This window comes from Peromyscus eremicus, chromosome 8b (assembly GCF_949786415.1).
Source record: "Peromyscus eremicus chromosome 8b, PerEre_H2_v1, whole genome shotgun sequence".
Classification (NCBI taxonomy): domain Eukaryota; kingdom Metazoa; phylum Chordata; class Mammalia; order Rodentia; family Cricetidae; genus Peromyscus; species Peromyscus eremicus.
This window is the reverse complement of record NC_081424.1, coordinates 38,249,867-38,321,955: the sequence shown is the minus strand read 5'-3', so window position 1 is coordinate 38,321,955 and position 72,089 is coordinate 38,249,867. Positions and strand designations below refer to the sequence as shown.

Below are 72,089 nucleotides of genomic sequence, written 5' to 3'. Positions count from 1 at the left end.
ACACATTTTAGTTCCCATTGTGAAAACCTCAGTGCTTTTAAGAGCGTTAGGACCCCAACACAGTGTCTTAAAAGCAAATAGTAGGAATTCATTGTATCTTCTGGTTACAAAAACGTGTTCAGAATGAAAACGGCATGTGACTGACGGATGCCAGGTGTGTGCACAGTTCTCTTTTCCATGTGCCCTTTCATGTTCATGATAACATGACAACAGAAGACAATGAGCTCACTCCTGCAGAGGAACAGCCAATTCTCCACAGCCAAATAGAGATGACTAAAAACATAACGGATTAATTGAATCAATTCTTTAAAATGTTATTTTATCTACATGATAAAATGAGTGTTTTAGCCGGGCGTGGGTGGCGCACGCCTTTAATCCCAGCACTCGGGAGGCAGAGCCAGGCGGATCTTTGTGAGTTCGAGGCCAGCCTGGTCTACAGTGTGAGATCCAGGAAAGGCGCAAAGCTACACAGAGAAACCCTGTCTCGAAAAACCAAAAAAAAAAAAAAAAAAAAAAAAAAATGAGTGTTTTGCCTGCTTGTATGTATGTGCACAGAGCAGGTTTGAGAATTTCTTTATGGCGAGCCGTTGTACCTAAAGGTAGAGGAAGGCTAAGGTAATGTTTTTAGGAGTTGCTTGGGGGGAAAGGGGTTCTCCTTTCAATGACCTGGCTTGGGCACAGGAGTTCCTGTTACTATGATTTGCTTCATGGGAGAAAAAGAATGACAGATGGGAAGGCAGAAGGTCAGTGAGGCACCCCTCTGAGATGGCTCCTAAGGCCTTCCAAGGTCCTTCAGAGGTCAGTAAAGTATCTCTCTGAGATGGCTCCTAAAGCCTCCCAAGGTCCTTCAGTTCAAACTCTCATCATGCCAGAGCTCAGAGCCCCACACCTTCAGACATTGTTTCCTGAGAGATGGTTCGTCCCTATTATGGATATTCCAGAATTTTCTCTATGCCATCTGATCGAAGTAGTGTCAGCTGACTTTGGAAAATACTGGCATATTGAGTTTAATTTAGAGTTTTATTTTATTTTATGTGTTCATGTGTTTTGCCTGCATGTATCTCTGGGTACCACATGTATGCCTGGTGCCCACATAGGCTGGAAGAGGGCATCGGATACCTTGGAGCCAGAGTTACAGATGGTTATAAATTCCCATGTTAGGGCTGGGAATGAGCCCAGGTCTCCTGGAAGAGCATCCAGTGTTCTTTACTGCTGAGCCATCTTTCTAGCCCCTAGAATTTTTTTTTTTCCTTTCCGGAGCTGAGGACCGAATCCAGGGCAAGCGCTCTACCATTGAGCTAAATCCCCAACCCCTAGAATTTTCTTAAAGTAAGGTCCAATCTTAAAACAAAAATCCCTCCACATTAAAAATAAGGCAATTTAATAGAACTCTTAATTTCGTGAAACAATAATGCACAAAGCAAGGTATTTTATAAAATGTGGTTCCGAACTGGAACAAGAATGAAAAGTACCGATACATAGCTCAAGATGTTGGCTTCTGTCCATCATAAGGGAAGCGGAAGGAGCCTGCTACGACGATCTTTGCTCATGGGTTTCTGAGAACAAAGTTATACTCAAGTGTTAATACTGTGTGTGCACCATTTGGCACTAGGACATGGCAACCGAGGATGGGAATTTCACTTTATTTTAAATTAACATTTTTTGTTTGTTTGTTGAGACAGGGTCTCTCTGCGTCATCCTGGCTGTCCCAGAGCTTGCTTTGTAAATCAGGCTGGCTTTGAACTCACAGAGATCCTCTTGACTTTGCCTCTTGAGTGCTGGGATTTAAAGGTGTGTGCCACTATGAAGATTGGAATTTTAAATCAGTGTTTATGTCCCAGAGTTCTCTGCAATGTCAACGTGAGGTTCTATGGATTAGATAAACCATAATATAAATGAACTGGAACTAGTTTGCCTGAAGAAGACAATAGGGGAGATGACCTCCCTCCCCACCCCCTCCAACCTGCCCTGCTCACAGCTTTTGGAGTGTGTTTCAGCTTGCAAGACGTCCTGCAAAGCTTGACCACACCAGATAAATATGGCATGTGCACTGGCTACATCGTTCTGTGGACCCTTGCCCCATGGGAAATCAATGCTGGTCCAGTTTTTGAAAGAGGCTGAACCATTCAGAAGTTTAAGAGAAGGGGAGCTGACTCAAAAGGAAGCCCCGAGACAGACGATGGCCCTTGCAAACTGAACAGGAAACAGAAATTATGAGTCAGCAGCGGAAGTTGGTTAAGTGAGCCCCCGGAGGGAAAATGAGCGGATGTGCATAGATGCCGAGCTGTGCCCCACGGTGCTGAGCGGCCCTCCTCCTCATGCCAGCCCACACCCCCATGTGTCCTTACTGCCGTCTAAGTCAATGAAGAGATGGACACTTGCCTTGGCGTCGTGGTAACACACTTTCTGGTGCTCCCGGTAAACCAGCTAGCCTTAACCACACACTGGTCCGTCGCTGCTCACCCTCATCTTGTGCTGTCTCATCAGCATCAGAGAATGACTTCCTGTGGGTTTAAGACAGGACGTTCCTGGGCGCTGGCCCCCAAATGGAGCTTCTTATTGAGAAGACAGCTGAAATTCTTGCTGGTCTCTCACAGAAGTCTTGATTCAGCAGCTTGAAAATGCAAAGTCCAGAAGAAACACACCAGTGGTTCTCAACCTGTGGGTCGCGACCTCCACGGGGGTCACGTATCAGATATCCGGCATCTTAGATATTTACATTGCGATTCATAACAGTAGCCACATTACAGCAGTGAAGTAGCAACAAAAGTAATTTTATGGTTGGGGGGGCGGGTCACCACAACATGAACTATAGTAAAGGGTCACAGCATTAGGAAGGTTGAAAACCACTGAAATTTCAGATGAAAGAAATCAAAGGGACATTAAAAGGTAATTATCGCGGGGAACACTGTCTTGGGACTGTCACTACTCAATCAGCAGCTATTTCTGGAAGATTCAACGGAGGGAAAAGAACAAAGGAGGAAGGTAACCCTGACAGAAACGGCTGTCCTGACGGAACACACTGACTAGAGAAAACCGAACAAACAAAGCGATTGAGTAAAATGTGCAGTGATTTTTTTTTTTTTTTCCCCTAAAGAGCAAAATCAAACAACCGGGACACAAAGCTGGGCTGGAGGAAAGGACGTGGGAGCTGTTAAGGGAGTGGCCAGGGGAGCTGCTGCTATGGTAACTTTAATATCAGCAGCCAAGAGAAGGGCACTCTCCCAAGAGGAACTCGAGAGGAAGAACTTTCGAGACGGAGCAAACAGAAAGTGAAAAAGCCCACGCAGGGTGTTGCCGGCCATGCTCGAAAGTGCAATACGGTTGCCGTGGAGACAGCTAGAAGGCGGAGTCGAGCCAGGTCACAGGTCAGGTTATAGGTCACTGTGCAGGCTCTGGCGTTTACCTGGAGTCCACAGGAAGCCACTTATGATCCACACGCTAAGAAGATCACACGGAATGATATGTTGAAGGTAGATGGGAAGAGAAAGAATAGAAGTTGATGCATTCAGAGATTTTAATAATTCTGGGAGAGATGATGGTATCGGACCAGGGTGGTATAGTCTCGAACATGGCAAGTGGTTGAATTCCACACCAGTATTAAAGACAAAACAAGAAAAGACTTCGTCTCAGAGGTGGTCTTAGAAAGGAAAAGGAGAATTGGACATGACTCCCTATTGTTTGCGACAAGGTCTCTCTACATAGGCCTGGCTATCTTGCAACTTGCTATGTAAATCAGGCTGGCCTGGAAGAAATCTGCCTGCCTCTGCTTCCCCGAGTGCAGGAATGAAAGACATGTGCCACCATGTCTGGCTAGAATTCCTTTTTTCAAAAGTGGGGAAGATTAACGGGAAAGATGAAGGGATATGTTTTGGACAGTTAAAGTTTTATATGCCGAAGCAGAAAGGTCATTCATTAGTTGGATTATGAATCTAAAGTTGAATGAATAGTCTGGACTAAAGACGTCAATATAAAAGTCTGCAACATATAAACAGAGTCCAGATAGTTTAAAAGAAATCCGTTTTTGTCCAAGCGGACAGCTGTAATGTGACAATGTAGCCGGGATGCCTTATAAACAATGGAACTACATCTTGAAGGTCTAGAGGGTAGATCCTGTGCCTGGTGAGGGCCTGTTTCTTCACTCTGTGACCACGCCTTCTCAGCCTTCTCTGCTGTTAGCAGATGTCAGACAGCTCTCTGGGCCTCCTTCACATGGGCACTGATCTCCTGGGAGGGCACCGCCCTCATGACCCAGCTGCCTCCAGAAAGGCCAACTTCCAGTGCTCCCGCTGTGACGGGCATTTTTAGGGTAATGAAGAGAATATAGAAACACTCAGCTCATAGGAGGGTCAACAACTTCCACACTTAGCATCTTGTATCAATTAAGACATAATCCAGGCTGCGAGAGGGGGCACACTCCTTTAACCCCAGCACTCAGGAGGCAGAGGCAGGCAGATCTCCGTGAGTCGAAGGACAGCCTGGTCTCTTTAGAGACCAGTCAGGGATACATGGTGATATTCTGTCTCAAAAACAAAATAAAAGATCCAACCCATCAGTCTCGGTGAAAAATGCAAATAACATTGTGCATAGAAGACAGAGGATCACACCTCTGCCAATCCATGGTGGTGCGGGTGACAGCCAGCTGATGAAGGCCTGTCACAGATTTGTCTTCTGAAAATGAGAACAATGCTGTCTTAGTGACCACAACATTTTAGGAAAGGAAAGCAGAGTTCACGGGCTACAGTTTCGCCTTTTCGCTTTTTCCTGTGACTGAGGTCGGCATAACCGTGAAGTAATAGTTTCGTTCGTTGTGGAAATATTCTTTGTAGTTCCAGAAATGGTTGAAAAGCAAAAACCTTAGTGAAGAGCGAGTTAGTGCTGAAAACCGGTGATAATTAAGAAGGCTGTGTAAACCCGGGAACTTACAAATTAGGACATGTGTTGTACAGTATTTCAGAGGACACGGGGCCTTAGTCAGCAGCTGAAAGATGTTGCTTAGGCAACTTGTGTTGTCGTTTTGTTTTTGAGACAGGATCTCTCTATGTAGCCCTGGATGTCCTGGAACTCATTATATAGACCAGGCTAGCCTTGAACTCACAAATATCTGCCTGCCTCTGTCTCCTGAGCGCTGGGATTAAAGGTGTGCACTTGTTCAAACAACTTTCTATCTTAAACAGAAGGAGGTTAGTACTTACTAGGCACTACTGTGTAGTTAAAGAGTTAACAATTTAATACCACGTGTTCTAGTCATGCAAATTTAAAACAAAAGACACAAAAAACTATATTCAATAATTACTATAAATTATAAGATATTTCAAGTGTATGGCCGTAAGGAAACTATTTTTATGTACCTTGGTGCTTTGCCTGCTTGTATGTCTGAGTGAGGGCATCAGGTCCCCTGGAACTGGAGTCACAGATAGCTATGAACTGCCAAGTGGGCGCTGGGAATTGAACCTGGGTCCTCTGGAAGAGCAGCCAGTGCTCCTAACACCCAAGCTGTCCCTTTAGCCCCCAGGAAACTATTTATAAAGCAATATATTTAAAAATGATAATATTTTGACTTTTTAAAAATTTTAGTATGCTATACATTGCTTAGCCTCTCTAAATCTGTCATATCATTCCCTGTTACGATTCCTAGCCCAATGCCTTAAGTAGACTTCAAACTCATGAGTTAATGTAAAATACTCATTCCTGAAGCTTTGTCTACATGTTATACCTTTCAAAAGGGAGAAAGACATCCTAATAAACCCCAAGCAAAGTTTACTTTCCTAAACTTAAAAAAGTTAACTACTATTTGTGAATTCATCATTTTAGCTATGAATCTACATAAATTAGTATTTGCGTATATCAACATCCATGGGTTTTAATGCGGTTTCACTAGCAACCAATACACTCAATTGGTTTACCTGAAAAAGTCATAATCTTTCCTTGACTTTCGAAGGCTATTTTTGACTGCTTACAGAATTCTAAGTTGGCAAGCATTTTCTTACACCATCCCAAAAGTGTTTTCCCCACCCCTTTGTGAATAATGCATGGTAATAATTGATGTTTTGTTATGTTTTTGTCTTTGTTTTAAACAGTTTGGCTTCAGTGTGCAGATGTGTTAGGGTTTTATAGAAATAGTGAATCTTTGGCTCAGTGGTTTATATCACTTTCAGAAACTTCGTAGGCAGCACCTTTTCAGCTGTACTTACCTCCCTTCTCTCCTCCATCCGTTTTTGGGGCTCTCGTTACCACATATACAAGAACTTTGCATCACTTTTTGTATGTCTCTTGTTCACTCATATTTTCCATCAGACTGTCCGGACAGCAGCAATAAGCACAGCTACTGTCTGTCCGGTTATTGAGATCATTTGATGAAACCTTAGTTTCCCTTTGTATTTTCAGTCATAATTTCCAAAGGACTGTTTTATATGTTTCAGATTTATAAAATCTAGTTTCTTTAATCTGTCGGTCACGATCACTTTCGAGCCCTGTCTGGGGACTCTAATGTACAGATTACCTATTATATTTCTATTGCTTTTGCCATTTTCCTGTTTCCTGGGGTGCCTGGTAATTTTTCATTTGACATCAGTTACCGTGTATGATAAATTATAAGGGCTTTGAATGACATCACCCTTAGAAAGGAATTTTCGCCATTGAAAGGTAAGAGAAGTTACAAGCTGTCTTGACCCAGTCAGGGGTTAATCAGATGATCGCAATCCACAAGGTTCTCAGAATGCTGAAACCAGTTTTCAAATCTTTCAAACACTGCGAAACTACTGGAAGCTGTTTTTGTTTTCCTACCTCCTAGCTTCCACTTTCTGCTTTCATTGCTTATATTTTCACACTCTCAGCTGAAAAATCACCCCAAGGGACAGAGCTGGAGACTCATCTTGTTTCTCTGTACTAAATCCATGTTCCTGAAGCCCTACCTCACAGTAATATCGAAATCCAGTGTTTATCTGCTCAACTTCAACTTTAGGGACCTCACGAAAGTCTAACCAATTGGTTCTCAACCCATGGGTCGCAACCCTTTGGGTCAAATGACCCTTTCATAGAGGTTGCCTAAGACCATTAGAAAACAGAGAGGGGCGCTGGAGAGATGGCTCAGAGGTTAAGAGCACCGACTGCTCTTCCAGAGGTCCTGAGTTCAATTCCCAGCACCCACATGGTGGCTCACAACCATCTGTAATGAGATCTGGCACCCTCTTCTGTATACATAATAAATAAATAAATCTTAAAAAAAAAGAAAACAGAGAGATTTACATTACAATTCATAACAGTAGCAAAATTACAGTTATGAAGTGGTAACAAAATTAATTTTATGATTGGGAGTCACCACACTATGAGGAACGGTATTAAGGGGTCGCAGCGTTGGGAAGGTGGGCTAACCCTTCCCCACTGCTTTCCTCTCACTCTGTAATGTGCACGTTAGAGATCTGGGTGTCAGACCCCACGGTGAGGAAGACTGGCTACATCAGTACAGATGTCTGGCTTCCAGAATTGGCCCTATTGATCCTATATTAATCTATAGCAATCTCAGCTGTTCTCCAAAGCCTCCAAAAGTCATTCTTTAAAATAGACGCTGAGTTGGGGCCAGTGACATGGCTCGGTGGGTAAAACACTGGCTTCCAAGGATGATGAGCTGAGTCTGCTCCCTGGAAGCCACACAGTAGAAGGAGAGAATCAAGTCCTCCACTTGTCCATTGACCTCCACATGTGTGCCACAGCACTCAGACACACACACACACACACACACACACACACACACACACACACAGACAACTTGCTAAGTTCTTTTTGTTGTTTGTGTGTATATGGTTTTAAGGTTGACCAGCCTGCATTGGACAACCAATAAGAGAGCTCGTCCCTGGAAGAGCAGAATTCTCTTTCTCCTAGCAATCAATAGTTGCCTGTAGTTGTATGTCTAGGGGTGGGACCCTGTGAAATCCCTCCCTTCCACAGAGGCATGTTCACTGATACTGCTGTTGCTCCAGTCTTGATCATGCAGCCATTTCTATGAGTAGAAACGATAGTTTCACAACAGACTTCCTGGGATTCTGGTTCTCACAATCTTCCCGACTCCTCTTCCCTAATATTCCTGGGCCATAGGTTCAGGAACTGTGATGAAGATACATCTTTTGTGGCTGGGCTCCCCATGATCCATTGATCTCTGCACTGTGTCCAGTTGTGGTTTTCTGTGATGGTCTCCGTTTGCTGTAAAGGGAAGCTTCTGTGATGAGGGACGGTAGTTACACTTATCTGTGGGTTTAAGGTTAAGATTTAGAATGTAGTCGTGACTTACGCTGGTCTGGCAATCAAAGTGGCGGTACTAGATTCTTTTCTAAGATCCATGGCCTAACCTAGCCCTGGAAAGGTTTCCAGAACCCAGCATGATTTCCCTCTCATTGAGTGACTTTTCACACCTCTGTCTTAGTTCAAAGTCTCTTCTGTGATTCATCAATCTCTTAACTGTAATCCGCTGTAAAATCAAAATAGAAAAAAAAAGATTGCATACTTCAAACATATAATGGCACAGGGTGTACATCAACATTCTAAAACTCAGGGAAGGGAGAATAGTGAGGAAATACTGGACAAAAATAAGCTCATGGGGGCCGATTACTACCACAGCCTCTATGCGTATCTTGCCATGCTGTTAATTGTCATGGTTCACAGGTGCTGGAGCTGGTGGGACAGTTTAAGTGCTTCCCTCCCTTGGCAGTTTGCATAGTATTTTCTGGACTACAGATGCTAGACCACAGAAAAGAGACTTTCAGGTCAGATCCAACTCCAGTCATCTGAACTATGTGCCCTAAGTGTGTGGTGTCTTCAGTAATGGGGACCACCGTCAATCTCTGAGAGGCAACCAAGGGCTACACTGATAATCTATATTGTTTTGGGAGTCACTTGGATTACGCTGGTCAACCATTTGTAAGGAGGTTTCTCATGTCTGGTACTGAGTTTTGTAAGTCTAATGGCTCTTGTGGTGGCTTCTTTATATAGAAATGTATTCTTCATAGGAAAGTGTGCTTCTTATTCACGGAATTTATCTTGATTTTATATTGTGACCTCATCAGAACAATGACATACAATAGGGTAGTGTCAATTATCTTGAATTATTCAGAATGGGGGACTGGAGAGATGGTTCAGCGGTTAAGAGCACTGACTGCTCTTCCAGAGGACCTGAGTTCAATTCCCAGCACCCACATGACAGCTCACAACTGTCTGTAACTCCAGGATCCAACACCCTCACACAGACATATATGCAGGGAAAACACTAATGCACACAATTTTTTTTTTTTAAAAAAGAATTATTCAGAATGGATGGGTAGGTAAATAGACAGGGAGACAGACATATTTTTAGAAGGGGTTTGCTATGTAACCTAGGCTGGCCTTAACTCCTGGTTTTAAGTAATCCTCCTGCCTTAGGTCCTTGAATAATTGGGCATACAGGTCCACACCATCTCAACCAGCTTGGATTCTTCCTTTAACTTATAACATGGGTTACAAACTATATGGTTGCCGACTTGAGAAATTCATGTGCTAGAACCTGAGATTTAATGAGACCAGGAGGGTGGAGTTGCCTTTATATAAGACAAAGAGGCCTGGAGTTCACTTTTGATGAAAAAAAAAAAGTAAAAAGGAAAGTAAAGGAAAGGACATGGCTGCTCTTTGGGATGGTGGAGGAGAAAGTTTACTGTAGATAAAAGGGAGAGACATCTGGGAGAGTCCAGCGTGAGCATGACCCTGAACTGGGCCACATGGGAAGAGGGGTGGGGAGAGGGGAACAAGGTGCAGCAGCCAGGAGGGCAAAGGTACAAAAGGGGAGGGTGACCAAAATGTCTGGATTATGTAGGGAGGAGCCTTTGGGGGAAGGGCAGCCCAGCCCCTAGGCTGGAGAGTTCAGGGTAGAGGGCAGTGGGTGGGGGTAGGTGGATATGCCACTAATACCTTGTAACAGGTAGGGACTGAAGGATGCTGGTAGAATCTGGAGGCCAGGTCTACTTTGATATGTTAAATAGGCACCTCAGCCGGTTTTCCCCTAGGTTTGAAACTTTCTCTGACATGTGAGAACCCGAGAAAAGGAGTCATCCATAAAGCACAAAGGCGGCTTTCACCAAGAGACTGGCATACTGGCCTCACCGTCTTAGGCCCCCTAGCCCCAAGAAGTGTGATAAATAAATGTGTGTTGTTTAAGCCAAGGTTTGCGGCACAGCTACAGTCCACCCCTGGGGTGGGGGTGGGGGCCTCTCACGGGTGTTTCCTTCCTCATATGAACCAAAGGCTCTTTCTGAAGGTCTTTCTTTCTGTCTTCTCCAGTCAGTGCACCTCGCGTGAAAACAAAACCAGCAACAGCAGAGTATGTGGAGCCCAATACAGGCAGCTTTGCAAGGGCCTGGAAGAGGCTGAGCAATGGCGTGACCATGTACACACACACACACACACACACACACACACACACACACACACAATCACAAGGCAAAGCCTCTATAATACGGCCTGGGCTCAAGGCAGTGTTCCCGCTTGTATCATCCGATACAGTATTCTACCTTTTCCTGCAAGCAGGTCCTGCCACAGATTCTAGATTTACATTTGTCTAACTAATTGTCCATTCAAGAGGTTTTATGAACAATAAAAGAATGGTAAGCAGAGGCTATCATGGCAAGCAGGATTGTTGGCCACGTTTTGACATTTCTCTATCTTCCCATGACTGAGATTTCAAAGATCATTAAAATCTTTTACTTACCGAAATTCAAAATTGAGTCAGTCAGCATTCCTGATAGGTCTCAAACATATCAAAGTAGACCTGGCCTCCAGGTTCTCCCAGCATCCCTCAGTCCCCGCTGTTACAGGGTAAAGCTGGCACACCCTGCCCCCTACCCTAAACTTCTCCAGCCTAGGGGCTGGGCTTCCCTATATAATTCCTCCAGCTGTCCTTCCCTATATAATCCAGCCATTTTGGTTATCTGGGCCTTTTTTCTTTTTTTTTTTCCTGCTTTCCCTCTTGGTCTCCTGGCTCTTCCCTCCCCCCTCTCCTCACGTGGGCCAGCTCAGGATCATGTTCACTCTTGACTCTCTCAGATGTCCCTATCTCTGGCTATGCTCTTCCTTTTATCTACAATTACCTTTCTTCCCCACCATACCTGAGAGCAGTTACATCCTTCTTTTTCTTTTTTCCCATTCAGCTGGTGACATGAAACGCAGCAAAGAGTTAGCAGGCTGGCCAGCTCCTCCACAGGCTGGAGAGCTTGCAAGTTTACTTCAACTCCAGAATAATTGATGACTATTTCTTCAGTCATGATACATTAGTACTTACACACAGATATAAAAGGGTTCAACAACTGTGTGGCATGAAAATAGAATAACAGTTTATGGTCAATAACAATAGTATTGGAGGTTATCAGCAAAGACACATGTCCTTTTCAATAATTAAAATAAGGGGATCTTGGAGCTCAATGACAATCCAACCAGACTGATAGAAGGCAAACTTCCAGTTGAGTGAGAGACCCTGTCTTAGGGAGATAGCAATGGAGGAAGTTAAGCAACATCTTGCTTTGTCCTTTACACACACACACACACACACACACACACACATCACAGGTGGTTGAGTGTTCCTACATCTTCGTAACTGGAAAGAGAGGTGGACTGTCTAGGCTCACACTCCCAGAACTTACTCCAGACAAAATGACTCACAGGAGAAGAGATTTGTATTTAGAGTAGACAGCTTCTGTTTTGAGAGGTATGGAAGTCAAGAACCCAATCACTTCCCTCCAGACAGCTCTGGGCATGGAGGAAACAACTGAATGAAGATGCTTCAGCCCAAGAGCCTTGCGTACGCTGTGCGATGTTAAAGAACGCTGTGCAGTGTTAAGGACTGCTCTGTGAAAAGCAGGGTGTTTCTAATGAAGGGTGTCCTTACTCTAAGGAAGCTGTCGTTTCTCCAGGCCTGGGTAGGGCAGGAAAGTGGAAGGCCTGGAGCCAAGGACAGGAGTGCCAGGGACCCATTTTCTTGTCTTCTGCCTGAGCCACCCTGAAGATGGCAGCATCACAGGTGGATCCAAGCTCTCCAAGGCTAATCAGAGGTCATTGGAGGTCTTCCCAGTCAAAGGACGCAGGGGACAACAAAGTAACAGAAAATATTCTCTGGCTAGTAGATTTGTAAAAATTCCTGTTTTGAGCTGGGCGGTGGCGGCGGCGGCGGCGGCGGCAGCGGCGGCGGCGGCGGTGGCGGCAGCAGCGCACGCCTTTGATCCCAGCACTCGGGAGGCAGAGGCAGGCGGATCTCTGTGTGTTCAAGGCCAGCCTGGTCTACAGAGTGAGTTCCAGGACAGGCTCCAAAGCTCTACAGAGAAACCCTGCCTAGAAAAACAACAACAAAAAAATTCCTATTTTGGTTGCAAATTTATAATTTTAGCTTTTTACATGTATCAAACATTCACTTCTTTCATAAAAAAACCTCCTATATTACACTGAGTAAAATTTTGTAACAATAGAGATTTCCTCTACAGAGTACAAGATATGGCACCCTAAATCCTGAACTCACTATTTGTTATCGTTGATGTTGCCAAATGAGTCTCATTCCCTAGTGTCCAACTTTGGATTGCTCTCTCTGCCATTGACCCTCAGTGTGGCGTTGTGACCAGTTTTAACCAATGGAACAAACGCTGTGAGAAGCCTAACACGGAGATTTTGCGCATACGAGGCTTTCTGGCTTCTGTTAAAATGTGCTGAAGTCTGACTGGCTACCTGAAAGATGAAGCGTCACAGAGGGAGAAACTCAGCCATTTTCCTTGTCCTACCGGAGCCAAACACTCCAGCGCAACCTTTCAAGTGCACCCACCCGAGTGAGCCCAGGCAATTCCAAGAAGAATGTGGTGATATTTTATTTGTGCTGAAATGTGAAATGTGGTGATATTCTATTTGTATGTTAATAAATAAAGCTTGCCTGGAGATCAGAGGAAATAGCAAGCCATTTTAAGTAAACACAAAAGTCAGACAATGGTAGCACACGCCCTCAATCCAATCACTTAGCAGGCAGGGTCTCTGTGTGTTCAAGGCCACACTAGGGAACAGAGCTAAGCATGGTGACACACGCCTTTAATCCCAGTTCCAACCATAGAGACCCGGAGGTCTGTACAGACAGGCAGTGATAAGGAAGTGAGGTGGCTGGGCTAAGAGCCAATGAGAGGACAGAACAGCAAGGCAATGAAGGCGTGGGTAGACAGGAAGTAGCAATTTGGAAGCTGCAGCATGGTGAAGTAAGGTTAGCTGCTAGCTATTCCTATTTCCCTGATCTCTAAGGCTTCCACCCCTATATTTGGCTCTGTGTTTTTTATTTAATAAGACCGCTTAGAAATTTGTCTACAGAAGAGTATTGACCGAACTGTCATAAGGGGTTGTCAGCGTTCGAAGACACCTAAGTTTGGTCCTGGGGAAATGGCTCGGTTGATAACATGCTGCCGTGCAGGCATGAGGAACTAGTGTGGATCCCCAGCACCCACATTAAAAAAAAAAAAAAAAAAAAAAAAAAAAAAGCCAGCGTGGCAGTGCGTGCCTGTAACTCCAGTCCTTGAGTAACAAGAAACAGGAAGGTCCCTGAGGCTTGCTGGTCAGCAAGTATGGCCAGTCAGTGGGTTCCAGCTTCCGTGAGTGATCCTGTATCAAAAAAATAAGGTGGGAAACAATGGAGATAGATATCGACTTCTTTTTTGTTTTGTTTTTGTTTTTGTTTTTCGAGACAGGGTTTCTCTGTGTAGCTTTGCGCCTTCCCTGGAACTTGCTTTGGGGACCAGGTTGGCCTCGAACTCACAGAGATCCACCTGCCTCTGCCTCCCGACTGCTGGGATTAAAGGCATGCAACACCACCGGCCGGCTAGATATTGACTTCTGGCACACACACACACACACTTCTAAATTTCAGGAGTTACTTACACAGCATCGGATGTTTGATGCAAACACTGTGTGGCACGAGTATTGAGTTCTGTGTTGAAAAAAAAAAAAAAAGAATGGAGGACCCAGGAGTCTGAGACAAACAGAGCTCTGTGAGTTTGAGCCAGCCTGGGCTACATAGCAAGCTCCAGATTAGCCAAGACTATGTAGTGAGACCTCGTCTCAAAAACAAACTAACTGAAAAATGAATAGAGGATTTTAAGAATGTAGTAAGGTTGTGCCGGAAAAATCTAGAAATCCAAGACAGTTATTTCTTGGGTGAGAAGAAACGTGGGGGTGACTGAGAAGCAAGGATGTCTTCAGTAAGGGAGCACAGACCCAAACTACAATCTGCTCTTTTCCCTCAGTCAGATGACGGTTCATAGACTTTTACTGAGCCCTAGTAGGTTCTATGGGCTCCCCCCTCAGCCTGTCTTGGTTGATAGTTTTATCAATGTTCAGATAAAGATATGGTGTAAGTATGTCAACAGCACAGATGTCAACAGCTCGGGATTTAAAATACTAAGCGCTGAATTGTGATTCCAAAATATTCTAACAGTTTAGAAAAAACGGGCCAAATACATCATTTTGATACAAACACAAGCTGATGTTTTTCTGTGGGCTTAGAGGCTGTACATGAATCTACTGATATTTTAATTATTATCTGCGGCCCCACAGCCCCGCATTCAATGACCCACTGGCCACCCAGGCCTTGGCCTGGAGGGCCTCTGGTCCCGAGGTCCTGGCTCTGCTGCAGGTGTGAGATATGAGGTTTAAATTAAGTCTCTATCATTCTATTTACCAACAAAGACTCGGAAGTCAGATGTGGGGTGAAAACCTGCTAGATCAGAGAAGCCGAGAAGCAACCAACTGACCTTGGTTTTTGGCTGGAGATCCAGCAAGAGACGTGTCTCTTCACTTGTCCCCAAAGCAAAAGGCACTGCCAAACTCAAGTCCCCGCCCTTTCCTTCCTGTGTATCTTCTGTCCAAATTGCTGGCTTCTCTATGGCCAGTTCCAGTCAGGCAGCTGATAGCTCTGCCCCCTGATTCAAGGTAAACTTTATCTAACAGTCTCGGGGAATTACAGTGCTATCAAAATTCCCATAACACAAGCTAAATCCTTAGGTTTACATACAGAACTGGAGCATCATGCTTTACAAGCTTTGCATTAAATAACAACACGGGGAACATGTGTACTCTCAGATACTCGTGAGGCTGACGGGAGAGAAGCACGGATTTGAGGCTAGTGTGGCCAACACAGCGAAAACCCATCTCAAAGAAGAAGAGGAGGGAAAGGAGGGAGGAGGGGGAGGAACTACCACTAACAAGGCTCAAAAGAAGAAAAAAAAATTCTAACAAGCATTGTTGGCTCGATGGTTCAGCAGGTAAAAGAGCCTGACACACAAGGCTGAGGACCTGAGTTCGATCTCAGGAACCCGAGTGAAAAAAGCTGGGTGCAGTAGTATACATCTGTAATCCCAGCACTTCTATGTCGAGATGAAAGGCAGAGACAGGAGAATCATACAGAAGCTTACAGGCCAGCCATCTTGGAGTGCAGGCAGGGACAGAAATAAGAAGAGAGACCTTATTTCAACAAGGCCCAGGGAGAGAACAGACTCTTGAACGTGGTCCTCTGACCACAACACAGACACTGAGGTACAGACAGACCATGACTCACATACACATCGCATCGCATCACACACACACACACACACACACACACACACACACACACACACTCCTCTCTATATATATATGCAAATAAAATATATAAATGCAATATATATATGCAAAATAAAATAATCTGCACAAAGACAGCATAAACAAAGCACAAGACCCTGAGGTAGCTGCCAGAGCACTGAAAGGCAACAACATGATCGTGTTGCAGCCCCAGTGATGCCATCTCGGCTGCAGTGGAAATGCCCTGCCCTGAGGATTTACACCAGTGGTCTCTGCTTTGGTCAGACAACAGCCACATTCTGTGCTCGCTTCTTCCATCTACAGCAGTTTTACTGTAGGATAAAGAGATACAACCTCGAGGAGGAAAGACGGGGAGGAGCAAATTGGCCGTTCAGGAACCGCTTTCCCCCACTGTGACCATAGCACTCACAAAAACAACTTAAAGAAGGAAAGGCTTATTTTGGCTCGCAGTTTCAGTTCGCCTCGGCAGCGATGGAGCTGCTCAGATTATGGCAGCAGGCGTGTGTGGCAGAGACTGTTCACATCAAAGAGGACCAGGAAACTGAGAGCAGGAGGCCAGCTGGCTCACATTTGGGCTTTTACCCCCTTACTAATCCTCTGAGGCACCTCGTGTGTCTGCTCGGAGGTATGTCTCCATCTTCTAGGGGATTCTAAATCCAGTCAAGTTGACACTGAAGACGAACCGTCTCCTCACACGGGGACAAGTGAAGTAAAGGGATGACTGCATAAAAGCCCACGTGGCTTTCAAACCTCAGAAAGCCCATCATGAAGAAACAGCCGTGGGCTTGTTCTCCATGGCTACTAAGAACAAGTGTTTAGCCAGAGTCTGAGAGGAGAAAACATGCTCAACTCTAGTTCAGATGCTGCCCGGCACATTTTGTACAACACATCCTTTCACAGAAAATGTTGAGGGCTGTGTTTCTGGAGCATTCCAGAAATTTGACCCTTTCCATCTGTAAGCATGCCCTAGACTAGAGATTTAAAAAAAAAAAAATCAGAGGCTACCTCTCTACAACATGCTGAGACGGCTACAGGAGAATGGTTCAGGGAGCCCACTCAGTGGTACTGGGAAGAGAGACAAACTTTCTCTGATCTCCTCTGAAGGAGAGACCAAATCTCACAAAAACCTTCAGAACCGCATCCACTTATTCATTATTATTTACAGAACATTGTTACAGGGCCAGGGACTGTAGTAAGAATGCTGAGTTGAAAAATACCTGATGGGAATGTCTTTCTGTATGCTGTGAATATATGTGGCCCTGGTTGGTTGATAAATAAAATACTGATTGGCCAGTAGCCAGGCAAGAAGTATAGGCAGGATAAGCAGACAAGGAGAATTCTGGGAAAAGAAAGGTTGAATCAGGAGACGCTAGCCTGCCATCTAGGGAGCAGCATGTAATGGCACACAGGTAAAGCCACAGAACACGTGGCAACATATAGATTAACAGAAATGGGCTGAGTTTAAATATAAGAGCTACTCAGTGGTAGGCCTGAGCTAATGACCAAGCAGTTTTAATTAATATAAGCCTCTGTGTCTCAGACTTGTGTCTGAGTGGCTGTGGACCAGGTTCAACTACAAATAACATTATTATTTTCAAAGAACTTAGTCTCATAGGGAGACAGAAGCAATAGAACATGTGACTGGGGTATTCACCTAAGTTGATTGTATCATCCCAAACCTGAGACAAATATCAATAGATTGTTTTTGACTCTTGAACATTTATCTGTACTTAATTCCTTATCTTTTGGGGTTTAAAAGATGCATACCTATTAAGAAGATGAATGCCTTCCTAATTAATTGGGATTATTTACTATTGGAGACAGATGGAGGATTTGGATGCTTTCCCAGCACTGCTGATATATGTAAACCTCTACTTACAGTTATCATGTTAATAATCTACAACTCTGGTAGAAGTTATCTGTCAACCCGAGTCCTTGAGTTTACATCATACACAACACTTACTTATCCCAACTCCCTTTAGAAATCCATACCTCCTACCTAGGATTAGCTACTCAGTGTGACTGAGACTTCTACATAGGAAATGTTTTCCATGCTAAGCATTAATAGCATAATAAAATATACAAATGACTTTCAACTTAATTGTTTTAAAGATTTTTCACACTTGAGATTTTTCCAATATTCAGTCCATGTTATTCAATTATTTATAAAACATTCCTAACAGAATATTAGAAACATTTAAATGTATAGAGTTATAATCCACTGCAAATTTTCTATTGACTTTCCTTCTTAATGTTTATCAACAAATTGTCATTAACCATGTTCTATAAGTATAGATATTTAAAAATATTGATATTAACCCTAAACTCTCTCCAATTTACTATATAATATATACATATCACACATTACTTTTTTATTGAAAACATTTTGTTCTCATTCAATATATTTGAATCACACTTTTCCCTTCTTCCAACTCTTTCCAGGCCCTCCCCACCTCCCTACCTACCCAATTCCATGTCCTTTCCTTCTCTCTCTCTTTAAAAAGCAAATGAAGTACACATAGAAAAAACCCAACTTCACAAAAACACAAAATCAGAAACCAAAATATACAAGAAAAGAGCAGTAAGACCAAAAAAAATTGCCCAAATAAAGGAATATGAGACAAAAAGTCTATAAAAATGTCCTAGACCTTATTTTGTGTTGGCCATCTCCTGCTAGGCATGGGGCCTACCTTGAAGGGTTATTAATATACCCAGTAAGCTTCCACTGGAGAAGATAAATTTTTATTGCAAGTAGGTACTAATTGCCCATAACTTCTTGGTTAGGGATAGGACCCAATGGCCACTTCCCATCTCAGTGCTGGGCCCATGTCTAGCCTGAACCTGTGAAAGCCTTGTAGATGCTGCCACAGTCTTGGTGAATTCACATGTGCACCAGGACTACTATGTCTGGAGGACACTGTTTCCTTGGAGTCATGCATCACCTCTGGCTCTTACAATCTCTGTGCCTCCTCTTCTATAGAGCGCCTTGAGCCATGAGGGGACGGCTTTGATAAAGACATCCCATTTAGAACTGAGTGCTCCAATGCCTCTCACCTTCTGCATGTTGTCCAATTGGGGGTCTCTGTGTTAGTCACCACTTAACTGTAAGAGCTTCTCTGACGATGACTGAGAGGCACTAATCGAGGGATATAGCAGCATGTCATTAGGGGTCATTTTGTTGGTATATTCCTTTGGCAGGACAATAATATTTGTTTCTCCCCTAGGCCCATGGCCTCTCCAGTGTCAGGTTCTTGGCTATTTCTGCAGTGCCAGGCATTGTTCCATCTCACGGAGTGGACCTTAAATTTAATCAGAGAGTGGTTGGTGACTCCCACAGTGTTTGTGCCACGATTGTATCAGTATATCTCACACACCATGGTAGGTCACAGGGTTTGTAGTTGCGTTAATGATTACCTTTCTCCTCTGGTAGTATGCAAACTACCTTCCAGTACCATGAATGCTAATCAACAGGGGAGAAGCTTCTCTTTAGGCACCAGCTTGACTTCTTTATGTTTGATGAGATACGTCAATGTCATCTCCAGCAATAAGGCCTCACCATCATTTTGTGGAAGACAATCAAAAGTCTTAATAACAGCCTGAGATTTGGGCGGGGGGAGGTTTCCATGGTGCCCCTTTGACCAACAACCCAACTAGATGTAACTCATTCCTGGCACTGGAGGTCTCATTCGGTGGCATAAAATGTCTAGCTGGGGCTTTGTCTCTCCCATTATTTGGTTACTCCATTTAGATTTCTTTCAGAACATATTTAAAATGTTGTAAGCTTGTGGCTGGGGCAGTAGCTCAGTTAGTATGGTGCCCACTCAGCATACATGAAGACTTGAGTCCAGTCCTTAACAGCTTAAACACACACAACATTTTATAAAATCCAATCCTTTATTACACACCAATAAATAAGGGACATTGGATTGCCACCACCAAAAACTGGGTTTGGAGTGGGGAGTTCTACCTAACAGTGAGTGGAAGAGTAAGCAACCAAACACTCACATTCCCAGTATAGGTAGCATGGCTTTAAATGATAGCTGTATTTTCCTTCATGGTTTTAATGATTAGTGATGACTTTTGGGTCTCTATGAGGAAAGCAATTAAGAGTTTGTGATTCCGTCCGGCCACAGTTCATAGAATGAAGGTCCCAGGTTGAGTCTAGAACTGCCATGTTACCCAGACTCAGGATGGCCACACCCATTCTGCTTAAACAGTAACCTATGGAGTTAGGCAATAACTAACTCAGTTGTCGTTCCACTATAGTTTGGAAACACAACTGGAACAATTCCAATTTTATATAGAACTAGGACCACAGGATGGTTTGGTGATGAACAGATGTAATAGTTCCTTCTGAGTCTGTGAACTTGAACAGGGAACACCATGATAAGATAGTCTAGTCTAGGGATGAACCCATCACAGAAGAGATATTAGGAGCAGGAAAGGTTTTCAAACTAGACAGGCTAGACTGCTAATGTTCTGCTTCTAAGACAACAAAGAAGACCAATGGGAAGCATTAGCCGAGGCATGCCCTCATGATGGAGGAAAAGCAAATGAAAGATATACTGAGGAAGTAAGACGTGAGGGTACAAGCATTTGTTCACATAATCCCCATCCTGGTGACCACCAGCTATATTGTCAGGGCCCATCTTGTTTACCAAAACTACACCAAAATTACTGCACAGTAAAAACCATAAACTCAGATTTTTTAAAATAAACCAATGATCTTTACTATAACTGCATTGCAATAAGGAAAAAAAAACTTATCAATGCTCACAAGTAGTGACCACCACACCTCTGATTTTTAACACATCACATCATAGGCCTTTCTTTAAACATAAGGTCAACAGACTCCTTTGGAGAATCGCCTTGTGATCAGTGGGGGAGAAAGGGCCTCATGAGGTACTCAAGGAGGGGATAGAAGATCTTGTGATCCTTGTGGAAGAAAACCAAATGAAACCAAACCAAACCAAACAAAAAAACTATGATATCACATAGAGAAATCTTCCAGGCAGTTAGAAATTCTTGAAATTCCTATTTGAATGCTGGGAAAGGAGCCCCAGATCTTGTATGGCACAACACTGTGGCTCATTCGGTTTGGGAGACTTTGCTCCATCACATCACTGCCCTAAATGTACTATTCCATTAGGGAGGAATGACTTCTTCCCACCAAATATCATTTGCCCAGAATGGATCAGGAGGCTGCATATGGAACCATAAGATTATGTTAAGAATGTACAAATGCCAGTGGGTCTTTCTTACCATCTGCATAAACAACCAGATCCCTGCCCAGAGTAATCCAGAACATTCCTGGACAAGCCACTGATGTATGTCTCTAAAGGGACCAAGAGGAGAAATTTCTCCATTCCTCTGTCATATGACCTTAGAGTCCTCTTGTATGCAGGAGTTGGGATAGGGAACGACATCACCGTCTGTTTCTAGAAAATGCCTTCGCTGCAGGACATAGCACCTACCAAAGGTCAATGGCTTACTCCAGATGGTATTGGCCCATGGTGCAGTGTTCCTGTTTCTCCACAGCATCCAGCAATAGACTCAGCAAGGAACCTTCAAGGTGGAGGAGACACAGCATTACTGCAGTATGACAGACTTCACTCTGTCCTTGTGATAAAATACTGACATGTGCATACCCTCTGATGAAAAATGTTAGCAGCAAAATCTTCTTAACGCTGATTAAACAATGAATCAATGAAAAAGAGCTTAAGCCAAAGCTTACCTGCATTATTTATCAGATGTCCATGATTAATTTGTTAGCATGAAAAAGTTAAAGTGTAATTGAATAAGGCTGCTTAAGAAGTGGAGATCTTTCCAGGTAAATGTAATTAGAGAGCTCAATATTCATGCAAATTTCAAACAATTTATTTGACTCATGAGAGCTTGTCCACTTTACCCTTTATTGGAAATAATCTTTGTTTGCCTAATTGCAGCTTAAAAGTAATAAAAAACCAAATTCTTTTCACATCTGGAGATTGACTGCATACAAGTAGCACCAATTAAAAAAGTTATAATCACAGGAAATGAATATTATAATTCAGAGCACGGTTTTATTTAAACTAATAAAAAAAAAATCTATGCTTGGCCATAAGCCCATGGTCGGCTCCCTCTTAGAAAGGCAGAGATGCTGTTCCCGGAGTAGGTACAAAGTATTCGATGATTTGCACTCTGGGACCCTTGATGTCTCGGCAGGTAAAGGTGTTTGCTCACAAGCCAGAAAGAGTCTGACCCAAGACCCACACGGTGAAAGAAAGAACTGACTCCCACAAGCTGTCTTAGGATCTCCACACACAGACACTACAGCACGCATGTGTGCACACACAAATACGTAAGCAAATCTTTTTTTTTTTTTTTTAAGAACCAAAAGAAACTCCCTCTCCCTTGGATTTGCTGCCCCTTGCTGATCTCCTTCCCATGCTGACCCTCCGGTCTCTAAGGATGACGAGTCCATCCCATTCTTCTGTGAGATTTATGTTAGTTTCTACAAGTGAGTGAGAGCATATGCTGATACCAAGTCTGGCTTATTTCACTTAGCATAGTAATGTACAGTCCTACCCACACTGCTGCAAAAGACAGAATTTCATTCATTTTTATGACCAAACAGTATCACATTGAGCACAGACTGTATTCCCATATCATATCATCCACTGAAAGACATCTGGATTGATTCATTATTGTAGCTGTTGTGAAAGTGTCGCAATACACATGAGATTGCAAGAATCTTTATAACAATGATTTTGCTTATGATTTTCATTTGTGATTTCATAACATGATTCCTTTCAATATAGACTTAGCAGTGGAATTTCGGGGTTATATGATGGTTATTTTAAGAATTTTTAAATTTATTTTATTTTGTAGTTATGTGAAGGTATGTGTGTGTGTATATATGCGCGTGAGTTCAGGTGCCCATGGAAGCCAGAGGCATCTGATGTCCCTGGAGTTGGAGTTACAGGAACTTGTGCTCCATCCAACATGGATGTTGGGAACTGAATTCAGGTCCTCTGCAAGAGCAAGACATGCTCTCAGCTGCAAAGCTACTACTCCAGCCACAAGTTGTCATTTTTGAAAAGTCACTGCATTGATTGTACTAATTTATATCCCCACAAACACTGTATAAGAGGTTTTTTCCCCCCTCTGAATCCTCACCAACATTTATCTTTTGTCTTTTTCATTATTTTTATTACATTATTTATTTATTTATTTATTCATTTATTTATTTATTTATTAATGTGGGCAGGCTGGAAGATGGAAGCATGTGGATGTTGAAGTCAACAGACAACTTTTAGGAATCGGTTCTCTCCATCTACCATTTAGACCCCAGGGATGGAACTCACCGTACGCATTCCATCATTTCACCAGCCCCAGGCTTAGAATCTTAATGACCAATCTTATCGATATAACATAATCATAATAATTAATTTACTTCAGGTCATGGTAGAAAACTATAGAGCTTATAAGTGGATATTTTGAAGAGATCTTTAAACGAATCACTTATCTATCTACTCCTCTTTCCGGCTAGCTCCATGCAGGGATATCTACCCCAGTATCCCTGAAACATTCATTGCTGAAGTTTGATATTTTGGAGGACAGTTCATTTTATTACTGAGCCACTAAAATGGCTAAACAGATCTCTCTGACTCAAAAATGGTAGGGTAATGATGTTGACAACCTCTTTCTCCACTAGAATTTACCACAGACCAGAAAAAAGCAATAAAAGAAATCATACCATCAGGGAAAAGAGAAGAATTGAATCTGAAAACCCCAAGCCACAGTGGGTCCAAACTAGAAGACAGAGCGGTAAATGATTCAACAGAAAGAAAGAGCAAGCTTCATAGGAATGGAAATGGCTGGCAGCGGAAAGGCCACCCGTGAAAGGCACACGAACACGGCTGATAAACCGAAAAGGTTAATAACTTTGAAATGAACGCAAAAGCTACCAAAACACACAGCAGAAGATTAGACATGAGAGGACTGTTGGATGGCAGTCAGGTGGCTTGTCCACTTTAATAAAAAGAAGAAATGTTATACTACTTAAGTGGCCAGTAACCTGAAACTAGATAGGTCATGGGCCTATGGGAAACCTACTACTACTATTCTGTTAAAGGAATATAGCAATAAAATGACTCCTAACGACATATTGCTGTACTCATAGATCAGGGCTCCACTCACCACCACCAGAGAAGCTACTTCTTGCAGAGGATAGTAACTCACACAGAGACCCACAACGGGACAATGTGCAGAGAGTGAGAGACTCTGGAGCACTCAGTCCTGATGGGATGTCTTCATCAAAGCCCTCCCCTCAAGGCTCAGGGATCTATATGGAAGAGAAGGCAGAAAGACTGTAAGAGCCAGAGGGGATGGATGACTCCAAGGAAACAGTGTCCTCCAAACACAACAGGCCTGGTGTACATATGAACTCACAGAGACTTGTGGCAACGTGCACAGGGCCTGCCCAGGTTCAAGCCAGACGGGGTCCAGCACCGACAGGGAAAGTAGCCAAGGGGTCCCATCCCCAACCAAGAAGCGTTCTGCAACTAAGGTCCACCAACAAAAGGAAAATCAGCTTTCTTCAATGCAGTGGGTCTATCAACCACATTCCAGAGCAGGCCTTATGACCAGGAGCACTTGGCCAACACAAAACGAACTCAATTTGTGTGTGTGTGTGTGTGTGTGTGTGTGTGTGTGCATTTTGTTTCTTCTTAGTTTAGCTTTTTAAAAAATGCTGTTATTATTATTATTTATTATTATTATTTTGGTCTTATTGATCTTTTATTTTTTTATTTTTGTTTTGTGTTTTTGTGGGTTTTCTAAAAACATTTTTGAGAGAGTAAAGTTGGGTGGGTAGGGAGGTGAGCAAAATCTGGGAGGGGCTGGGGGAGAGGGAAATGGTCAAAATACATTGTATAAAAAGAAATTTTTAATTAAAAAAAGAAATATTAGAAATTAGGAGTCAAAAGCCCACAGTCCCCATCTCACAAAAAGAAATATCTTTCAGGACACCCAAGGACTATTCTCTACAGAAACACAGTCCGAGGGGTCCAAAAGACAACAGTCACAAAGACCAGTGACAAAGGGTGGTTGAAAGGATGAGACAGACTGTAGATTAAAAAAAAAAAGTCTATTGTGTCACAGACAAAATGGATCACAGAAGGTTTACATCAAATCCTATCACCGCAACTCCAGAAACTCCGACAGAAAAGAAGGTCCTAAAGGGTCCAAAAAGAAGGAAGAAAGGGATCCCATGAAAGGACCAAGAATAAATATGATAAAAACAATAAATATAATAAGAAGAATAAGAGGGGGAAAAAAGAACAAAAAATAAAAAAAAAAACAGGCATTGTCACCTTTAAAAAAAAAAACCTGAGAAATGATTTTTCAACCTGTAAGTTATTATCTAGACAAGCAATCAATCAAGCAGAAGGCTAGAAGTGGCATTTTGACACAAAGTCTCCCATAAACGCCGCCTCAGGAAGCCAGTAGAGGATACACTCCACCAAATGAGGAAATCAAGCCAGGAAGGAGGAAGAAGGGAGACCAAGAAATGAGAGAAGCAAAAGGAAATCCCAGGTGAAGAGAAAGCTCGTGCAGCTGAATAGCGGCCCGGGAACAACCTGACCAGCACAGAGATCAAAGCTCGGAGGATTTGGGGTGGGGAGATGGAACCCCCACAGAAGTACTGGGACGTGTGAATTACCTAGCGGTTTTGATCCCGGGGGAGTTATAGAATTCACAGGGCTCTTGTGCAGTCAGGGAAGACAGGGACGGTAAATAAATGAAAACACAGCCAGATGTGCTACTGCACACTTAGAACCCCAGGGCTCAGGAGGCAGAGACCAGAGAATGAATAGTGAGTCTAAGCTAGACTGTCAAAAAGACAAAGAGAAGGAAGGAATGAAGGAGAGAGGAGGGGTCAGGAGTTGAGAAAAAGGAAAGGAAAGAAGAGGAAAAGGCAAAATCTAACTTGAGGGAAAACAGAAAGCCGCCCAAGAATGGGAGCATGCTCACAACACTACCTCACTTAGCAGAAAATAATACTCCTTTCTTTTTCTTGAAAATAAAGTTTTCCGATGGGCAGTGGTAGTGCACGCCTTCAATCCCAGCACTGGGGAGGCAGAGGCAGATAGGTCTCTGAGTTCAAGGCCAGCCTGGTCTACAGAGCTGTAAACAGAAACCCTGTCTTGAAAAACAAAAAAAGAAAAGAAAGAAAGAAAGAAAGAAAGAAAGAAAGAAAGAAAGAAAGAAAGAAAGAAAGAAAGAAAGAAAGAAAGAAGGAAAGAAAGAAAAAGAAGGAAAGAAAGATGAGGAAAGAAAAGAAAATGAAAAAAATTTCATACACTGTGTTCTGATCATGGGATCCCCCTCCCATGACTCCTCCCAGAACCTCCCCACCCACCCAAGTCCACACCCTTTCTTTCTTTCTCTGTCTCTTTAGAAAATAAGCAGGTGAAACAAAAACCCCAAGTAAACCATTAAATACACACACACACACACAAAACCAAAAAACAAAAAAAAAAACCCAAGAAACAAAAAAAACCCCAAATCCATAAAAACACAAAATCAGAATGCAAGTAAAAGACCAGTAAGACAAAAACTAACAACAACAAAAAAGCAACACGAGACAAAGTCTACAAGCATGTCGAGTTTGTTTTGTGTTGGCCATCTACTGCGGGGTATGGGACCTGCCCTTAAGTGTGTTTTTTGTTTTGTTTTTTGTTTTTTCGAGACAGGATTTCTCTGTGTAGCTTTGCGCCTTTCCTGGAACTCACTCTGTAGCCCAGGCTGGCCTCGAACTCACAGAGATCCGCCTGGCTCTGCCTCCCGAGTGCTGGGATTAAGGCGCCGCCGCCGCCACCACCACCACCACCACCACCACCACCACCACCCGGCTGTCAACAGTAATTGATAATTTTTTTGTTTGTTTGCTTGTTTGTTTTTCGAGACAGGGTTTTTTGTGTAGTTTTGGTGCCTGTCCTAACTGTGGTTTGTATACCCAGTGAGACTCCATTAGAAAAAAACTAATTTTTCTTTTGCAAGCAGATGTCAATTGCAGATAGCTTCTTACTTAGGGATGGGAGCATGTGTCTACTTCCCCTTCTCAGTGCTGGAAACACAGAATATGAATGAAGAGCTGAGACTCAAAATTTTTGGGAAAATGAACAAGGAGAGCATACAAGTAATAAACACCTTTATTATTACGGGGACACAAAAGTTAACGTCAAAAATGGACAGTTGGCAGCAATACAGCTAGTGTGCTCCCTTTGCCAATTCCAGATGCACGTATTCAATCCACTACTGATCAAAGACATTTAAGTGTGCCTGAAGGCTGGAGGTGTAGACTATGGTAGGGTACTTACACAAGGCTTTGGGTTTAATCCCTAACACCTCAGGGAAAGAGAAAAAAAAAAAGCACCTGTATCAAACATGTACAGTTTGATATTTCCCCCTTTGTCTTCACTTCTTAAACAATACACATGAACAGCCATTAGCCTGCCATGTGCATTCTATTGGATAAATATGAGAAATAACCCAGAAATGATCTAAAGCACACAGGCGGATATATCTATAATATGTGTAAACACTACAGCATTTTATATAAATCCTTGAAACATCTGCAGGGTTTGGTGTGGGGGACGTGTTTGGAAACCAAGCACACAAGGATATGAACGGTTGACCATGTAAGTATTTCACTTCAAATAAAAAATAAGTCCCGTAGGAAATAGTGACCACAATTTGGTATCTCTGCCGCTGGAGGATATAGCCAGGCTGAAAGGACACAGAATTCTTTCTTGTGACAAGCTTTGTAACATTATTTGACTGGATAATCTCTTTGCCTGTATTTGCATAAAATTAAAATGCTGTTTTTGAAAACTAAATGTACTCCTTGCCATCGCTTTAGACTTACAATTTATGGACTCTTGAGGTTGATTTCACAATAAACAGAGACTTATTAAGTTAGCCTCTTCATTTATTAGCCTGTTCAACATTCCAGGCCACAGGTGGATTCTTGTGAACCACACTTCTGTGAATTTTGAAAACATATGAACCTATTCTAGATGTTTGGGATAGCTATCACATGGCTGATGTTTTTCCTTCATCTACTTAACTCACACTAACAAGATATCATGAGTTGCTCCAGTTTAGCAGTCTTGGCAGCCCAGGATGAAAGTGTAGGTAGATTCCATGTCTGGTGTGGACTCAAAGGACAGCCATCTTGCCACTGAAATCTCACATGAGAAGAGGGATTTTTCTCCATGTCCCTGCAGAAGGGCATTCCCAACTGAATTTATACGGTCTTCATCCAAATTGCCTAATGACTCCCCAAAGGCCTAGTCTCCCAATGCCACCTTAGAGGAAATACAAACAGAGAATAGTGAGCGAGGGCACATGTCTGTCCAATGAAATTACGGCATATTATATGAACAAAACTTCCCGGTGTCCTTAATGTCCTTAATCTCTTGCAGATTCTGTCTTTGGTAGTGCTCTGAACTCTTTCTGCAGCCTTCTACAGATCCAGCTTAGAGCTTTGGGCACCAAGGCTCTTAGCTCTGGAATTCTTAGTTGCCTCCATATCAGGACTGCTGCTATCAGAGCTAGAATACCTGACTTCTTGTGCAACCATCCCAGCCTGTTCTACTTTTGATAAAGATTCCAAGTAGGCAAAGACACCACTCAAGTGAAGTCTTTATCAGCGCCCAATGTTGCAATACCAGGGGACAGAGCAGGGTGGAAGCTACCCAGACTTATCTGAATAAAGTGGTCTGTTTAAAAGCCCAGAAGAGGGCCTCAGACGCTTATGTCCTATCTAATCCCACCATTCATAGTTCCACAGATGCACAGCTTCCAATTCCAACAGTCCCAAGCCCTACAAGGACCTATGATGAGTTCCCATTGAGCCAATGACGGGATTTCTGCTGAGTCACAGCAGGAAAAGTTGCTGAGCTCACTAAGATTTGTCCAGCCTTGTCATCCATAGTCTTCCAGAGCTGGTACAGATCGAGCAGAAAGAGGTCATGGCTGGGGCATGGTCTCCCCGAGCAGGCTTTCTTGGCTTCAGTTGTAGTCATGATCTCAAATGGTTCTTGAAGCTGAGGTAATGACTCTTGGACGTTGGGGAAAAAATCTTTTTCTACACTGTGAAGATGTGTTGCTCTCAGTGGTTTAATAAAAAGCTAAATGGCCAATAGCTAGGCAAGAAGAGGTTAGGTGGGACTTACCAACAGGGAAAGAGTCTGCGGATGAAGAATGGTAGAGTCTCCAGGAGACACAGAGAGAAGCAAGGTGAGCATGCCATACTGAGAAAAGGCATTGAGCCATGGTGACAGAACTTGGATAAGAAATATGGGTTAATTTAAGTTGTAAGAGCTAGTTAGTAACAATAAAGGCTGAGCATTTGTAATTAATAATAAGTCTCTGTGTGGTTTTTTTGGGAGCTGGTTAGAGGGACAGAAAAGTCTGCTTACGCCTCAAGGGCCAATGAACCTTATTTGGGAAGCTGGGATGCTCCCTATTCCATGCAGCCATATAGGGCAGAGAATATGTCAGCTGTCAATCAAGCAAGAAGCTGACTGGCCCACACCTGTCATTTAAAATATCACTTAAAATATCAAAAGATGTTTATAATAAAAATCTAGGGAATTAACATGAACTGTGTTTAACAGTGCCCAAATTCTATGTAAAATTCTTTAGAGAGACTTGGGTCATTTTGTGATTCAGTTTTATAGAATTTTAAAGTAATACATACCTAAAAATGAATATTTTAAACTAACTATAAGAAAGGCATAAGGAAGATCTGCCTGTTTTCGTATTAGGATATACTGATACACACAATAACATAATAACACAGTTCAGTCATTAGATTTCTTTTTCCAATTAGTTTCAGTGTTATTTTGTTAAAAGAATCTGTACCTTATTTAACTTTGATTAGTATTGAATTGTCATTTGTGTTTACTGGAGACCTGATTGTGTTGATTGCTCCAATCCAGGATGCGCTGTCCCCTGACTTCTGGTGTTTACCAAATATCCACTAAGTTAGGAGAGAGGATTATTCTCTTTCGTCAGCTTCGCTGTGTTTGTCCCTGAAATATCTTTGTCCCAGCTTCTCCTTGTCAGGCTGGGTCTTCTCTCTGTGTCCTTGAAAGCTCTTGTGCCCTCTTCTGTGGCTTACACCCTGAGCTCAGAGGAAAGCAGGGAGTGGGATGCTTCCTTTCTGTTCTTTTTTAACAATCTGCCACCAAGCGGGGGCTTTAAAACAACCAACTTACTACTTCACAGTTTGAGGGGTTAAAAGTCCAAAGCGAGTTTTACGGGGTCTGAAGTTAAACTGTCAGCAGAGCTGCGTCTCCCCTGAGGCTGGAGAGAACAGTGTTTGGTTGCCTTTCCCAGCTTCTAAAGCTTCTATGTTGCTTGGTTCAGGAGCTCACGCCATTACACAACCCGCTTAGATCAACAAATCTGCTGTTCTGATTCTCAGCCCACCTGGCTCATGTATAAGGACTCTGTGATTAGTGGGCCTGCTCAGATAATTCTAGATGATTCTCCATCTCACAATCCTTAACTTAATCACATCTGCAAGTTCCTTTCTCACGTAAAGTAACAGATTCATGAGCTGCCCCACAAGGACATGGACATCTTTGAGGTGACTGTGTTCTTCTTAGAGATCTTGTGCCCAGACTATTCCCAGAGCAGAAACTTGGAGATATATATATATATATATATATATATATATATATATATATATATATATATATATATATATATATATCTGCTTTGGTAAAGTGTGGGAATACATTCTCCAGAAAAATCAGGAAACCAGGGAATGGCTGTGAATTAGAAAGGAAGGCTTGTTTCTTTTAGACAGGATATCACTACATACCTCTGGCTGTCCAGGAACTCACCGTGTAGATCAGGCTGGCCTTGAACTCACAGAGAACCACATGCCTCTGCCTCCAGGCCTGAGGAAGGCATTTTTTAGGGTGAGTGGGCTCATGGACATGTCAGCTTTGGACACACCAGTTACCACATTTGTGAAGACAGCCTAAACCACGGTTCCAAAACAGCCACCTAAAAGTCTATTTCAAACTTTGCGAAAACAATAGCAACAGCGAGAACGCAGTGGCCTCGGAAGCAGTCTCTGCCACCGCTTGTGTGCCGCGCCACATTTCACCTTCAGTGATTCTGAAAAGAAACCCGACACTAACTAGCCCAGCCCAAGGGACAGGGACTGCATCATAAGCCACGCTGGAGATAAACCAGGAAATAAACAAACAAACAAAAACAAACCCTGGTTTATCCAAACGAAGATCGGTGGTGGAAATCTGCACCAGGAGCCCCTCCGTCTGGGTTCGCATTTTGAAGAGGACTAAACGTGGTGAAGAATCTCACAGCCCACCAGCTGCTTTTCTTTGAAAGGAGATTTCCCTGGTGATACCTACTGAAGCGTGGGCAGACTTCTCTCTTGCTGTGTCATGGGACGTTCCCATCCCCACCCCCTCCTTTTGTGGGCGTGTGTGTGTGTGTGTGTGTGTGTGTGTGTGTGTGTGTGTGTGTGCAGTTTCTTGCTCACTGTAAGAACACAGCCCTGCCGCCTGTTCCTGCTGCTGCTGCTGCCCTGACTCTCTACCATCTCTCTCCTCTCTTTTCTCTTCCTGCTTAGCTCCCTTCCTTCTGGTAAGTGTGGCGAACACTCCCGCAAAGCCCTGCGAAGTGCAGCCTGTATGTAGTCTGTAGTGCTCAAAACTTGTGGATGCCAGTGAACGGTGGCAGACTTTCCATTGTTCAACTTCTAAAGACAACATGTCGATCAGGAAGGGACTGTGTGTGTGTGTGTGTGTGTGAGCAGCCGCAGGGATCTCTAGGACAGGGAACTGGTTTCTCCTCACAGGAGGGGTGCAGAGCCAATAAAGTTTCTAAAAGACAGATTTTAGAGTTTCTCCGCTAGAAAATAAATTACTATAGAAAAGGGATCATTTAAAGTTCTTCGGCTTTGTTTGTATTTGGTTTTCCTTCTTGTTTAATTTGTTCTGGGGGCTTTTTTAAGGCAGTAAATTGCCCTGTGAAGAAAAGGCAGCTTACTCTGTTTGAAAAGGAAGCTGGGATTTGGGGATATAGCACAATAGTAGCGCATTTCAGGTTCTGGGATCGATCCCCAGTGCTACATACACACACACACACACACACACACACACACACACACACACACACACACACGCGTGTAGAACAGGGATTTAAAGACTACCCATGGACCTAAGTATAAAAACAAAAAAACAAAACTGATGGGTGAATGGATCACACACACACTTCCATGTCTCCTAGCCACAGAAACATGCCTCGGGACTGTTTGAAGCAGCTGCCTCGAAGTTTACGTGACTTCAGATTTCATCCAATGATAATCTCCCCTGCCCTTACAAGCTCACATATGGGTTCAAACCAGTAAATGTTCCCTATTTTCAGTCTGACTTAGCCCCTATTCTCTCGACTTGAGGGATAGAGGGCTAAATGTCAGGACTCATTTTAGAAGAGCTTAAAATAACCTCTGGCTGGACAGCAAGTGACACGTGTCTTTCTCTGCACTCCAGAGAGGCAGGAGTTATATATAGATGAGCGCGTAGTAAGGAGAGGTCAGGGTAGAAATTGCCGTGATGGAGACATTGCCACATTATGTGGTAAGAAGTTGATGAACTAGAACTAGTGAACTTCCTTCTAAGTCAGCGAAGGCTGAATGAGACCCACAGGTGGGTGGGGGTGTCTGTCGTACGCTGGATTTTTCCACTCTCTTTGCGTTCAAGTGTTCTGACACCTATCACCCTAAAAATGGGACAAGGAAGCTGTGCAGTTTGGAGAACAGCATGTTTTTGTTTTACTTCCACGCCAGCACAGCAAAACCTGTGAAGCTTGAGGATTTCGCCATATTTTGAAGCTGCTAATTAGCGCCATCATTATTAAATTCTATTTGCAAACAAAATGTACCAGAACTTAAAAAACCTAAGCCAAATCTATCCACCCCTCGAAGGGGTAAGCGCAAAGCCTGGGTTCTTTAATGCAATGTATTGTATTGCTCCATATTTCCCAGAGTCCGTATTATATTTGGGTGTTGTTGTTGTTGCTGCTGCTGGGGATGATGATGGGGGACAGGGTCATAAGCTGAGGAAGGCTTGGGACTCAGTATGTAGCTGAGGATGACTTTGAACTTCTGATCCTCCTGCTTCCGTGTAGAATAATAGGCATGCCCCACTATACCTGGTTTGAGCCTACATTGTATTTGAATTATTTCTCTAGTTGATCTCCCTGTTTACTATACATTTCTTTTTCTTAAAATTCTTACCTTTTCCCAGAACTTCATGTCTTAGAAAATTGTGATTTCTTTTCTTCTAAAATAAAGTCAATTTTCGGAGTAGAGTGGTATAGAAATGTAAGGAATTAGTGTTATAAGTGGGTTGGAGAGACGGCTCAGTGGGTAAGAACCCTTACTCTACACGCACAAGGATTTGAGTTCAGATCCTAACGACCGTGTAACAACCCAAGGGTGCATGCACCTGGAATTGCAGTGCTGTGAGGGACAGAGACGGGCAGACAACCGGGGCTTGTTGGCTGCCAACCTAGCACAGGTTCAGTGAGACCCTATATCAAAGGAACAGGGTGGAGAGTGACAGAGCAGGACACCTGTCATCCTCCTCTGTCCTCCACATGTGCACACACACGTGTGTATGACCACACCTACACACATATACACACGTGAAAATACACTTTCCAGAACCATCATTCTTCCATATTATTGACTTATGTATACAATCCCTCACTCCCCGTTTTAATTCAAAACTAATGCTAGTCTGAAGCTCAAAAAAAAAAAAGTGTTTCTGTTCCTTGGTCATTGCACGTTGCTCGTTATCAGGGAGAAAGTACCAGAAAAGTGATTTTACCTAATAATGTGTTTATATTAAAGTATGCAAATTGAATTTTTACTTAAAGATTAACAAGTAGGTTAGGGCTGGCCAGTGGTGGTACATACCTTTAATCCCAGCCCTTGGGAGGCAGAGGCAGGTGGATCTCTTCGAGTTCAAGGCCAGCCTGGTCTACAAAGTGAGTTCCAAGTTAGCCAGGACTGTTACACAGAGAAACACTGTCTTGAAAAACTTTTAAAAAATGTAGCTTAGGGATGTAACTATTATGAATAATTTTTAGTAAGCACAATGGTTCTTGTATTAAATATTTTAGCTTTGAAAGAGAATGTCTATATGCATGTACTTCTGAGGACTGTGAAATCCACACATGAAAATCTTAATACAAATTGACAAATATATTCATAAAAAACAATACCATGAGTTAACTCAAACGATTTCAGCGATAAGAGATACTACTAAAATGTGAAGATTACACTCCAAATACAACAGTAACATGACTTGATTTTTAGTGTCAGCGATATATGAAAGTCCGTTTTTTTTCTACAACAGAAACCAAAATTAGTTGGTACCTACCTGAGAGATACCTTTATCGTTAATCTATAAGTGGGTTCATTACATACAACCTAACTGTGCTTCCCACTAGATACCACTCTCATATGGAGACTAATCACTCTAAACAGCTCTCAGCTGAACAGCCCAAATCTCCTGGGGACAGCTCCTCACTCAGTCACAATGGCCTGGGAAAGCAAGATGGCCAGCCGCCCTTAACCTCACTCGGAGCACCAGAGCAGGAGACAAGTGTACACCCTGAGAAGGGAACCCACGACATCTCTGAAGAGTTGAGCCGGCAACTGGAAGACATCATAAGCCTGTATGGGTCTGCTGCCAGTCCCACGGGGACCCAGGTCACCGCTAAAACAAAGGAGCAGCCCGAAAACACAGAGGCGCCGGACAACGAGGATGGAGACTGTGAAGAAACCTTTGAAGAGACAGACAGAGAACCCACCGCTTCTGAAGAGCCAGCCGCAGCCAAAGAGCCTGTCAGCAATAAAGAGCAGAAGCTGGAGAAGAAGATCCTAAAAGGATTAGGCAAGTATTATGTTCTAATATATGACTTTCTTCTTAATTACCCCATGTGTTTAACTTCACTGAAAGTCATAGCTAATACATTTGGATTAATATAATAGCCTCCTTTGGGGCTGTATTTGGCCCTAGCCCATTCTTTAAATAAAACTAAAGTAGGGCTGGAGAGATGGCTCAGAGGTTAAGAACACTGACTGCTGAGGTCCTGAGTTCAATTCCCAGCAACCACATGGTGGCTCACAACCATCTGTCATGAGATCTGGTGCCCTCTTCTGGCCTGCAGTCATATATGCTGTGTACATAATAAATAAATCTAAAAAAAGTGTTTTAAAAAAATAAATAAAACTAAAGTAAAAGTTTTAACACGATGCCTATCTACTCTACTCCCAGGGCTTCCCACTGCTCTTAGAGAGAACATCAGAATTCTTAAGACATTTTTTAGCCCCTTAAACTGATCTAAGCCTAACCAGTTTAAGCTTGATGTCATTTCCCAGGGTCCCCCAGCATCTTTCTTCACCCTTCTATCCCTGTCCCCACGCTACTGTGGTCATTCTCACCTTCCATGTTGGTTCTTTGAACTTTCCACATTCTCTTCCCCAAAGGCCTGTGCACACTCTACCCAGAAACCTCTGCCCACTTTGCCAGCCACCCTTCCAGCCTCTGGAGCATAAAACTCCTACTTACCATTTAGTCATAACCAAAGGGCAATTTCTTAGCCCAATTCTAAAGTGGTAACTTCTTTGGGTCTGCATTGTACCATGTGTCCTTTTTCATAGTACTAACGAGCATTTCAAATTATACATTTGGGGCAGGGGAGAGTATGTGATTAATGTATCTAACTCCCAATTGAATTTTTTTTTCAATCTAAAGAACAATGTGCATATGTGTTTTGAACATCACTGGATGCCTGTGGTATAAGACAGGAGTTGACAAATTAAAGGCTCAGTGGATATTTGCCATAAGGATGAATAAATGAATGGGAAATGTAAACGGGAAACTCAAAGCAAACCTAGTAAATAAGCAAAATATAATAAATAGGGATGGCTCATTGATAAAATAATCATGAATTAGGTCACTTATTATAAAATATTTTTGGTTAAGAACAGATCTCAAAAAATATGGTTACATCTGTCAAGAGAGGCAGAAGACACATACCTGGGCTCATCCCCTCACTGGTCTCATGACTGTTTGTTAATGACGCCGTACAGAGAAAAAAGGAGACACACGAACCGTTATAGAGCAGAAACAGGCAGAGGAGAAAATGTTTTTGAAGAGCGTGGGGGATTGGTAGCACCAATAACTGTGAATGAAAGAAGGGAAAATGCTGATTTTGTAGCTAGGGCTGAAAAAATATTACTATGCCTAGGAAACTCCTCAGTCCGTCCCCACTAGTGACTGCCACTAAAACACTCACGTCAAAGACTCTGTTCGCATCACCTCTCTCATGTCTCCATTTTCTCCAGCTTCCATGCTAGACGGCTGAGTTCTCAAGGGTAGAACCCACACCTTGCTCATCTGTACAGTGTGTGGAGTGAAATACCAAAGGGATCGAGTCAGAACACCGTTCACACTCCACACACCCCAGCAACAGATTTCTATCTGTAAACCCAAGTAGTCTACATTACAGTAGGGCACCAGTGTGTGCATAAAACTCATTCTGAAAGGGATTTCTGGGTTTAATGATACCTTCCAGTAATACACATGACCGCCCCCAACATAAAGATCACAACAACATTTAATACGTTTTCACACTCCCAAAATGCAAGGCTGAATCATTCTAAAGCGCTGGGAGTTATTATAACGTCCTTCTGTGTTAAAGGACAATTTTTTCACTTCTCCAATCAAATCATCTCGGACGTGCCTCTTGGCACTGTCCCATTAAGGACCCAGAATGTCTCTGACCCATTGTGCCTATCATTCCTAAACCATTTATATAGGGATTTCTGTGTATTGGCTGTAATAAGGGACAAACTATGGAGAAAATGAGGGGAAACCAAAGGCAACCAACTGGAGCATTCTCTCCCATGAATTATTTTATAAATCTGTATAATATCTACAACTATCAAAAAATTAGGACAGTTTCTCAGAATGAGGAAAAAAATTACACTCCTTTTTCCCCCTGCCAGTCCAATGCATTTGGCTAGACTTTCTGTTTGTGCATCAGAGGCCAACTCTCAGCATGTGTGGGCTGGTGGCCTTTCTGTGCTATCCCACTCTATATCATTAACACATTCTTCTACACACAGTACGGTCTCAGCTACACTCATAGTTACAACAACATTTTCGGGCAAGCCTACACACAAAACCCACTTCCAACTTAGCTGCCTACAAGTGGCTTTAGGAAACTTCTTGGCTACTTGTTAATGACATGGTGCTGCAGTATTGTCTACAAACATCGCTGTGTGTTTAAATCAAATTCGGAACTTGTCAAAACTCTGCCATGCACAGAGAGTCAGAACTGGTGTACATAAAGCCAGCCAAAGGCACTATGACAATTCAGCAGGAAGCAGGTCGTGGAAGACAAGGGTGCTCCAGCTTCAGAAACTGTTTCTTCCCTTAGAAGTAATAGAGTCTTGGCTGCAGGCTTCTTCCTGGGGAAAGAGCTTCCCTGGGCAGAGGGAGGTTGCCAGACAAGGTAAGGCTCTGCCTGCATCTGCCATTTACCAAAGCAGATACTTGTAACTGTCTTTTTATAAGAGGCATCCCTGTGACTGCATAGGGCTGCCGTTCCTCTGAATAAAAATCCTAAATATGCCAGAGAAGCGGGTTTGTTATGGGATATTTCACTCACCTGACTACAGGTAAGTTTCAATACATACACCAAGAAACCCAAAAGAAAGACAGTTAACTCTGTAACATCTTCAGACACCCATTCACTTCTCCTCATCTTCCTTAGAACAGTCACACACACACACACACACACACACACCCTAGATGGTCTAATCCATTTCTGGTTGATTTATACAAATTCCGAGAGTACACCAACCCAAAGTTTTGACATAATTTCTAAATTTTCTTGAGGAAAGGATGAGAGACCAACGGAACTCAAGGAGAAGAGGAATTGGTGGAACTTAACGATGGATGAGTAGGTTCACAGAGAAACTGAAACTTGGGTCAGAATTGAGTAGAGACAGGTGTTAGAGAAACAGAGTCAGGGCTTGAGAAAACAAGTCTTGAGCAAAATGATTCGTTCCCTCTGCTGAGCACAGGAGACAGTGTCCACGTTAACACCTTCTTATTCTTTCTGAATTTCCTTCATGATTACTAGTAGTGTAAATACATCACCAGCGGACCCTCATGAGAAACCCAGGTCTATTGTCTAAGTGAGTGAAAGGCTGAAGTTCCAAATGCAGCTATACTACGGTCGCTAAAATTCCAGAGGCACAAAATATCAACTTAAGGGAAGATGCTGTGACTAGAAAACACAGGCCGGGTAGAACTGTCAAAACTGATTGTGGTCTTAAAACCAAGAAAAACAATCAGATGCTGGGACTGTGCAAGGAGACAGTGAGGGTGAGAGTACGAACCGAAAATGTCGATCCACACTCAACATCCCAGGATGACGAAACATGTGACCCATCAATGTTGTCGTTTCTCCTGGATTGCTATTTGTACCAGGCTATACGTGGTTAAAGACATTTCACTTGTGGAGACACCAGACCTTAAAGACTGGATTCCCGAGCCATTTAGTCAACTCAGTAATTTAATTTGATAGTCAGGGAAACTGAGGCTACTAAGTTGCTCAACTTGTTGATAAAAGTATGGGTTCTAAAACTTAGGTCTCCTAGTTAGATATGATTCTTTTTTTTAAATATCCATTTTTTCAAAGATTTATTTATTATATATACAGAAGAGGGTGCCAGATCTCATTACAGATGGTTGTGAGCCACCATGTGGTTGCTGGGAATTGAACTCAGGACCTCTGGAAGAACAGTCAGTGCTCTTAACCTCTGAGCCATCTCTTCAGCCCTAGATGTGATTCTTTCCTGAAAAGATATCTATTCCTGTTCAAAAATTCTTTGTTTAACACTCACTGATGTTTAGTTGTATGACTAGGAGAACAAAAATTAACATTAAAATATGACTCTGGGTGTAACATTTGAAAGAGGACACACTCTTCTGCAATACATGGACAAGAAGAAGAAAATACAGAATTGTACAAGCAGGTACACAAGAACAAATTTTACCCCACTCCACCAAAAATAAAATAAAAGAAACTCTTTGGAAGAGAAAAAGCCTAAGTTTAGGGATACATTGAATCTCTGCAAGCAACCGAGACATTTAGTAAAAGCAAGCATCACTGTACTGGAGAAAAATCCTGGTTCACATTTCTACAGCTGTTTCAGTTGTCTGAAAGTTAAGGTTTTTAATTTCTCTCCCAAATGCTGGACAAAAGCCAATTTTGAAAATGTCTTTTATGTAAAAACAGCTCCTTCATCCTGCAATACAATTGCACCGGTGGTCACAGCCAAGTGCCACAGTATTGTCCTCGTGCTACAGGTGCTTCAACTTTACACAGCTTCCCAACAAAAGCACTTCGCACTGTGATAGTCATATGCCCACAGTGAGGCTTCCTTCAGAATGGTACATCCGGGAGAAGGCAGATGATGCCCACCTGATAAAATGTTCTAGAGTAAAGCCGGGTTTTCCTCTTACGGCTAACATGCCAGCGCATGGCTCTGTTTCCATGAAAATGCAATAACAGTTCTCTTGGAGAGTGAGTCCATCTCTGTCTGTTCCTCTCCTCCGTGAGTGTCCTACACAGCACCCTAGCCCCCCAGAACCCATGTAGGTTTAAAACCTAACATCTCTGATGCATTCTATTCTCACCTCTCTATAGTGTCTTGAATTTTCTTTTGAGGCTGGGAACAATTTTTGAAGGTGTATTGATACACTGGAATGATAGATAAACATCTATTAAAAAACGGGAAACTACTAGAGCAGAACGGGATCTCAGTTAACATGAAGATTATGCAACAGGAACAGCAAAACCCTCTGTTAGCTACAGAAAATACAACTTAAACAGACAAACCATTTGAGAAGAAGAAAACACCGGAGTCACTCATTTCTGCCTTTCCAGTAAGACTTGCAATGGCCTCATATATTCATGCTCAACACGAGAAGTCTTCCCACACACACTGAATCTCCAGGTGAGGGTAAATGTTTACCTTCCTCTACGTACCCAGCACATTGTCATTTGATTTGCCTGATACCTGCATCTGCTAGCTGGCTTTATCTCACTCTGTTACTAGTGTGACTAAGCATTTGTCATGGACCAAACACTACGATAGGCCCCGGCCCTAACCTGAGGAACAGAGCACTTCCTTGCCTTTAATAGGTAAAAAAGACCCAGGAGAGAAATTCGAACCTATGTTCCCGGCTCTGAAGTCAAGGGTGAAAGGATGGTCTGGCCAGTGCGGATCACCCAAGCTGCCAGAGGAGCAGCTGGAAGCACATGCCCAGCAGAGGCAAGCATTGTGGTCATCAGCCGCCAAGGGCAGCACACTGGGCAAGGGCTTTGAAGAGCTAGGAGCTGGGCGGAGGCCCACTCACCACCACCTTCTCCCCTGGCTTAGGCCAGCCTCAGATCTGAACTGACTCACTGGGCCAAGACAGACCAAACTTTAGGAAGGAAGCCATTTTCTTCTAAAGACATTCCCCTTTGTTTCACTAGACTTCTCTACAACCCAAATTCCAAGTGAGAGCTTAGAGCAAGTCACCTTGGAGTAAAGTCTTTGCAATGCCAAAAGGAATCACGTATGGTTGGTGTTTTCTGGGCCTTGGCTATTTCATCTAGAAAATTGAATTGGCTAGCCTGGATGTCTTTGAAGATCCTTCTAGACCTAAGACTCTGTAATCCTATGTAGGCTTGCCATATTTAACAAATAAGAACATTTAGGTGTCGACTAGAATTGAGTCATGAGTGAACGACGAATGTAATTGTATATATGCGTGTCTCCTGCCCTGCCTTTTGAAGGCAGTCCTAATTCCTGACAGATCTGCTTCTCCAGGATGAAAGCAAGTATTCTAGCCCTGGGGAAGTGTCAGTTCTTAGGGAAAAGGTTGCAAAGTTATGCTCATTGTTCAGCTTGTTTGTATCAGGAAACATGGGCTCTCCTCATTGACCTGACCTCCTTACCGTGAGTAGACCCATCGGCTGTCACAGGTAGGAGCGGAAGGGGGAAATCCTCCACCTCGACAGGATGGCTTGCAAAAATGTAATCAGTAGTAAATGTGGGCCCAAGCATCCCAGACATCCCTCCTGACACTGGCCAGATGGCTAACTAGCACCACAGAGACACAAAGCTAAAGGAGACAGAAGGAGAAAATAGGGGGGAGTCTAAATCTCTTTGTTAAATAATCAGGAACATATGATTTTAGAATACAGCTTGATGTCCAACTGGGGAGAAAAAGAAATGAAGCTTCCAGGAGAGATTAAGGTCTGGATAGAAGAAATGGTTGCATGGGAAGGCTGAGCCCAAAGTCATGGAACACACACACACACACACACACACACACACACACACACACACCTGTGAAACATCTCCAAGGTTTGGATCTTTTTCTCTTACATATTGGTTTTTATTCTCTGGTAGGCAATATGATTAGTTATTCTCACCCAAGCTTGATGAATAGGCTCGGCAAAGAGGAGAGGATTGGTTCAAGAGGAGGTATCAAGACAAGACAGGATAAGTAGGCTCTGCTTGGCAACATCATGTACTGACACTGGCTGTTTCTTGCTCATCAGGAATTCTGATTGGCTGTTCTGTTTCTTTTTTATTAGTTGACACAGGAAATGGGCAATTTATCATTTCATAAAGTCAGTGCTGTGACACAGTTACCTTTAAAATATTCAGGATACACAAGGGGGAGTGATGGAAAATTTGGGGATTGCTGTTTTAGCAAACATTTATTGAAATTCTACCATGAATTTGACCCTGCACCACATGAATTCATCCCCACTCTGAAAGGCAGGGGTCATCCTTTCTGATAGGAAGAGAAAACTGTATGGGAGGCTCAGGGAAGTTAATGGTTTGGCTGAGATCGTTCCTAATTTGCAAGAGGTTGGTCCTGATTTGCAAGTGATCAGTCGGGAATAGCAGCCACTATCACTCCACGACAAGCTCAACACTGATTTTTAAAATTTTCTTTTCAAGGCAAAGAAGCTAACTTGCTAATGCAAAATCTGAACAAGCTGCAAACCGCCGAAGAAAAGCTTGATTTTTTATTCAAGAAGTATGCTGAGTTGGTAAGATCTTTGATCAGTTCTTTCTGTCAGGAACTCCCAGCTCTAGTCAACGCTAAGAGGAGATGGCAGCTTCTCATGGACATCATTATAGGACACAGCTAGTTATCATAAACAAGCAAAATGAGATTCACAGAATTCTAGAAGGAAAGTATTTTTGAGGCAAAAGAAAAGCTGAGACATAACTAGAAAGGAAAAAAATGGTCATGGTCTCTGTGTTCAATTATGTGCATAATTTTGGGCAAGCAAGAAAGAGGAGCACAGATAATTTAAATCTATGGATATTTTAAAGTTCTTGTCAACTTTAAAGTAAAAAAAAAAAACCCTGTCTCTATAAAGATGAATGAATATTAAATTCTCATTCAGCTTCTACACTCATGGTTCTCAAGGGCTACAGGAAACTTCAGAGTGGAGTCAATGCCATCCCACAGTTCATGGCACTTTCTTGTCTGGCCTGCAGTTTTTCAGATCTCTTCTTTGGTCCCCATTCTTCCCCTTCCCTACAATGACAAAGTCATCTCTGGGGTTGCTTAGTGTCCAGCTCTGTGTCCTCCACAGACAGCCTCACTCTCCATACGTAGGGTCCTGGGAGCAAGGGAAGCCACTTCAAACCATCCAAGAATTCCAGAAGGCCATTGTCTCCTCTTCTGTGCTGTGATTGGTCAGTGGAGAAAAGGGAAGGGCTGGGTGAGGACAGTGCTCTGGTATCAATGAGGCCTCACCTGCTTCACTAAGAAGAGCAGGAAAAGGCAATGGGAACAGAAACATCTGAGTTCTGTGCACCACTCTCCTTTACCCCCAGAAACGAGATAGCAAGCTGCTTTTTAACTCTCTCTCTCTCTCTCTCTCTCTCTCTCTCTCTCTCTCTCTCTCTCTCTCTCTCTCTCTCTCTCTCTGTGTGTGTGTGTGTGTGTGTGTGTGTACTCTTTAAGCAAGTCACTGATTTGTCTCCTCTGGAGAAGTAGCAACAGGTAAATGAGGCTCTACACAGCACAGAACTTCTTCCCGGCAGGAGTTGAACCACCTCCCCTCCCCGGGTAGATGTATTTTACAGCGAAGGATGCTCCACTTGGGGACCTACGCTACTAGCATGCTCTCCCCGCCCTAGGAGGCCTTGGGCCTAATTTCACTGTCTAAATGATGTTTTTAGGAGAGCTTCCCAAACTGGGTAAGCATCAGGCCCACAAACTCCATGCCTGTTGATGGTTTGTTTTTCAGTGACTCTAGTCCTGTAATCCCTATGTGTCCTTTCCTTCCTTCTGTCTTGACACACCCTGGTATGCTGAATTGTGATGTCATCAACACAATACAATTCTAAAACCCTGAGTGCTCAGCTGATTGCTTAGCTTTTAGTTATTTTTAATCATACAAACCACATCGTGATGATGTGAGAGTTCCAAAGGCACAAAAACGTTATCTCCAATCCATCATCTAAAACACAAGTTCTGGTTTCCTGCCTGCTCCTCTCCAGCTCTATGCAGCCAGAGATGGAGTCGCTCCTGCCATACGGCACAGACAAGTTGATATTTCGAGGGTTTTTTTTTTTCTGTTGTTGTTGTTTTGTTTTTGTGTTTTTGTTCATGTGGCATCTTTCTGCCTGTGTAGTTCAGTCTGCATCAGCACATTTTGTTGAAATGGTATCACATTCCATTAAGCGACTCTATGTGCTGATTCACTCCTTTGGGAGCCAGCGTCCTCCCACTTCAGAGAACACTGCTGCAGTGAATGCCATCCTTTACAGATTTGTTCCCTCTCCAGTATGAGTTTAGGAAAAAATTCTAGGAATAGGATTAGTGGATCAAATAGGATGAAGGTTTCTTTGTTTTTCAGTTTTATGCCATGTTGCCTGCCAAAGGAAGGGTAGAAAATTACAAAGCGATTTAACATTGGCTATTAGCAATTTAAATTAGCGTGACATAAGTTGGAAGTCAAAGATCTTTTCCCCCAAATCTGGGCCGCATTCTCTCATGTACACCACATGACTCTCACTTACTCATATTTTTTTCCCAGTATTTTCTGTACTGTCTGTCCATCATCCCTCCCACTAAACTACTACACACCAAGGCCATTACTGTTCATTTCCTAGCACCATACTTGGCATGACTAGGAAGTATCTTTGACTGGCACCTGACACTGTCTTACAGTGCTACATGGCCACAGCAGTACACTGGACCAGTCTGAGGGAGATTTCTTCAAGAGCCAGGGCTCTTCATGCTGGTCCCAGGAAATTCCCTACTCACCGTTATAGCCAGACAATCACCCCAACAGAGATAAGCCAGTTCAAGCCTTATAGCATTTGTCTTATCTTCTATAACAAACTTTAAGACCTAAAAGATTATTCTCAAAAACTGACCCAAAAGACCAACTACATTTCCTTTCCAGGGAAGAAAAATTTTAATTATTTACTTGGAGATAAAAGCGTATTTCCTCCCTCATTGATTAGGATATTAGTATAGAAAATGCTGAAATACAATGGTTAATATGGAGTAAATTGTCAATTCCAATTCTTTAATTCAAACTGCCACTCTAGCTCACTCATGCTCACAGAGCCTGAAGTCTGTAATACTATCCGCCATTGTGTTCATCAATAAATAAGGACATGTTCATTAATAAGTAAGGATACTTCATGACTGCATTAAGAAATGGCCGTAGGAATATATTTTCTGGAAATTTTCTCAACTTCTATATACTTAAGACGAATCATTAATACAATTCTAATTTAGCCATTGGCAATAATGGTGCTTTTATTTAATTTTTAACTTAGCAAAGAAGAAAGAACAAGAAATTTCAGATAAAATCCTATATACCTGTTACAAATTTCCAGAACTGTGCCTCTATGAATTGTTGAACCTCACAGCCAGCTCTGGGCTGAGGTTGACTTGGTCGTAATATGCTTACTTTCATTCATTAAAAATAAAAAACCCTTGCATTCATACATAAGCACAGAAGTCTGAACTATTCGAAAACAAAATCATCCAGACACTAAAAAAATGCAAGAAGCTCAGAGTCTTTCATTTTAAAGCTAAGGAAAATAGATCTGGCTAAAATTTTAATGTGCACAATCTTATAACACAGCCAAAGATTAAATACGGTAAAACATAAATCATTTGTCTTCCAACTTATAAAGCACATAAAGTATATATTTGCTTCAGGACACACAAAGAAAGCTGCAGTCTTGTCCACCAAGGAGCACTAGGTGTCTCTGCCTGGAGATATTTCTGCTTGTCACAATTAGGTATGTTACTGCCACACAGTAGAGAGAGGGGCCCAGGTTGGAGGGCCCATAATATGGAGGATTTTGCACAATACAAAAATATGTCCCATTTTGTCAACAGTGATGAACCTGAAAAGTTTTGATATATGACTTATTCTTCAAAAGTAAAGTCTAGTCTATAATGGCAACAACAATACATCAATTTCAAGGAAGAAAACTCTTGCTATAATCAAGGGACATTTTACCGTGTCTAATCACTATGGTACAAAATGAAAAAGTCAGCATAAGAAATGCATAATGCAGGCTCACTGGCTTTTCAAGAAGGATGTTAATGCCAATCATTATTTCTAGTAACATGGTTCGCTTTTTCCAAGGTTAATTTCTAAAAAGTAGAAATTGCACATGGGTATAAACTTAGAATATCAAATGGGCACATTCTTGGCTCAATCTGAAGAGGGTTTTTAATAGTTATTCAACATGGTAGAAGAAAAAAATAAAACAAGATAGATATTGAAGAAAGTGTGACAATCTTCAAATAGTTCAGGGTAAAAACAAAAAGACTTACAAAACAGGGAAACTGAGATGTGGTCAAGATCCTCGTGGAATGTATATCCATTTCCGTTAGGCTCTGTGAGGCACCAGGAACACCTGGCATCTAGAAGCACCCACTGGCTCCCTAGAGATTTTCTTTGCTCTTAGCCAATATGGCTATTAATAGAACCAGCTCCTTCCTGCCTTAAGCAACAGCCAGGCACTGAAGAAACCAAGTTCAGTAGAGTAAACAACTCCAGACCAAAGTCTGCTGCTTGCCTATGGCCTCACTGATGTTCAGACTGACATTGGTCTACTGGTCTCTCTCTGGTGGCTTCTGGAGGCTGTTTCCCATGCTTCTTCCATTAGAATTAAGATCTTATGATAATGTTACCAGATTTAGCAAATAAAGACAAAAGATCCAATTAACTTTACATTTTATATAGTGAACAATTTTTTTGGTAAAAATATGGCCCATTCAATATTTGGAATATATACTGATACTAAAATTATTCCTTAATATATGAAATTGCTATTTACTTAAGTATCTGGTTTCATATCTGGCAATCCTATACTCATATTTTAGCATCCCAACATGGACAGTATGGGAATAAAGTGCATCTGGATTGCCAGAAACAAGGGTCGTGATGTCTTTACTGTAGGCACAGAGAGGTTGGGGACAGAGCTGGGCAGCAGGGAATGTTATAAATATTTGTCTTTTGTGCCACTCTGTTGTGCTGTGGCTATTTCTAATGCTTTGGTAAAAAACCATCACCATCAAGGCCTCTGTGTTTGGGTATTATGCTTTCTCATACCCAGAGGGTCCACATCTAAAGTCCCAAATTATAAATAAGATAACTCCATCTTCTGTTTACCAGGGGGCCGTTTTTCTCTTTCCAATTTTTAAAAATGTCACCGTTAGCTTATTTTCAGACAGAGTTATGAGAATGAAATGTGAGCCAAGCAAACAAAGTGTTGGCCATGGTCTTCAGGTCTGCATACAGGATGCTGCCATAAACTCTAGCGGTTCCCAGATTCTCAAGCCTATCTTTCTTTTTTGGATAGCACTAGATGACATCATTAGACAGGAACAAAGAAAACATTGCATAACATTAAAAATAAGTCAAAGAAGAGGCTAATAAAAGTAATAGTTATGTAAAAATCATATATATATATATATATATATATATATATATATATATATATGTCATACTCTACAAACTATATCTATACATGATCCAGGAGTGGCAGATAATGATGGAAATAGTTCCAAACAACCATACAGAAAGTATTTTGTCTTAGCTTCTTTTTTTTTGTGAGCCTCGGAGACATTCCTGTGATTTCTTCGCTGCTTACACCCCCACGTCTAGCTGGATGAGCATCGCGCGGAGCAAAAGAAACTAAGACTCCTGCGGAAGCAGCAGGCACAGACCCAGAGGGAGAGGGACCAGCTGCAGAGCGAACACAACCGAGCCATCCTGGCTCGGAGCAAACTGGAGAGTCTGTGCCGGGAGCTGCAGAGGCACAACAAGACACTGAAGGTAGGCGGCACCCTGGCTTGGAATGACACGGTTCTCAGCGGGCTGCACAGACACAGGCCTCTGCTACCTGCAGAAAGCATAGGTTACCACCAGAGAGCAGGGAAATCAGATACCAGTGATGCCACTTGCTCATTTGTGATCTTCAAGTTTTTAATCTCCATGAGTCGTTCCCCCACCATCTGATTGTATGGTCGGAAGGGAAAAACTAAATGAGATTTCACGTGCAAGGTAATTACACAAGACAGCAGTACAGGCTAAAGTAAAATAAATGTCATGCCTCTTCCTTGCTGGTTGGGTTGAGGTTTTTTTGTTTGTTTTGATTGATTGGTTGTTTAGATAGTCCTTCGTTTACTATTTAATTCCTTTTATTTTTACTTTATGTGTTTGGGTATTTCTCCAGCATGTACGTATGTCTGTGCATCACATGTGTTCCTGGTGCCTGAGGAAGCCAGAAGGCAGCACAGGAATTAGCATTACAGACAGTTGTGCTCTGCCATGTGGGTGCTGGGAATTGAACCCAGGTCCTCTGGGAGAGCACCAGTGTTCAACCTCTGAGCCATCTCTCCATCCCTTAGTTTCCTCTTTAAAAATTTGTAAAAAGTCAACGTTTTATATTTTTATTCAATGAATTCTACATGACAGGGCATAGACACAAAGCTAATTGACATGCTAACGTGAAGTGGAGAGCCAAAATGTCAATAATTGTCTAAGAAGCTACTTTAGAAAAACACTGAAGAGCTCTTTAAGACTTAATTACTCAATTTAAAAATAATAGACTGATCACTTCATTATGTCTGCATGGGTTTCATTAGTTACAGCATGGGTCCCTAGCAGTTTATTTAATTTGATTACCAGCTCCATTCAAAAGTAAGATGTAGGGTTCTTCCAAATAAGTCCATTTGCATCTACAGTCCCCTTTCCAGTGGTAGATTCCAAAGCTGGAGACACACAGTAGTTAATCAGACAATATTCCTGCAAGGAAGTTATTACTATATGTGTTTACAAGGAGATACTTAAAAAAAAAAAAAAACATTAAAATCATTAAAATCATTAACTACTTTGGTGAGCAGGAAAAGATAGTGTGGTTCCTCATTGCTCAATTATCCTGTCATGTTTGGGAAATGCGAAGCCAGTTCAATGAATTGTGAATCTCACACTGCAAGTCCCAGAGGATGGGCATCTGGACTTTCTTCAACGATTGTACTAGGAACAACCAGAAGTCCAGGTTAGATGGGGACCTGGAGACGGGAGCATCATCTTCAACTCATGGGGTAGTGTTTTGTGTTTACAAAAGACTCCGGTCCTTCTACAAGGTCACACAGGGAAGAAACGGAAATTAAACCAGATGGGGTGGGGAATGTGTCATTGAAAAGATGCCAGGGGAGAAGACCCTTTAGGACTCTGCGTGTTATGTCATTTGATCTGCACAATGGCCTTCTGAGAGTTCGGATCTCTACTGACAAGGGAACTCAGTGATTCTAATTAGTCATTTAAAGCCACGAATATTTGAGGTGTCAAAGTAAGAATTCAAATTCAAAATACTAACCTATCTTTGATTATTTACCCATGGGCTGGGTCATATTGAATTTGTAGAGCCTATCATGTATATTCCCTCTTGATGAAAAACCAGTGTATGCAGTTATTCCATAAGCAACAACTAGCTTCGGAACTGTCAGTATAATCCCAGTATTAATTGTAGAACGGTTTACTTCTTTCAAATACATCAGTTTTTGTTTCTTGAAGCACTGATGTTAGTTTTAGTCACGTTCACCTTCTGTCTTTTTGAATAACTGGTCATTTTATCATCATGAGCATCCCCTGGTAATAAGCTTTATCTTGATATTTACTTTATTTGACATCGATACATCGCCTGAAGTTTTCTTCCTTTTTTGTTTGCTTGTTTGCACAGTATATCTCTTTTTATCTACTCATTTCCCATGTGGGTCTACAAACACAGCTCATAAAGACAGGATAAAGCTGTCTATTGATTCTTTTCATAGGCACAGTATCTGCCTCTAACTGGGGTGCCAGTCCATTAACACATAAAAGTAATGACTGATACGAGTGTATTAAGCAGTGGGTACCATGTTTGCTTGTTTACAACATGTTTCACCTCTCTCTCTCTCTCTCTCTCTCTCTCTCTCTCTCTCTCTCTGTCTCTCTCTCTCTCTCTCTCTCTCTGTCTTCTGCTCCTCTACTTTTTCATACCTTCCAATTTGAAGATTCTTTAAATTACATTTTTAATTTATCTCCCAGATTTTAAAATTATACCTCTTTACATTATTTACAGTGGTTAATCTATGGTTACAATCAACATTTTTAGTTAAATGCCTAGTCTATATAGAGTTAATATTATACCGCATCATATATGTAAAAACACTAAAGCTAAGTAAGTCCAATTATTTCTATCTTTAAGCTAGAATTGTATCTTTAAGATACAATTTTATGAACTTACAAAGCCCATGAGATGACAATTCACATTCAAAAAATGTTTTTTTGTCTTTACTATCATCTGTATTTCTTGAAAAATGAAAAGGAAAACTGCCTTTTATCTTTTCCCAGATACTGGACTTTCCTGATGTCTTTTTTATTTGGCCTAAAACTTAAGCGTCCTGTCTGGCACCATTTCCTCTCAGCCTAAAGAGCTCCCCGTTAGGGTCTGTTGGAGTCCAGCTCGGTTGGCAATCCATTCTCTTAGTCAGCCTTTATCTTTAAGATGCCTTTTAGCTAGTCATTATTCCCGTCTTCCAATTGAGAACGGTAATTACTGGATATTGAAGTTGTCCGCTGATGGGATCTGTTTATGGATCTTCCATTTTATCCTGACCTCCATAATTCTGATGACAGCAGAAACCTGAGCTGCTTCTCCTCATATGACATGTCATTTTTCTGTGGCCATTCTCAAAGACTTTCTAGTGATTTTTTACTTTTAGAATCTTTATATCTACTGATGGCTTTCTTTATTTTTAACGTTAAAAAATGCTGTGAGTGTTTCCCCTCATGTATGTAAGTATGTGGTACCTACAGAGGTCAGTAAAGGGTGATGGATCCCTTGAAGCTGGGATTACAGATGGTTGTGAACTGCCCTGTGGGTATTGGGAACTAAGATCTACCTCTATAAGAGCAGACAGTGCTCTTAACCACTGAGCTATCTCTCCAATCCCTAAAGGTTTTCTTTACATATGTTTCATCTGGTATTTGCTGAGCTTTATGTATCTGTATGCTTTTTTTTGTTTTTTACCAAACTTGGAATTTTTTCAAGCGTTATTTCTTCAAATATATTTGTTAATTCATGCTCTCCTCCTTCCCCTTCCCCGAGAGTCCAATTGCATGCATGTTAACCTTGTGACTGTCTCACAGCTCCCTTCAAGCCTTCCTCAATCTTCTCATCAGACCACTTCACATCCTTTCTTTGTTATCTCTGTTATGCTCTGGGTCCACAGAGTGATTTCTAAATGTCTAATTACAGAGTTTTAAATTCCAGGACTCCTGCTTATTTAATAGATTGTTTTTCTTGTCTGAGACTTCCTGTTTCTAACTCATTGTGATAATATTTTCCTTTACATCACTGAGCAGAATTATAACACCCATTTTTTAATTCTTTCCTGTTATTTTCCCATCTGGGCCATTGTAGAACAAGCTGTTTATTTGCTTACTGTCTTTCTTTTGATACTGTGCCAACTTTTGGGTAGGGTTTTCATATGACAGGTCATTGCCAACAATATCCTAGATGATATGACAATGTGGAGACTCTAGATTCCATTATTATGTTATTTGACCTTCCAATGCTATTAAAACACCTCACAGAAATCAACTTACAAGAGGAGAAGGTTAACTTGGCTTACAGGTTCAGAGACTTCAGTCCATGGTCACTTGATGCTTGTTTCTGGGCCATGATGAAGAACATTACCATCAGGAGCACATGATGAGAAAGTTGTTCACCTTAAGGTGGCAAGGAAGCAGAAAGACCCAGAAAAGGGCTCTAGAGACAAGATAGAGCCATCAAAAGCACGCACCAGGAGCCTACTTCCTCCAACTAAGCCCCACTTCTGAACAACTGATTCAGCTACAAAGGCATCCGTGGACTAATCCACTGATGAAATTAGCACCATCACGGTAGAATCACTTCTCAAAACCCAGTCGTCTGAGGGACATATCTTCAAGACACAAGCTTTTGGAGTGTACAGTACATATCTAAACCCTAACTATACTCTTCTGAAAAATATTGAGTTGTAATTCAGTTAATATGGTTAGCTTTAACTACAAATTTTTGTCTCTTAGAACCAAATGTCCATTCAATTTTTTCCTTAGCTGGACTGCTTCATGTCCATTCTGCAGAAGTGTAGATCAATGTTGTTCAGAGACTGGAGAATTTTCTCCACAGAACTCAGGTTTTCCTCCCTCTCTGACTCTTTTCTTGGAACTTCCCTCTCATCTTTCAGTGGTTATACAGTTTCCCAGAATTTCACACTCTTGTTCTTATCTGCAAGATGGTAGATGTTCGAGGGAAGTTTAACACATCTCATTCTGTTTCCAAGTCTTCCTACAAACTAAAATCTGTTTAAAAGGGGAAAGAGTGAGAAACTTACATTATTACATCAAGTACCAATTGGCCTCCAGAGTCCACAGATGTTATTTGTAGAAGACTAAACTTGGCATGGCCTTCTTTGTCCAAGCTAGTAGGGCAGCCTCAGTACCTGTCTCTAAAGCCCATGCTTTAGGAGCTTGGGAACACATGGAAAAAAGAATGCGTAGTCAGGGCTCTCCACCACCATACATTTTAACTTATATTCCTCATAAAGTTTGTTTTTTCTCAGTGAGTGAAACACAAACACAAGCCTTAACAATTTAGGATAGTTTAAAAAAAGGCCAGTGAAGGTCTGGGCCAGGTACCTGTTTTGCAACTCCTACAAGTACTTAAAGGAGTAAATTCGAGCCTGAAACTATACTGAAAGAGAACTTTCTAGTACAATGTGGGTAGGTGGCTTAGGGTACACGATTTTGGTAAAGAAATAAGTGGTAATTGTTAATAGAATATCAAGGAATTTTAATGTGAAAAGGACTATAGAAATCATCCCGCCCAAGCTACTCATGTGTCTGTACACAAGTTAATAATGTATTAATCATTTAAATAAACATTTACTGAATACCTATGGATTATGTGCCAGACACGGCATCAGTTTTAAGACACACAACGTTGCTTGCAAAGCTGTTTTCAGCTTTTGTCTCTCAGTCTTGTTTGTCTTAGTTATTTCCACTTTGCACACATACTTGATTAATTTGAAAAATTATCTCAGACATTGTCCAAGTCGTAGCATATTATTTATCAATGGACTCAATTTCATGACATTTAGCGACACTATTTTTTGCCTAGTTGAAATAACAACATAGCTAGGATTGTTGTTATTTGGGAGGATGGGGCAGGAGGGTCACAAGTTCAAAGACAGTCTGGACTACCTTACAAGACCTTGTACTCTTCCTCCTCTTCAAGGGGAGAGGGGGAGGTCATGTAGTACAAACTTCAAGCTGCCATTTCATAAGCCAGAAGTGAGTGGCTTGACACATGTTACTAAGATCTGGAAAAATCTCAAACTTTCTCAAGAGCATGACATGGTTTTTTTCCTACTCACACATGGAATCTTCATAAATGAACATGAAATTAAGATCGTGGTCTGTAGTTCAATAACTCATAATTTGGGGACTTGTAAGTATATCAGGAGCAAGGAGGTGACAATCACTCTGACAGGTACGTTCAGTTACTCTTTAACTGATAGCTGCAATCATTTTTAGTGATACATGTACTAAGAATTGGTATACAAAGATAAATAGTATCTCAAATAGTCTTTAGGAAGTATCTTTCATAATATCTCTGAGAAGCCACAGTATGATGAAATTACAATTCTGATGGCCAACAAGTTAGGCAATGTGTTGATATTATGTAGGAAAGATGGAAATGAGCGATAAATGAAAATACTTCCAGAGCATATATTTTTCCAGATCAGTTTTTGTTTTGATCATATTGTTCTATCCTAATAAAGACTTGTGCAATTACTTCTGCTAAAATAATTCTCTCTTTTTAAATCCTGTTACATAATCTGAAGTTGGTAGGCAACTAAATGCAGGGTAATTTTACTTGCCAACAACGAAGCAAGCTTTCTTATTAACAATTAACCAGGGCTGAAAGGAATCCGAAAATGTGTGTATCATCTCTCAACAGTGTAAACATGTCTATCTTTGGGATAATATAGCAAGAGCAAACCCTTTATTCTAAAAGAGTGAAAAGAACAATTAATTACAACACAGCTAACTCTTGATGTAGACAGAGGAATCTGGGCACATGATTAGTGGTTAGCAATGAATGTAGAGTTTTGATGTAAGAGAAAAGAGAACAGAAATAATATAAAAGCAAACTGCCAATTCCTTGATGGTAACAAGTGGAAAGGTGGGTGGTAACATGTTTCATTGTTACCATTTTAGAGTTAAGGAGATTTCAAACTTACTGCCTTCTAATTCAAAGTTTATACTGCAAGTATTTTAATTATCCCAGGGGACACATAAAATAATTGTTCTGTCCAGAAACAAAATATCCAGTGTATTTGGGAAGATTCCCTTTATATTTTTGAATGCTGTATTAAAGCTTCCTGATAATATATTTTTCTTATTATGGGCACTTGCTTGGGGCCCAAGTTCAGTTCCCAGCATCCATGTGAGGCTTCTGACAGTCACCTATAACTCCAGTTTCACACACACACACACACACACACACACACACACACACACACACACACACAGAGAGAGAGAGAGAGAGAACTAAAACCTAAAAGAAAGAAAAACAATTTGTATTATGCTCACTTATTCTTATAAAAATCTGGGTGATACAACTATGTGGTTAGTATTCCATGGTTTCATAGAGTGATATTACACCTATTGCTTTCCACCCCATAGTGCACACACACACACACACACACACACACACACACACACACACACCAGACAAACAACTCATGATCTGTGTCCCACCACTGGGTAAATCCTTTTTTCCAGGCCACATCTAAGAGATCAAAGTTGTGTGACTATGTGACTGTCTGTCAGAAGTCACTGCCGGCCATTCACTCAGCAGGCCACTGCCATTTTAAAGGAAGCCTGCTCACTGAGCACAGCCACTGCCTGGGACGGCACTCACAGCCGAAACCCTGTTCATTCATTTATTTGGGGATTGGGCAACTTTAGCTGTGGAGAGCTGAAAAGAAACATCCCACTTACTCTGCACACTGCCCCTTACCCCAAGTTCTCCAAACCATGGCACTTCTAAACCAGCACAAAATGTTCTGCTCTTCATCCACAGGAGGAAACCCTCCAGCGGGCACGAGAGGAGGAAGAGAAGAGGAAAGAGATCACGAGTCATTTTCAGACTACCCTGACAGATATCCAGACTCAGATAGAGCAACAGAGTGAGCGGAATATGAAGCTCTGCCAGGAGAACACAGAGCTCGCCGAAAAACTGAAAAGCATCATCGACCAGTACGAGCTCAGAGAAGAGGTGAGCACCACATCAGACAGCTCGCAGAACTGTACACAGGCCCAGATCTGGGCTGTAGAAGTGAAGAACTTGGTTAAGAAACAATTCATGGCCGGGCGGTGGTGGCGCACACCTTTAATCCCAGCCCTCAGGAGGCAGAGCCAGGCGGATCTCTGTGAGTTCGAGACCAGCGTGGGCTATGGAGTGGCAAAGCTACACAGAGAAACCCTGTCTCAAAAAAACAAAACAAACAAACAAAAGAAACAATTCATGGCCAGCCCTCTCAAACCGATTAATAGTTAAGACTGGGTTTCTTTTACTAACCAAAATAAAAACAGAGACTCCTACAAAACACCTGGCTGAACTCACTTCAAAATAAAAGCAGTAAACCTAAAATGGTAGGCTGTGGGCAGAGTTATCTCACACAATACTTTGGTCCTTTAAAAATCCTTTCCATGAAGACAAAAGATAATTCTGCTCTCTTCATTAGGATCCCCATGTCATCTCAGTTAACAAGCTGATACTAGTATTAATAATGTAATAATTATAATATAATTTATTTAGTGCCTAATTTGTGTCAAGCAATGTATTAGGTAGTATACTTTACTATCAACTTTACTATCAAACAGAAAACGCTATCTATATAAGTCACTTTATATGTTGTTGTGACCAAATACCTAACAAGCAACTATATAAGGAAAGAAGGGTAAATTCTGGCTTACCGCTCTGAAGGATTATTCCATCATGGCATGGTAGTGGGAGGGGAAGGCATTGTGACCAGAACAGGAAGCCAGCTGGTTACCACTGGGTCCACAGATAGGAAACAGAGAATAATGGATTCTCATGCTCAGCTCAGTCTCTTATCTTCATTCAGTCCAGGGGCCCAGGCCATGAAATGGCACAATTCACAATTAAGGTGAGTCTTCCCACCTCAATCAACCTATCCAGTCTAGATAATCCCTCACAGCCATGCCCAGAGGTTAACCAAATGTAGACAGTCCCTCACAGGCAAGCCCAGAAGTTAACCAAATGTAAACAGTCCCTCACAGGCAAGCCCAGAAGTTAACCAAATATATACAGTCCCTCACAGGCAAGCCCAGAAGTTAACCAAATGCAGACAGTCCCTCATAGGCTTGCACAGAGGCTTTTCTGCCATTGATTCTGGACCCCATCTAACCATCAATATTGGCCACTACAGTACCTTTTCCACATTTTATGTATGAGAGCAGTGGCCTGGAGATGGTATTACTTCTGGTCACAAAGATTTTCATTTTCAGTATTTTACATTAATGAGACAACAAGCAGTTGGGTTGTCAATATGTTAAGATTTTATCAAGAAAACAATATTAGAGTCAGCAGCACATGGTAACATCAGTTAGGTAAATAAGAAAAGCCCTCACAGCAAGCCATAACGCCTAGCTACCATCTCTTCTCACAAGGTTCAATTCCATCCAGGATCCAAGAGCAAAGAAGAAAGAAAGAGCCAAAGGGAAAATGTCTGTTCTCCTCAGAGAAAGCTCAGCCGGGAATGGCCTGGAATACCAGTTGGACATTCCCAGCACTGGTTCTGTGTAAAGCCCAATCCAGTATTTCACAGGTCTCCTTTCTGATGGGGCATCCTATCAGTCAAGACACCCTTGAAACAGAGGTGGAGAGGTCCAGATATGGAGGCCAGAGGATGACTGCTTATCAGCTCATCAATGAGCCCAGGTCATTTCAGCTCTCTTTTCCTCAGCTTTCCTTTACTCTAAGAAATACTTGAGACACTCAGCTCATCAAGAAAAGGGTTTGCTCTGGCTCACAGATGTGAAGCAAGTGACCCCATCACTTTGGGGGCCTATAGCAAAGCAGCACATCATCATGGTGAGAGAGGTGTGGAGGTGTGGCGATGCCAAGCTGCTCACTTCATGGGAGCTGGAAAGGGAGGTTACCAACTGCCAAAGACTAGAGGGTCTCCTGGCAAGCCCCGCCTCTAGAATTTTCTACCAAATCCCAATAGTGTCAGGCTGGATATTAAGCATTTCACATTTGGGCCTTTTGGGGGGACATTCAGATCCAAACTACATTAGCATCAAACAAAGTCAGCGAAGCACTCAGGGGCCTGGGCCTCGGTCCCACACATCTAGGGACTACATGCTGGTACTCCAAGGCTTTGTTACAACTCTTGAGAAGGTACACAGAGAATTCACCATGACACATTATATTCATTTTTATGGTTAAAAGAGGTTGTACAGTCAGCTGGGCGGTGGTGGTGCATGCCTTTAATCCCAGCACTCAGGAGGCAGAGCCAGGTGGATCTCTGTGAGTTCGAGGCCAGTCTGGTCTATAGAGCGAAATCCAGGACAGGCACCAAAACTACACAGAGAAACCCTGTCTAAACCCCATCCCCCCCTCTCCACCCCCCTGCAAATGAGGTTGTACAGTCATGAAAAGGGCCATAATACCAAGCTGAGTACATTGGAGTATTGTCTGGGAGGTCTAGTCTAATGAATATCTTCATACCAACTGGCTACCAAATTGAGAAAAATCATGTTGGTGCCTTTAGGCATCAGTGCTGGTGACCTCTGGCACCTCCACCTTCTGAAGCTCCCTCTGAATAGTACAAAGTGTGTGTGTGTGTGGGGTGGCTCTCACCGATTTATGGCTTTAATATAAAGTCTTCAGTGAGGCCCTGAGTGTTTGTTCCTTAGAATGTTGAAAACTAGGAAATCTGTATTCGTGGGAGTCGCTTTCCATTTCTGCATTTCTAAGCAATGATCCTAAGCCTGGCTTTTCTGCGTCCTCTTCCCTCAGCATCTGGACAAGATATTTAAGCACCGAGAGCTGCAGCAGAAGCTGGTGGACGCGAAACTCGAGCAGGCTCAGGAGCTGATGCAGGAAGCGGAGGAGCGTCACCGGCGGGAAAAGGAATATGTATTTACCCTTTCCGTCCGCGTGCAGATGCAATCCATCCCTTTGTCGGGGGCCCTCTAGGAAAGCTGTCTGACCACGGCAGAAGACCACTCCACTCACATACAAGCCCGTGCATCTATGGGGAAGTCAATGCGCTAGCCCAGTAGGAGACACGGGGCCTCGGCCATTATTCACACAAAATAGTCATTCAACACACTCAACAAGCGTTTCTCAAGTGCCCATTATCTGCTGAGAGCATTTGATGCTAGATTATCGCTGTGCATAAGACAGAGAAGGGCCATCTCCTACCAGGCAGATTAGAGGCTGAGTGGGAAGAGACGAGCCGTAACACGCAAAGCAGGAAGGATATTTAGATGATAGTAAGTTCTTAGGCAAAGAAGGAAGAACTGAGATGGGGCTGAAGCGGGAGGGACTACATAGACAGAGTGATCGGGACAGGCAGGGATGACGTAGCAGCCAAGTTCTGCCTTGTGGGTGGGGACCTGCCTCATGGGAGTCTTCTCCAGCAGTGGCATCTTGTCAGTGACGAGGCTTGATGTTAGACTCACCATGGCGCGCTCCACACTCAGGGGAAGGTCAGAGAAGGTGGAGCAAGTGGAGAAATGTTCAAGATGTGGGGGTAACTGGGGTCCAACTGTGCAGCTTCGTAGGACTTGAAGAGGCGGTTGGGTTTTATTCCGAATATAATGGGAAATGACTGAGGAATTTTAGGAAAGGAGCTGACGCGATTGGCTTCCCACACGTACAGGTTAATGTGGCCCCTGAGTGGAAAGTGGACTAGAAAAAAAAAAAAAAGGCAGGGGTTCCCAGCACAATCCACGGGAGATGTGATGATGACGTGGATTAGGAGGGTGGCATCTGAAAAGAAGAGGTGGAGACGGGGAACAGTTACTTCAAAGTAAAAGCAGCCATCAGTCCAAAGAGGACGACGGTGTGGAGGGGGGTGTGTGCTACCAAGGCTGACTCCTGAGTCTGGGATTGAAGAAACTGAATGGTGGTATTTATTGCTCTCCAAGGAACCACCAAAAGTTACAGGGCCATTGCGCAGATGTCAAAACTGAGGCTCAGGGAGGACACACAGCTTCAGGTTTCACACTGCTAAGGGAAGCGATATGTTTCACAACCACACGCATCTGTCCCCAGCCTTAAGCGCTCTGTGACACTGCATCACATTCAGCGGTGTGTTTCAGCTGTGTGGAAACATGCACCAGTTGCTGGAGGAAGAGAGGAGGTGTGTGTGCGTGTGTGTGCGTGTGTGTGTGTGTGTGTGTGTGTGTGTGTGTGTGTGTGTGTGTGTGAAGGCTGAGAGGGCTGTGAGACAGTTAGCTGTAAGGCCAGTTACTCAAATGATGCCACTTACCATTTGACCAGAAGCTTTCTGTTCAGCTGAAACCACACAAGAGTCACTTAAATTGTTAGCATAGCAACAGCAAAGTAACCAGTTTTCAAATATGACAGAAAAAAAAGTAAATGTGGACGACAAACCCTCACTCTTAGTTCTCAAAGCCCACCTACCCTCACTCATCCCCACCCATCCCCACCCACCCCACTCCCAGTTCTCACTTCTGGAGGTTTCTCCAGGCAAACAGAATAATCAGAGATATCCAACAGGCTGCCACTGTTGACTCCTAAAGCATGGCCCAGCACACCTCTACTACACCCTCAGATGGCCAGAGGGGCCTACAGGTCTGGTACTCCACAATGTCCTGGGCCTCTCTGAAGACCAACAGTGTATACTTTCCTGCTATCTCTAGGCCACTGCACAATTATCTGGAAGTCAACAACTAGAATTCTCATGGTACATTGTAGACATGACTTTTATTAAAAAAACAAAAACAAAAAACCCTTCTGAGCTCTGACCAGAAGAACCAAACCTAAGACTATAGTTGTACATCAAAACGGATTGACAAGTAAATGTATATCTTAAGTTAAAACACGTTTACCCATCTGCTCCCAGCTCAACCCTGTCTAACGGCCATGGTTACCTAAGAAAGGCTTCCTTGTGGGAGAAGAAGGATGAGAACTCTTAGGACCAGAGGGAAAGTTCAGAGCAACCATCAAACTTCTCTGTTTCTCAAATGTGCTGCCTGGGTCACTGATAGCCAAAGCATCTTGGGCATTGGAAAAGCACAGATTTCAACCATGCCCTCTACATCCTAGATTATATTCTCCAAAGGGGAATGTACCCATCAGTGATTCCCTGAGGAGAGTCAGATACATTTGAACTGCAGGGTCAAGAACCAGGGATAAAAAAAAGGGAATGTGTATTTCTTAAGGTATCTTGTGTGCTGTGTTGGAGACTATATGCTAATATAATGGATCAGTCACACATACCCAGGCCCAGGAGGGAGAGTCTAGAGATGTTCAAGCTAAGGTTGATGATGGTGGTGGGAGAGAATTGCTTGGGAATCTCCTGTAATTGACAGGGAAGCTTTTCACCAGTGGGAGTGGTGAGAGGTTAGATTTTGTGTGATTGATACTTGATTTGGATCCTTAAAATTCTTTCTCATTAAAGCCACTAGTTTCTATGGGAATCAAACCCATTAAATTAATTATTTTATCAACTTTCACTTTGTTAACTTATATTTTGCAAAAGTCTCCCCTCAAAAACATACTTAAGGGAAAGGGGTGTAAGAAGAAAGTTAGTTTTATCTGTATACGGTGAACAAATGTCAGTTTTAAACCAGTTAGACTTCCTCCCCATGCACTCACTCTCTTTCCTCACAGTTGCTGAACCAGGCAGCAGAATGGAAACTCCAGGCCAAAGTGCTGAAGGAGCAGGAGACAGTGTTGCAGGCTCAGGTGAAGTGGGGGGGACCAGCATGTGGGGGACTGGGGGAGCCTCCTTCTGGTACCAAAGGGCTGGGACCCAAGATTCCCTGCACAAAGCTTTAGAGGTGGCGGGGCATGGGGAGAGGATGAGACGTGACCAACTTCATGTTTATTGTATCTAAGAAAATAGAGTCTATTAGGTCTATGCAAGAGAAAGGATGCGTACCAACGTTTTGTAGCCAAGGGTCTGCAGACAAATGATGCCATTAAGGCGGTCAGTCACAGCAAGCTAATGTCCAGCTTCCCACTTCGCTGTCACATTTCCTTTCTGTCACCTGACCCATTGCCCGGCTAAGGGGAGAAGGAACGTAAAACTGTTCGGAAGCACCATTTATAACTGTCAATCCTGAACAGCCTTCACATGTTGATATTGTCGCTAATATGAAGAAGATGAGAAAAATGGAGGCCAGGTTTCTGTGCTGTCAGAGACTGACCTTGTCAATAGTGAGTGACTGGGAGCCTTCCGAGTTGGCTTCAGGTGTCATTGGAATTATTTTTGGTCACATTACTAGAGGTCCCATTTCAGACTCAGAAACATTGCCAAGGCTGGCTCTGTGCAAAAGGCAGGCCTATCTATCTACCTATCCTCCCCATTGGCATGGGGTTCTGGCCCTCCTGGGAAACATTCCCTGTCACAGGCCACAGAGGGACTCTGGCCTGCTATTAGAACTGCCCAAGCCCTAGAGGGATGGTGAGTTCACAGAGAAAATGGATGCAAGGTGAGGGCATCAGAAACCTTCTATGTTGGCATTGAGACTGTAAATGTTTATGAACTGACTATAAAATCTTACTAATTATAAAAAATAAAAGGTACATACTTCCTATAGGAATGAACAAATTCAACAACTATCGTTCACTGTAAAATACATCAAGAGTAAACTTCAGATAACAAGTTACAGCAAGCATACATACAGGTGGCATCATCGCAGACAGCCTTCCTAAGGCATATGTAGGCAATGTGTCCAGAGAATGTGATGGAAAATTGTTTTCCCCAATAGAATCTATTCTTTGAAAACATTCAAGAAAAGTTTTCAAACTAATTAGATCCTGAGATCACCTTTGAGTGAGTTGTAGAACCCATCACATCATGGTGTCAGGAGCATCAAGCCATGGTGGATAGTGGGGGGAAAGGTGTGACTCTACCGTCTAGGGATAGAGAAAACCCAGAGAGTCAAGCCAGAGCCCATGGTCCATTTCTGCTCACTAACAGCATAGAGCTTGAGAGAAACAATGGACAATACTTGAGGCAAGGCATTATTCACTTTGTCTACAAGAAATCGCTTCGCTAAAGGAAGATCATGAACTTGAAAAGAGTAGATTAATATTAGATTCTAGCCTCGAAAGTGATTTGTTCAGCTGCCATCAGAGTCCAGGATGTGTCTATGTGGCATGTCCGTGTCCGTGTCCGTGTGTGTGTGTGTGTGTGTGTGTGTGTGTGTGTGTGTGTGTGTGTGTGTGTATACATTTGCACATGAGTATGTGGAGACCAAAAGTCAACATCATGTATCTTTCCCCAATCACCACCCACCTTACATTTTGAGATTCATCTTGAAATGAATCTGGAGCTATGTAGCTTGGTCAGACTAGCTGGCCCAAGAGCCCCACCCACGGCCTCCTGTTTCCATTCCTTTGGTGCTTAGATCCCACTGCTATGCCTGGCTTTTTTAAGGTGGGTGTTGGGGATCCAAAGTCAGATCCTCACACTGGCATAACAAGCACGTTACTGACTGAACCATCTGGATAGAACCAAGGATCTGGGAGCTCCATGGTGTGGGAAAGAAAAATATAAAGATGTGATACCATTTCTCAACTCTACCCATTCAAACTTGAGAAGTATCTACCAGGCATTTCTAATTCCTCACTCACCCACTGATCCTGAATGAGTCCAGGTACTGAGATCAGAGTACTGGCTCTTTACACGGAGATGCTGTGTGACCCTGTCCAACTTACACAAGCGAATTCTACTCACATACTCTTCTTGTTTCTAATTGTCCTGAAAGGAGCAGGAACACCAGGAAGTTAAGGCCTTGATGCCCATTTTTAAGACCTGAGCAAGAAAGATGCCAAGGGCAGTTTGCTCATTTTCCTAGACTGAAGTCACTATCAGTCATAAGACAACACTGGTGAGTTGGGAACGTGTTTCCCACTTAGGAAAGTGGTGTCAGGCTTTCAGTTATATAAACTGAGGCAATAGAGCTGCTGTCATAGATGACCAGTTAGATACAACTGTCAGGTCATTAACAGAGAATCATCAGATCAGTAAGGATGAAGACAGTAGCAAACATAGAATGTCAGCAGTATCCGAGAGCTCAGACACAAAATACCACCCAAGGGGAAAGATCAGGAGTAAACTGTTAACAGTATAATCATAGTCTCTAGACTCAGATATCCTCTCCTTATCTTTAGATGAGGGGAGAGCTCTCTGCAACAACTCTGGAACAGAACTTGCCTCCATGTCAAGTCTCACGGTCTTATTGAGGCAATTTCTAGGCACAGTGCCTTCCATTTCCTACTCTTAACTAGAACTCGGTGTTCAGTTAAAGGAATACATGAGGACCAGCTTGATATGGCTCAGTGGGTACAGGCAGTTACTGCCAAGCTTGATGATCCCCAGGTCTCATTTGGTAGAAAGAACTGACTCCCAAGCCTGGGAAGTTAGACTCTGTCCTCCACTGATGCACGAGGCATGCATGAACCTCCAAACACACCCGAATATAAAAACAAAAAGTGAGCCCTTTGGCCAGTTTTAAGGTGATATATTACAGCAATTTTTGTTACTTTTAACCATGGAGTAGTATACTTCTATTTCTGTCCCTGGCAAGACTTCTGGATAGCCTTTCCACACTTCTCTGAATTCCCAAAGCAAAAGTGGAAATAGCTCCCATCAAATCAAACACACAATGTGTCAACATGCTAATAGAAGGCCAACTCCACAGTATAAATATCCACTAAGGAAATGAGAAGTATGAAAGTTTAGTTAGAATAAGATAACATTGGTGCTGACTACCTGAGCGATTGATAAGCCACACAAACTGTACTGTCTATGACCAAGCAGTCTAATAGGAAGAAAAGGAGAATGTTAAAACCTGACCACTTGAAGGAGGAGGATATGAGAAGTTGTTTGATGTCTGTGGAGTTGTTGAATGTGTGCATGGTTTCCATTTTGCAACGTGAAAATATTCTGGAGATTGGCTGTACAGCAATGTGAGCGTAACAAGATTGATCTGTAGACTTCAAACAGGTTAGGGTGGTTAATTATGTGTGTGTTTTAACAAAATTTAATTTTTGAACAAAGCAAAACAAAATGGTCAGTTGGAATAATCTAATAAAAAAAAAATAAAGGAGACAATGCAGAAATACCCAGTTCTTGGCACAAATATGACAACCTAAGTTAGCTCCATAGCATCCTCTCACAAGGTACCAGGAGAAAAGGCAATTTCTGGGAGTTTTCTTCTGACCTCCAAATGCATGCTGCGTCACATGTGTAAGTGCACACACACACACACACCACATACTAAATATCTATTTTGAAGTATTTGTTTTACTATTGTCACCAAGTACATCAGTTTGAACGCAATAATAAATAAACTTGGAGTCAATAATAATGCTGCGTCAGTGTCACATGAAAGAAAGAGATCGAAGCACCGACCCTTGCTATTGTTTAACCAAGAGTGAGTCCAGAGCTGACGTTTTTTGGTTATGACCCTAAGTATTTAACTTCTGAGCCAGCACTCCAGCCCAGTGAGCCCAGGTTTGACACTTCACACTCCCTGTGTCTTCTGTCATCATGGTTTATCTGCTGTATGTGTCTGAATCTGTTGCCTGCCTGAAAACTGTCTTGTGAATCTGTCCCTGTCCCTGTGTCTGTCCCTAATGAAGGGCTTTGCTGTGTAATTATTGAACAGTACAGAAAGTGTCAGCTGGGGAAAGAATGGGAAGGGTCTTTACAGAAAGCATTAACAGAGGCTTAGGGATCAAGTCACTGACCCCAGCTGACCCCAATTGACTCAGATAACAAACAAACAAATACTATCAAGCAATATCCAAAGGCCCCTTTCAGTATGTACGGGAGATATTCATGTGTAAGATTGATTTTGATCTCTATTTGCTGTTTCCAGCAAATGATCATCACAACACATGTACAAACACATATGTGTTACTCTTGGGTCAGGGGCATGGAAAAGTACATAATTTAAGAATACAGCTATTTATTATCTTAGGTTGTAAAAGTTGATTACATGGGAAATCCAAGGAAAATAAAGTTCTGACTTGGTAATTTGTATCGAACATCTCATAGTCAAGTTGTCATTGAGTTTATCTTTCCATTAGGAGTACACGTATTTCAAAAGCATGACCCAAGAGCTAAATAAATATCTTTACATATGTGGTGCATATGTATGTTCAGTGACCAACAAATATTTGTAAAAATTAAAACATAATAAATCTGTAATGATAGATCTTATCATTTTATTTTTCTTTAAAAAATTTTAGGCAACATTAAGAGGATTCAATAGATTCTTCAAAAGATAGAGCACAAGAAATTGGAAGGGAAACATTGTGGAGTGTGATAAGGGAGAAACTGGATGGGAGGGGATGTGGTGGATTTGGGAAGATGGCTGAGTAGGTAGAGGGCTTGCTGTAAAAGAATAAGGACCTGAGTTTGAATCCCGAGCACCCACGTAAAAGCCAGGCATGGTGACAAGTGCCCATGGCTGCAGCACTGATGGGTAGAAGAAACAGGAGACCCCTGGGCCTTCCTGGCCAGCCAGTGCAGCTAAAATGGCGGGCTCTAGACTCACCAAGAGACCTTCTTTCAAACGGTAAGCTGGAGAGCTTTAGAAGACACCTAAAGACAGACACACAGAGACACTCACACACAATTTTTAAATGAAAAATTTCAATCATGTTCACCAAGCTAGGCTGACCTTGTAGTAAAAACAATAACCAAACATATGACTAACCCTGTATTGAGAATACCTTTAAATCATTTTTTTTTCCTCAAATAACGAACAATGACATGTTGTTTTTCTGGACGCATTCTGAAAGCAGCCCTAAAATAGATGTACTCTTTGCTCTGTTTATAGCTCACCCTCTACTCAGGAAGGTTTGAGGAGTTCCAGAGCACACTGTCAAAAAGCAATGAAGTGTTTGCCACTTTCAAGCAGGAAATGGATAAAGTGAGTATTGCGTATCCATGAGGATTGACATATTTTTGTTTTGACAGGCAACTCTTTGCATTCATTTTTCTCTGGCTGAGATACTTCAATGAATTTCAGAATACATGGAAATTTTTATAGGCAGGAATGAGACTTTCAGTGGGTTGGGTTTTTTGTTGTTGTTGTTGTTTGTCTTTTAAAAATTTTTCCAGTAAATTAATCTGATCAACAGCCCCAAAATGCTAGGATACATTTTTACCAGAATGAACAATATTTTTCTTCTTGATATCTAGCTTTAAAAAGGACAGAAGTTAGCATTAAGTTAAAAAGTCCCACTTTCTAATGTTCAAAACAAACATTTAAATACCTAAAAATACGTTAGGGTTGATAAGACTCCTTCCCATAATTGTAATATAATTGTTGAGCTCTAAATAAGAAAACAAAGAGTAAGTTCAAATACCGAATTTATAACTATCCTCCAAGTACTGTTGGGCTATTTACTTACCTCTCAACTTCTATTTCTCTTATTATAAACTGAGATATTATATTATTTGCATAACTCACAAAGCTATGGAGTTCACATAAAGTAATGTATTAAAAGTTTTTGCAAGTCTTTTCCAAACATAAGGTACAAATGTTACCGATGGACAGAGCATTAACATTATATTCAGAACAGTATCTTCCCAATGGACAGTCAGCACCAGCCTTCTGTCGTTGAGGGCAGAGGGTGAAAGCACTCGATGTACAAGCCTGGTGACCAGAGTTTAGATCCCTGGATCCATGTTCAAAGCTGAGTGATGTGGGGAACGTCTGTGATCCTAGAACGCCTCTAGCAATATGGGAAGTGAAAACAGGAAAATACTCTGGAAGCTCATGGGCCAGCATGCACGCTCGTGTGCACACACACACACACACACACACACACACCTTTGTGAACAGGCACTGGCATTAATTATAAGTGCAAGAAGCATCTTTCAAAATCTATTTTATTGAAATAATGTAATGTTTACACTAACATTTGTTAAGTTAGTTTTCTTGGTTCTGAATAGATGTATCCATTAGTTATTTTTTTTTTAAATTCTAGAGTTATAAGATTAGAACTTTATTTCAAAATTGCATATTTTGAGACTAGGATATTAAGTGTTCTTAATCTGAAATTCATTTATGGATATTAGTTGACCCAATAATTCCCAGATAAACAACAACAACAAAAAAAACCTGGTATGCATGGTTGTGTAACTCTCAATATGGTCCTATATCTTTTATGAAACTATTAAAGTTAACCACTTAAGCTTTATAATTGCCTAATCTGGCTAACATATGATCCAAAAAAAAAAAAAATCCATTCAAGACTCATCTATCTTCTCTTAGAGCAAGAGCTGATAGTCTGGGCTCAGCCTCTGGCCTCAGTGGGTGCCTCAGACAACTTCGCCCAAGAAGCAAGCATGTAGCCAGGCTTGCAGGCACACCCCTTTAATCCTAGCACTCACTCAGGAGGCAGAGACAGGCAGATCTCTGTGAGTTCCAGGCCAGTCTGGGCTACATAACAAGTTTAGGCCAGCCAGGGCTACAGAATGAAACCTGCTCTCGAATTAACTGAAATAAAAATTAAAAAAAGAAGACAGCACCTAGGTGTGGCTCATGAAAGGGAATAATACCTGACCACAAGCCTTACCCTCCAATTTACAGAAGCAGAGAGCCCACAATAAATAACCGGTAACCTTATACTCAAGGAAGATTTGATCACTTCTCTATCACCCACATGCAGACTCAGTGACTAAAAGATACTTCATTTGTTGCCGACAGTGAGGTATTCTATAGCCTGGCTCTTTTGTTAACACACTAGATGTTAACGCATATCCTTGCGCCTCGCTTTCCCCATTTATAAAACAGGGGTGAAAATGGAGCCTCTCTCGTGGGACTGTTCCAGAGATGAAAAGAATGTGTACTAATCACATTCTGTGAGCTCACCTTCACCCTATAAGCATAAATAAAGAGAAGGTGGAAAGCAGTGTTTGTGTAGACACGAATGTTATCTACAGTTTAATGCCTAAAAGCAACGCCAGCTTCCTCAGTGTGGCAGCCTTCTGCTCAATAAAGCAACTGCTCTAAATTGCGAGCTTATTCACGGGTCTCATTAAGGACATTTTTTTACTTTAAATGAAAGAAAAGTCAACAACAACAACATGTTCCTAAGTAGTTTCCTTCCTCCTGAATTGGCTCGGGTGCAAATCAGTTTATTCATTACTGATCTAGAGGACTCGGAAATAAATCACTCCTCTTCCGCAATCTGCATTGTTGACATCGAACATTTGTTTGCTTTGCCAGCTGGTAGCAGAAGGACAGGCCTTGGTGTCACACGTGGAACTAATTGCTTCCTTGATGCATTAACTCCTCGGGATTAACATTAAAACACTCTAATTTCTGTAGACAACCAAAAAAATGAAGAAGCTGGAGAAGGATACAGCCACATGGAAAGCCCGATTTGAGAACTGTAACAAAGCTCTGTTGGACATGATTGAAGAGGTGAGGAAATTCCTTTCTTAGTTTTTCTCTCCATTTCCCTAATTCTGTCAAAATAATCAATATAACCTACTAGTGCAAATGATTATGTTTGAAAATAGGCTGACTTACAAGGGAGATGTGATCCATTAAAATATAATGAAAATAAGATCAAGGGTCATTCAGAAATCTAAGGAAGAGTCAAAGACCTTTGTAAACCTTAGTCACAGGATTATTGAGTAGAATGTTGTGGCACCATGCCTGCTGGAGTGTAATGGTTTTGATGAAGGTTTTACTTGACCTCAAATACTGTTCAGCACCCAGCAAGTACAATGAATGCATTGGTTTGACCATACCGAGAGAAGACCAGGTAGCCCACACACAGATTATTTTATAGACAGATATGAAGAAATCTTTTTAAAAAACTCCTTCAGCGGTTATTAGATTGCTGATGTTATGCCAGGACCTGCAGGTTTTCCAACTCTAAAGACAAAGATATATAAGCTTTGACATGAGTGACAGGGCTTACAAGTGAAGACCCCTTCATGTTAACAAGTAAAAAGAGTCTTATAGGGACAGGGTAGCTGGGGCGGGAGTAAGTAGTAAGCTGATTAGGAGCAGATCCCTGCTCACACTCACACCACTATTACCAGAGGGGGAGAAAAACTGATCAGTTTAAGCAGCCGACCTCATGAATTAGTATGTGGTAAGTTTCTGTGGTTATAAGTACCGCTTCAACTATTCATCCCAAGTCGCAACCAATTCCCAAGACATGTGTTCATGACTCATCAAGACGAGTCAAATGGCTGCTGCATTAGTATACGCAGTTTATCCATCGAGAAGACATGTTCCCTAGAACACATAAAGCAGTGTTGAAGGTGAAGTCCCAGTCTGTCTTGTTCATTTCATGCAAGCTCTTGCTTATACCCCCTAGTTCTTAGAAGATTCATGTAGGTTAAGGTTTGACAGGTTCTTCAATGAAGCATAAAGAAGGCTCCCCGTGTTGCTTTTCCAAAGAACAGGCAATGGTGATTACAATTCTATTAGTCTAATAATCGGTGCAAAAACCAAACCAAGTGATCTTCATAAATGTTTGTTCAAACCTAGTAGACAAATTCTGGGACGAATGGTTTTGTCTCTGGAGAGCATTCTAGGGAATCCACTGCTCATGACATTTGTGTATGTTTATGTCACAGAAAGCCCTAAGAGCTAAGGAATATGAGTGTTTCGTGATGAAAATCCAGAGGCTGGAGAACCTGTGTCGTGCTTTACAAGAAGAGAGAAAGGAACTCTACAAAAAAATCAGAGAAGCGAAAATGTCCGAAAAGGAAGAGCAGGGTCAGCACACCTCTGATGAAGAGCCAGAGTCAAATGTCTCTGAAGATAAAGAAATAGATGCAGAGGAAGCCAACAGTGTTCAAAGCGCCGTGAAAAACCTGGCCACGGCTTTCACCATCCTTCATCATCCGGAGTCCACCCTGGACCAATCAGAGGAAAGACAGCCAGCAGTGACTGGTCCTCAGGGCGGAAGTGACATCATCCCCCAGCAGCCCGAACTAGCCCTTCTGAACCCTTCTGCTGCTTCAGGGAGTCCTGAGCCTCCCGTAGCTTCTCAGGCTGGGGCTGGAGGGGTCTGTGAGGCTGCACCTGCCTCTACAGCCAGCTGTATCCCTACAGGGCCAGAGCTCCAAAGCCAGGGACTCCCTCCTGGGAACTTCCTGGACCTGAAGCTCCAGGAGCCAGAGGCAAAAGCCTCTGGTCAGGCCCCACTGTCCCCAGCCCAGGGCTCCCTAGCTGTGGCGGAGGCAAAATATGCTGCTCCACCATGTCCAGAGAGTGAGGGAGTCCCTGCTGTGGTGCCTGGCTGTGAGCCCAGGGAGCAGCCCCCACCAGCTGCCACAGAGATCCCAGGCCCTTCCACGGGGCTCCCCATAGAGGCGGACACCAGTCTGGATGGAGTAGACTAAGACTCATCGACTCTTTGGGCTGTTCACCCTGCTGAATCTTCCTCACGGCAGAATGTCTGTGAAAGAAACTTCAAGGACTAGGAAGAGAGTTAGGGTCAAGACATTTTTAATGTTGAGCCTTTGCTGCTGTTCGCAGTTTATAACTAATGTGGAAATTTTCTGCAATTGCATAGTTTTCCCATTGGCAGCCAAACATCAATAGCAAATATATATTTCAGTTCCACTAAGCTGGTACCTTAATCCAGTTTATCAACAGTAAGATTTGTTATTTAAGGACTCCCATTTGCAACATATAAATACTCTGAGATGTTACATTTATTTCCACAAATAATAAGAGCTATAATGACTATTCAGATTCCATTTAAATAGCATAATATACACTGTGCTTATGTGCGTATATAATACACATATCTACATGTGTGGATAAATAATACATGTGTGTACATATGCACATGTATTTTCATACATGTATATAAAGTCATCATACATTACAAGTGTATTTCACTCCTTACAGATTTTTCTCTATTGCAAGATATTTATATGCTGATCAAAAGTTCTCTTACTTACACTCTGTACTACAGTAGACTAATGTTCTATAAATCAGAAATAGATTTAGAACACAAATATTTAGGCCATCACTACTTTGGCCGAAAAAGGTAACCCAATTTAAGATAAAGAAACTCAACCAGCAGATCCAACGAAAGACACAGCAGGAGTGTTGGAATGCCTGTGCAGATGGCATGCGTACACACAGGACCACAAGGGGAAAACTCACAAGGCGGTGGCTCCCTTCCTCTCATGCTTCTCCTCATCATCTTGGCCATCTTCCTCCCAAATTTCCAGCATCACTTTCCTGAGATGAAGCAGCCTGCTCCTGGCTACCTGTGAGCAAATGGCTGGAAATGGGAAAAGAATCTAGGATTTGAAGGGTTGAGTGTCCTCGGACTACAGGAGGCTGACCCTGGTCACTGTCCCTCTGGCTACTGAGATCTCAAGAAAATACCCACTTCCTGCCGTCTCTAACCTTGTGGGGTTTTTTTTTTAATCTTTTTTTTTCATTTTTCTTTATTAAGAAATTTTCTACTTACTCCACACACCACCCACAGCTTCCCCCTCCTCCCTCCTCCCACCCCCCACCCCTCTCTCCCAAGTCACCCCGCATCCCCACATCCCCCACATCAAGGTCTCCCATGGGGAGTCAGCAGAGCCCGGCACACTGAGCCTATCTAACCTTGTCTTTACCTCAAAGCATCCATGCCTTCTGAATTCCCTCCTCTGTATCAAGTAATCATGCCTGGCCGACATCTCAATTAACGTTAAGTAAAACGGATTTTTCCCAAACAGAAGAAATCCACACAAGTGTTCAATAAGAGTGATGAAGCTTACAAAGCCAATCCATTTTCTGCTCTAAGAATTTTTGCACAGGCAGAAGTACAAAAATTTAAAAAGAGGAGGGGACCCTAACCATAACGCAAACACAACTGGTGAGGACTCCACAGACGTCAAAGGTACAAGCCCTGGGGGTTGTCCGGACAAGTTTTACACTCTCATTGTTGACAAGATCCTCTAATAACACTGACAGCATAAATTCCTCGGCCTAGGCTAAAAGAAGACTATCCTAATGAAACAGAAGAGTTGGGAAGGAGGGAGACAAAAGGAGCTCCAAGGGAGGAATGTCTAATCTAACACTACTTTAAGAAGTTGAGTTTGCCGGCGGTGGTGGCACACACCTATAATCCCAGCACTCAGGCGGATCTCTATGAGTTCGAGGCCAGCCTGGTCTACAGAGCAAGTTCCAATACAGCCAGGGCTGCACAGAAAAACCCTGTCTCGAAAACAAAACAAAAAGTTGAACTCAGGTAGAAAAAAATGGATAAAGGAAGATGCCTGACTACTCATCCAGGAAATCATTCTTCAGTGGTGCATGTGGCTGTGTGCCAAGGCACACAAGGAGCTGGTAGGCAGTAGCCATATGTCAAAAGAATTATAAAACTGTATAAAATTTGTTTGAAGGGAGACAGTAAGGGAAATAACAAAAATACCATTTGAAAAAAAAATTGGGGG

General features: G+C 42.3%; 1 protein-coding gene across 1 annotated transcript; it reads left to right on the top strand.

Moving 5' to 3' along the window:
- Positions 1-34,173: 34,173 nt before the first annotated feature.
- Positions 34,174-70,325, top strand: Txlnb (taxilin beta). Its single transcript, XM_059272713.1, has 9 exons — positions 34,174-34,610; positions 41,762-41,853; positions 46,966-47,136; positions 54,482-54,676; positions 57,449-57,568; positions 60,296-60,370; positions 65,485-65,577; positions 67,987-68,082; positions 69,255-70,325. Exons 1-9 carry the CDS (start codon positions 34,178-34,180, stop codon positions 70,023-70,025), a joined length of 2,046 nt encoding a protein of 681 aa, XP_059128696.1. The 5' UTR covers positions 34,174-34,177; the 3' UTR covers positions 70,026-70,325.
- The last annotated feature ends 1,764 nt before the right edge of the window (positions 70,326-72,089 follow it).

Coding starts and splice junctions, on each gene's coding strand:
- Txlnb (XM_059272713.1), top strand. CDS start 34,178: ATGGAGACTAATCACTCTAAACAGCTCTCAGCTGAACAGCCCAAATCT. Junction 47,137..54,481: donor GGCACAACAAGACACTGAAG/GTAGGCGGCACC, acceptor CTTCATCCACAG/GAGGAAACCCTCCAGCGGGC. Junction 65,578..67,986: donor TCAAGCAGGAAATGGATAAA/GTGAGTATTGCG, acceptor TAATTTCTGTAG/ACAACCAAAAAAATGAAGAA.